General features: G+C 33.1%; 2 protein-coding genes and 1 pseudogene across 2 annotated transcripts; 2 read left to right on the top strand and 1 right to left on the bottom strand.

Moving 5' to 3' along the window:
- The first annotated feature begins 6115 nt into the window (after positions 1-6115).
- Positions 6116-9879, top strand: LOC120145401 (UBP1-associated protein 2B-like). Its single transcript, XM_039159243.1, has 2 exons — positions 6116-7778; positions 8929-9879. Exon 1 carries the CDS (start codon positions 6249-6251, stop codon positions 7764-7766), a length of 1518 nt encoding a protein of 505 aa, XP_039015174.1. The 5' UTR covers positions 6116-6248; the 3' UTR covers positions 7767-7778; positions 8929-9879.
- A 7438-nt stretch (positions 9880-17317) lies between these two features.
- LOC120145679 lies at positions 17318-43171 on the bottom strand (annotated as a pseudogene).
- A 12829-nt stretch (positions 43172-56000) lies between these two features.
- Positions 56001-66033, top strand: LOC120145239 (L-ascorbate oxidase-like). The gene is made up of 5 exons (XM_039159130.1): positions 56001-56291; positions 56370-56462; positions 56648-56860; positions 57637-57831; positions 65082-66033. The coding sequence occupies exons 1-5, from the start codon at positions 56028-56030 to the stop codon at positions 66024-66026; spliced, it is 1710 nt and encodes a 569-aa protein (XP_039015061.1). The 5' UTR covers positions 56001-56027; the 3' UTR covers positions 66027-66033.
- The last annotated feature ends 6056 nt before the right edge of the window (positions 66034-72089 follow it).

The following is a 72089-nucleotide window of genomic DNA, read 5'->3' as shown; positions in this document are numbered from 1 at the left end:
CTACAATCTCAGGAGCATCTCTGTCATCATCAGTCTTGATGTGATAAACTCTTGCAGTAGTTCTGCTTTCACGATTAGATACAACCTCAGATGTACCAGGCCTACCACCTTTTCCACTTCTGACCTTCTGAGGTCCTGCTACGGACTGATCTGGGTATAGCTCTGGATACTCCCTTTTAAAATGACCAAGTTGTTTGCAATGAAAACAATTTCGCTCAGTAAACCAACATTGACCCGAATGCCTCTTTCCACAATGCTCGCATTCTGGAACAATTCGTACTCCTGAACCTCTAGTACCCATTGAAGATGCTTATGTCTCTCTTCCTTCCCATGGATACTGAGGAAGCATAACTTTTCTGCTGCTAGCCCTTGTTGCGTTTGGAAAATGGTGCAGAGTAAGAGCTTCTAAACCTTTTGTTTGTCTGAGCCTTATTTGCCTCTATATCTTCAAGATCAACTTTTTCCATAGCTTTAACTTTGTTTACCGCTTCTTGAAAATCAGTAAAATGATGAGAAACCATAATTCTCTTATACTGAGAATCCAATCCAGAAATAAATCTATTAATTCTAGAATTCTCAGTCGGAATAAACTCCGAAGTAAATCGACTCAGCTTGTGAAACTCGCATTCGTACTCGAAAACTGTTCTGCCGGATTGCTTCAAGTTTAGGAACTGTTGCATCATCTCATTGACAAACACGTCCCCAATATACTTTTCCTTGAATTCACTCAAAAAGAATTCCCATGTAATCTGCTCAGTGGAAACTCGTGCAACGGCCATATTCCACCACACACTGGCTTGCTCCATCAGTAAAGACACAACCCCTTCCAATTTTCCTTGATCATCAGAAGGAATCCTGTTGAGCATATTCTTGACATCATTCAACCAGAATTCAACAACCATCAGATTAGCATCCGAATCACCTCGAAATTCAGGTGCTCTCATCTTCTTTAGTTCTTTCGGAACTGACACTGGGGTTCGACGGTTAATAATGGTGTCTAGAGCTTGTAAAAACAATCCTCGATCCTGAACAGGCATATCCTGTTGATTCAGATTAGATAGCTCTACATTCGGCTGAGCATTGGGTGGATTCTAATTCACCACATTACTCCCACTCTGTACAGGAGTAACATGCTCGCCTGCCCTACTTGATTCTTGATGATCTGACATATGAACACAGTCAAAATCATCGTCCATTAGTAAAGAGTAACTTTACTCCTAATAAGCATCATCACAGTATATATACAACTATCAGTACTTTTGACATCCTAGTGGCATGTATAAACTTTTTAACTCAAAACAAACTCAGTTTAGTCCTATAATCGGCTAAACCTGTAGCTCTGATGCCAATAAATGTAACACCCATAACCCATATAATTATACCTATACAGATTATACATGTCACCCGAATTTCTAAAACCATTTTACAATTTAAAAGTGATTTAAAATTTATATTCTTAAAATAATAATTGATATTATAAAAATATCATAACATATAATTTATATTTCGCTGTAACAAATTTAATTCAAAAGATTTTTTATGAATAGTGCCATGAACAGTGAACAGTGTACCGATGCACTACTACAGTAACGCGAACAGTGCATCGATGCACCCTATTTCAAATTATAATTGTGCATCGATGCACCGCTACAGTAACCGCTACAATAACTTCAGCATTATACAAAACCCATAAAATTATCATTTTGTTTCCAAATTTGTTCAACAAAGTAATTAAAACATTAATAGTTACATGTCACTAATAAAGTCAACATTACATCTTAGGATGTCTTACTGATAAAGAAATATACTTCTTGATGCTTGATGTTGCCTTGAACTCTCTATTCCTCTATGGGCTTTTGACCTACACGTGAAAATCATCACACGTTATGTATATACTTAGTGAGGCAATTAAAACAATAACAGTGCAATACAATTCATGCATGAATTTCATTATGAAAACCAAAATACCTTAAAATCATATTATCAGCATATCAAATATTTTACCATGATCAAAATAATATAACTGAGTATAAAATTTCTTACCAATATACTTGCCATTTATTCCATAAGCTCGTAAGCTTATTTGTATGTTTATCATTTATTTGCAAATAAACCATAACCATAGACAATAGCCCAATATACAACCCTGAGGACCCTGGGTATTCGAGTAATATTTGCACCGTAATTCTACACATAAGGTCGTGCCCACCATATACACCGAAGTGTATTACACATAAGGTCGTGTCCACCATATACACCAAAGTGTATTACACATAAGGTCGTGCCCACCATATACACCGAAGTGTATTATAAACCTGCAGCTTCTATACTCTATGGCATGCCAACTATACCCTGTCCCTCAATGACTTACTTGTGCATATAGTCTATTTTATTCGATTCATCCATGACAAAGTATATTATCATAATTTAACATTGTGCAGTTCGTACTCGAAATAACATTCATGGTAAAATATCACATTTTCCAAAATCAAAGCATTATAATTTCATACTATGACATATCAATGTCATATCAATTTATAAAAATATGGTATAATATCATGCTGATAAAACAAGGTCGACTTATCGCAAGTCTTCTTGATGATGTATAAAACATCCATGTATAATTTCATGCATGTATTGCACTCACCTTGACACTTTATAATTTTCCAAAATATAAGCCTCACTATTGTCCACAATAACCCTTTTCTTTTATACTCAAATTATTTTGAACACCGAGTAAATCACAATCCGTACAAAATATAGATTCATATCTATATATGTTAGTATTGTACTAACATAAATATATTTCCAAAATAAATTCCATCATCATACTTCAAACTATTCACCAAACTTTTCAAACTTCCAAAAATAGCCATTTTCACATATAACACTCATTTAAATTCCCAATCAACAATTTCCAGCATAATACATCAATTATATAACACTTACACAACAACCCCTAAATTTTCTAAAATTTACGAATTGATCTCCAACTTCTCAAAAATTACGAAATGGTCCTCAAATTTTTCTAAGACTTGTAAAACACTTCCTTCATCATTTCTAACCCATATATAATTTTTTTCTATAATTTTTCTCACTCAAACAATCCATGACCAAAACTCATAGAACAAGTTCTAAAAAGATTTAATCATGTTCTAATCATCACACATGCTTGAATATGAATCTACTACCTCACAAACATCAAAATCCATCATCAATTTCATGATCCTTTATATGAACACAAACCCTTAAATTTGGGATCTTTGAACACCAACAAGATTACCATGCAATATTGGTACCAAAAGATAGAGTTTTTCGCATATAACAATTTCCTATTTACAACTTACTCAAAATCCTAAGTAAATTGCTTGAAAATTTGAGTTGAAATTTTTCTCTTACCTTATTAGAAACCTATGTTGGGTGCATTTCATAATATTTTACATTATATTCCACTTAAATGAATATAATATTCAATTAATTGAGATAAGACCAAATCACCCTTAATGAATCTTTCTTATTTACCATAAAACCATGACAACTCATCCTTATCATATTTCAAAGTCAAAGATGAATTATTTTGACTTTAATTTTTGAAATTTCTCATGAAATTTCAAAACTTGTATTTTAGTCACTAAATTTCACTATTTCGATTAAATTTGAAAAATTGCACATTTCCAGACCAAATTTCTCTGATCCAAAATATTAAAATAATACATCCAACCATTTTATAACATCCTTCAAATTTTTGTAATATTCTAATTCAATATGAAGTTACCGATTCCTTATTGGTTTTAACCATTTCAAATTTTTCTTTACTAAAATTCCAAATCTAAAATATAATTTCCATAAAATCCCACACTCAAGAGTAAACTATCTATTTATAGAATAAAATTGTTTTTAGGAACTTTATCACTTAATTCCCTAAAATTTCTTCCAAGTTTTATACTTTGACCATCAAACTTTCAAAAGTTACATTTTGGTCACAAACCAAAATTTGGGGTATTACATGTTTTCACATGATTTTCAAAAAATGAGAAAGCAATTTTTAAAGAATCTCTTTTAATGTTTTCAGAAAATAAACTATTCACTCCTAAGCTATCTATGTCACTAGATATCTCGAGTTATCGACGGTTAATTGGACTCCTTCAACATCGCATACTTATTCGGATATTGCTTTTGTTGTTAATCTTCTTTTGCAGTACATGCATGGTCCCTTACTTGCACATTAGACGGCATATAAACGCATTTTGCGTTATTTGAAAAGTATGATATGTCATGGCATTCTTTTTTCACTCGACATCTTCACTTTATCTCACTATCTTTGCGGATGAGTATTAGGGTGGATCCTCCAAAGACGGTGATCAAATATTGGATATGTTATTTATCTTGGTTCTATTCTCATCTCATGGAAGTCAGCTCGTCATAAAACAATTTCTCATTCTTCCAAAGAAGTTGAATATCGTGTTGTAGCAAATGCAACTACTAAAGTACTTTGGGTTCAACATCTACTCCAAGAAATTACCATGACATTAAGCAAACCACCATCTCTTTTTTGCGACAATCTTGAAGAGAGATTTCTCTCTTCTATTATATAATAGAATAAGGGTAAATTACATAAACCATCATTAAATGTTTTCTCTCTTCTATTTTATTCATTGAAGTTTATTTTTTTAATTTACTCGTTAAACTTTCGAATTGCTCTTATTCTGGTCACTTTATTGTTCTCTATTTAACAATGTTATGACATGACACAATCATCAAAATGATGTCGTTTTAAAAGAAAACCAAATATGCACCAAAATGAGGATGTTTCAAATTCTCTATAAAAGCTTTTTTTCATTCATTTCTTCATCTTTCCTTTTCCAATCCTCTTGATTTCTCTATAATTTGTACATAATCTGATCGGTTGGTACTGTTAAACACCACATCATTTTTTCATACCGACCATCATCTATTGTCGTTAAGGGTGACTGTTGAATCTCAAATTTTTCATAGACACTTTTCCACCTCTTGAAACATGAATTTGATCTCATTTCATAAAAAGTACCCTAAAATTTATGGATCTAGGTCAAAACTCTTTTACTTTCTTTGTTTTTAAACATCTTCCTTCATCGTTAAATCAATGTCAAATCATGATATGATAGTTTTCTCACTATTGTCCATCTCTCTTTCTTTTATTATTCATTTTTCCTATATCTTTACTCTTTTTACTATTGTTGTTGGTTACAATATTGTATTTGGTTCAAGATTTGGGTTGGGTCTTATTTCAGACAATATATATTAACGCATTGGGGTATTGAAATTTTTCTCAATTTGGTTTGATATGTTAAAGTTGTAGTTGGTTCTCGACTTTATTTGATTCTTTGCATTGTTGTTAATAGTGATAAAACAAAGTTGGGGTTTATATTTAGATTTTCAGTGAGAGATTGTTCAGAAATTGAAATAATTTTTGGATGTGCAATGGGTTTAATGATAGTGAATTGGAGGTGGTCGATAGGATGAGAATAGTGAAATTGTGGGTGGTGATGGTGAGGTTCAGTTGAGTTATTCTTGATTGAGTGATGTTTATTATGGGTTGAGAGAATTGTTTTGACATTGCTTTTGGTTCAAATGAAAATGATTGATTTGGATTTAAAAGTAGCAAGGTGGATGGAGACGACGAGCGGTAAAAGATTACCAATAGAATAACAAATTTAATGAAAATAATTAAATTATATTAATAAAAACCCATGTGGTAACTCAAATATTAATAAAAAATGATATATCATCCCAATGTTAAAGAGATAACATGCACTTTATTTTTTTTTCTTATGTAAAACGTGATTGTTCATTTGGGTATTTTTCCCCTTATAAGAACCCAACTTGAGTTCATTGAAAGAGCCAACTTGAGTTCATTGAAAGAGTTTTTAATGAGGCCCAAATTCTTTTTTTTTTTTTTTAAAGAAAGTGACAAAAAGATTCAATCTTCAAAATTTGATGAGTAAATTAAAATAAATTAAATTTTAGTGATCAAAATAAAAGAGGAGAAAGTTTAGTGAAAATTTATATAATTTAACTATAGAATAAATATAAGAGTTAAAGATATACCTGCAATCTAAAAGCTAAGATTGGGAACTGATTAACCAAAAAGAGGAAAAAAAAAGATTGGGAACTGAAAATTTATTTGCTATATATTGATAGACTACGTCGACTTCTAAACCCTAGCAATTCCTTCAAAACTCCAATTAAAAACCCTAATATTTTCATCCATGGCGAAAAAGCGAAAGCAACGATCCTCTGAACCCCGACCCACCAAGCCCACGTCAAATCCTCAACCAAATCAAAAACAGCAGCAAGAACATCCCCAATATATATCCGACGAAGATTTGAACCCGGAACTAGACGAGGAGCAACATCTACAGGAAGCGGAAGAAGAGGAAGAAGAGGAAGTAGAAGTTGAAGAAGAAGTAGAAGTTGAAGAGGAAGTTGAAGAGGAAGTTGAAGATGAAGATGAAGATGAAGAAGACGAGGAAGAAGATGATGATGATGAAGAAAGCGAACAAGCTACAAACCAAACTCTAGTCGGTTCCTCCAACGTCTCCGTTCAAAATGGAGCCCTGAAGGGAACGGATCAGGAAGAGCAATTGGACGAGGAGCCGTTCGAGAAACTTCTAGAGCCATTCGGGAAAGATCAATTGATTACCCTTATTAAGAAAGCTGTTGATAAACACCCGGAATTTATCTCGTCCGTTCGGGAGTTCGCTGATGCAGACCCGGCCCATAGGAAGATCTTCGTTCATGGGTTAAGTTGGGATACCACTGCTGAAACCCTCACTGCCGAGTTTTCAAAATATGGGGAAATTGAAGAATGCAAAGCTGTTACCGATAGGTTTTCTGGGAAATCCAAAGGTTACGCTTTTATTCTATTCAAGCATCGGAGCGGGGCACGCCGGGCTTTGAAGCAACCTCAGAAGAAGATTGGGAATAGAGTTACTTCTTGCCAGTTGGCTTCGCTAGGGCCGGTTCCAGCACCTCCTCCGAATGCTCCACCTTCTTCTGAGTATGCTCAAAAGAAGATTTTTGTAAGCAATGTGTCAGCTGAATTGGACCCAGAGAAGCTGCTGGAGTTTTTTAGACAGTATGGGGAAATTGAAGAAGGTCCATTGGGACTTGATAAGCAGACAGGGAAACCAAAGGGGTTTGCCCTTTTTGTATACAGGTCGGTTGAAAGTGCCAGGAAGGCACTGGAGGAGCCTCATAAGAATTTTGAAGGTCATGTTTTGCATTGCCAAAAAGCCATTGATGGGCCGAAATTGACTAAAGGTGGTTATGGAGGAGGTCCTTCTGTAGGGCATCATCAGCAGTACCACCATCATCAGCAAGGAGCACATCAAATTCAGTCTCATTACCACCATGCTAAGAAGGGAAAGTATTCGACATCTGGATCAGAAACTGGTCATTTGATGGCTCCATCTGGTCCTACTGCAGTGGGGTTCAACCCTGGAGTTGCTGCTACTGATTTTAATCCTGCTGCTGCACCTGCTTTAAACCAAGCGCTTGGACAGGCTTTGACTGCATTGCTTTCTGGACAGGGAGGCTTGGGGCTTGGTAATCTGCTTGGAGGGTTTGGTGGTGCCCCTGTCAATCAAGGGGCACCCGCTGCAGGGTATGGGAATCAGGTTGCTGGAGGTTATGGAGTGCAGGGCGGGTATCAAAACCAGCAGATGGGTCAGGGCGGTGCTGGTAGGAATCAATCCGGTGGCAGTGCTCCTTACATGGGACATTAGGTGAAGCCCAAGGTATCTGGATATTGTATTTTTTTCATCATTTATAGTATTGTTGCATTTGCATGATCTTTATGCATAATAGAACTAATGTGAATTTGATTCTAATGGGGAAATATGGCATAAATCATGATCTCGCAATGGGTGGCTAGTGGTCAGGATCAGGTTTGTTGCAAAACTGAAAAAGAATTGCATAAAAATGTGCCATAAGAATTGATGTGTTTAAAACCTCAACTGGACTTTAATTGTTGATGAATGACTATAGATCTTACTTCGTAGTTTGCTCTAACTTTTAGTGTAACACTAGAGGTAAAAAAACTAGGCTCAAATGATTGTTTTGCTCACCATCTTTATCAAATCGTTACAAGATAGCCATTAAATTTATTGAATTGTTAGAAAATGGTCATTAAATTTTATCAAATTGTTACAAAATAGTCACTAAATGTGATCAAAATGTTACAAAAATGGTCATTAGTTTATAGAAATTTTACAATTATTATAATGTCACATTGACCCTTTTGTAACAATGTAACTTTTAAAAGTTCAATGATCAAAATGATAATTTAACCGTAGTTCAGTTACCTCTAGTGTACTTTACCCGACTTTTAATTTAATACTTCAATAATATGTTTTAAGTTAATTGTTCGGTGTTAGTATAACAACATGACTTAATTGTTGATGAAGGACAATATTTCTTACTTCTTAGTATGCTTTAACTTTTATATTAATACTTCAATATTATGTTTCAAGTTAATCGTTTGGTGTTAGTTTAACAAGGTTAATTTTTTAACACTTGGAAAAAGGGTGGACTTCTTAAGAGTTGGGATGAAATTGAGTCTGAGCTTTTCTTTTCTTATATGAAGACCTCATAACAAATTTTATAATTATCCATATTTCTTCAAAGTTGATCCATATATCTTTAAAATTTATTCGATGCTTTTGTTTACTTTCTAAAATTATAACGCTTGCTTTCATCTCACTTAACGTTGTTTATTGAGTTTCATTTTGTATTCTTTTATTGTTGTCATTCAAATTTTAGTTGGTTAAAGCTTATTAACACAAAATTTTTTTTGTTTCTGCCAAAGGTATGAAACTTAAGTTCATATTTGTCCGCAAGTCTCTTTGTTTTTGAAACTTGTTTATGCTTTTATTATTCATTGTGCAGATGCTTTCATAGATGCATCAATCATTTTATTTTCAACTCTGGTGATTCTGACGTTCGAGGCACTCGTGCAAACATGGTCTTTAAATTTGTACCCAAAAGTTATTGCTTGTCTACTATAAAGATCAGAAATCTTAAGTCTGTATTTTCATTTTTGTTTTCATACTCTCACCTTCTCATGTTTTTAAAAAGGTGTTCTATTTCAGTTTGAATATTTGTTTCTTGAAAAGTGTTGAGTAACAAGTAGAATTTTCATTTAGATCCTACTCTGCCTTTTTTATATTTTCAAGTGTGACTCAAACAATTCCTTTTCCATATCTTTTTTTTTTAATTTTCTTTTCGAGAATGTTCTTAATTTGGGTTTATGTGAACATTTTTGGGATTATTTACATTTTTTAATTGTGGTTCTGTAAATTTGATGTGGATGGTGGAATTTTTGTAATTTGCATGGAATGTTATTGGCTCATTGGGTTTCCACTGATTTAACTTCATGTAGACTGGTGTCTCGGGATAGGTTGTTCTGTATAAACCGGTATAGCTTATGAAATCATTAACTACCATGTTGGACGAGATGAGATTCTAAATTGCAGGTACGAAGGCTATATGGTCCAGACTGCTGCTTTTGTGCTTTTAAGATACCGTTGACAGAAGCATATTCCCGGCTCCTTGTGACCAATTGATTCTTAGTTTCTTACTCCCGTACCCTCTGCATGTGTTCCATTAGTTGTTTCAGTGGAAGGTAAAGGGAGTTGTGAAATTGGTGTTCATCAACAAATTGTTTTGTACATTTAGAACGTGGGGTGAAGTGTTGTTTTGTGATGTAATCAGTTGACATGGGAAGTCCCTGGATATTGTTTTGCATGATAACCTTTTGTTGTTTATTGTAAAAATAGATAGATGAAGAAGATAGGAAATTTTGGTGATAATGGATAAGCAAAGCATCTATTTGTCCAAGGTATGTATGGTGCATTGCATTCTGGTTTTCGCTGATCGCTGGCAATATTATATACAGGACGAGAAACTCAATTCGAATTTCAAAAAAGTTCCACAATTTAAGAAACTTGAATATGATATTGATATTGGAAATTTGTAATTAAACATATTTTTTATAAAAGCTATATTTTTTATGAAGTGAGATTTTTACTTTTGATTTGACAACATAAATGCTCATTTGATAATTCAGCTGTATGATCTTGTTTGGTGATATAAAAGGGCTAAGCCTTGTGAAGTATGAACAGGAGTAAAATTTGAAACATCAATTGGGAGATGAGTAAAATTGTGTAGTCCAGGGTTGCTGGAATCGCCCGAGTTGGCTCCCAACTCACCAGATACATAAATTTATATTTACACATTTAATTATTTTTTTTCAGTATCAATGTATCTATTCGGAGTCTTATTCAATTTTTTTCAATAATATACAATGTACTTTGCAAATACAGCTGCTTGCACAGAGGTTTATAATGATCACTTAATGGTTTTAAAATTAATCAGAAATTTAGACAATTAAGATTTAAGTAATATTCATAAATTATAAAGTAATATCTAAATCCGATAAATTTGACCTATATTCGATTACTTGAACTGATTTATCTAATATGAGATCCTATATAAACTCAAACAGTGAACAAAATGATCCAAAATTGATTTGAAATCGAAAATAACTTGAATTGAATTGAAACAGATTTGAATTTTAGTTGGATCGACCCGAATCGAAATTAATCTGAACTAAAAGCAATCCAAACTGAAATTGATTTGAATCGAGAGCAATCCGAATTGAAAGCAACCCAAGTTTAATTTATTGTATCTGATTTGAATTAAATTTTGACTCGATTTTAATTCGATATTGAGTCTAAATGAACAATTTATCTTTTATTATTATTATTATTATTATTATTATTATTATTATTATTATCAATTTTTAGCATTAATAAATAGTAAAATGATATATGCTTTATTCTATTATATAAGCTTAATATAAAAATAAATGTCTAAACTATACCTTAAAATTTATTTTTTGTGCCTAAAGAATTTTTTTGTTAAAAGGTGTAATTTTTCTCAGTTACACTCCGTTAAAAACCCCGTTGAGTGACATATGTACGGTTATATTGTTTGAATTTTTTAAAATAAAATATTATTTAAAAATATTTTCTAAAAAACTTGAACGTGACATGTGTCATTTAACGGGATTTTTAACGGTAAGCATCTAAAAATGTAACGAATAAAACATTAGACGCTTATTTTTAACGAAAAAGTTTTTAGGCACCAAAAGTCAACCTTTGAGTATAATTTAGAAACTCATTTTTATAATAAGCCTAGATTATACTACTAGTTGGCCACCACTTCTAGTAATAGTTTAATGGTTCAATTTAATATTTCCTAAGTTAAAAGAACATCTCTATATCTAGTGAAATAAATTCTAGCTCTGAATTTTGATTGTGATAATATATATTCACATAAAATTCTTGATTTTAAAGATTTATTAATTCGATTGATTAAAACTAAAACTTCTAACTCTGAATTTGGGGATGTGACAATATATATTATCATAAAATTCTTGAATTATAAATAATAAATAGCAGTACCAAAAGTTATGATGACAAAGAGCAACAACGATTGACTCAAAAATCTAAAAGCTGACTCGAATTAAAACCAATCCGAAAATCTAATAGTTGACCCAAATCAAAACCAACTGATCAGATATTGATCCGACCCGAAGCCAATCAATCCAAAATTAACCCTAAACGAAAACAACATATCTAACTTTGACCCGACCTGATATCCAATCCAAAATGAATTTTCATATAATCAAACTAAGCCCGAACCAGATCATATCCTACTTGAATTGAATCCAAACTGAAGTAGTCTAGACCTAAAAATGACCCGAATCGAGCTTGATCCGAATAACCCGATTACCACCTCTAGTAACATCTCTGGCCTCAATTTTATATTAAAAGACCGTGGATATATATATATATATATATATATATATATATATTCATTCATACTCTTACATATGTGGTGTTCGAATTTGAGATTTCAAGAGATGATAATAATTTTTTACTACTGAAATTATTTGGTTCGTGCAAAACTATATTAAATCTTACTAATTCGATTTCAATGTTGATCAAATTCTAACTAAATTGATCTTGAATAATTCATGATATATCTCATCTAATTTGCAATGTACGTAAAAGCATTACAAATTCATTTAATATTTTGTCATAAATTGTGAGTTACAACGATTTAACTTTTTTTTAATAATTTACTCTATTTGTCCTATTTAAATTGTCTCTTATTAATTTTCTTTGTCAAAAATTTTCAACTTTGACTCATTATTATTTAAAAATTTATTATTGATAAAATGGGAAAATATATATTTTAGAAACCTTTAATCAAGTAGTTTTGAATATATATATTTAATAAAATTTTAATTTTTAAAATATTTAAAATAATAATGGTCAAAAATTAAAAAATTTGGCTTTTAAAAAGTCAATAAGAAATATTAGGACCGAGGTATTATATAATTAGAGATAATCGCATAGTATGTTCTCAACGTATAACCTCTATTCTAAATTGTCTCTAAATTTTATGAAATTATGTATCAATCACTCAAACTATGATCTCATTCTAAATGTAACCCCCTCAGACAGATGCGGATAAGCCGATCCGATCTGGAGTGTCACATTAGGGCCACCAGAGCGACCCATTGTAAAAATAGAGGAAAATTTAAAACTTTTATTTAAAACATGTAACTTATAAAATGATTTATCAGTATGCAGAAATAAAAACATATTTTCAGACTTGTATATAACACAAAATACAATTATATGCCACCTAATCACATGTATCAATCTCTGGAAGCAACGCCGGAAGAACTCCCATACTGATGACGATAGTTGCACTGGTACAATTCTTTTAACCTGAAATGTTGAGTAATAGAGTGAGCTTCGGAAAGCTCAGTAATACAAAACTACCAGATGATGCTGAAGAACGTGCAGATATAGATAAACATATATTTCCTTATCAGATCAGACATCTACAAATATTTATGTTGAGTAGAGATCCTACTGATATTTCAGGTAGTAACAGATAATGAGCTTTCAGTTTAGAGAAATATTTCAGATGATCGAGTTCAGGAGATCAGAATATGTTATCTAGTGTGTTCCCATAAAATCAGTGAAGAGATACAAATCTTTTCTTTTTAAACAGTAGTAGTTTAAAAACATATTTTTATTCAAAAACCATATTAATCCCTCCAACCAAACTCTCCATAATGTGTAGGTTCCCTAGAACCATACACCCACCTACACACCAAGTAAGGACTTACCCTGAGCACAAAGCAGAGGAGCATGCAGTAACGATAACTTCCTCCAACAACACCATCCCATAAAACGTTTATCAAAAATCATATTATTCCCTCCATCCAACACTCCATAATGTGTAGGTTCCACAGAACCTTACACCCACCTGCACACCTACTAAATTCCATGATTCCATAAATCAGGAACAATTCATATTTTCCAGTGAAAACAGGAAACCAAATAACACATTTCAGGTAACCATAATTCATAAACCAGTAAATTCCATTATTTCATAAATCATGTACAATTCATACTTTTCGTTGAAAACCGTAATCGGAGATCACATACCATATTGCCATGGTTCATAAACCAGTAAATCAATACTTTCATTAAACTCATTTGAAATATATAAAACTGTCATGTAGTATATGTGGAACACACTAGAGAATCAAAATATTATCAGATATTCTTCAGAGATACTGGATAATCTTATTGGAGAGAGAAACAAGGATCTTCAGTTTACCGATATAATGTCGATATTTAGAATCACTATAGGAATAGTTCAATAACTAACGAAATCATCAGTTATTCAGAATATAACTTGAGCTGATAAGGAAGAAATGAAGATTCAGGACATTTACATTCTATGTCGATTGATCGGATTATCGGATAACTCTTAGATGAATAGTTCCCAGAACTAATGCTTGTCGATTGGTCAATTCATTGTTCTTCCAGGGTATTTACTCTTTAATACCACAAATTCTTGTCCAAATATCATTTTTTTTGAAATCATCGCTGAATAGATCTTCCAATGTCTTTATTTCATTTCCACGCTTCCACAATATCATGTAATGCTGTCGTATTTGATTATTTTGTTCACAACCCATTGTAATTGTACACTATGTAAACTCATCAAAGTTTCCAGACTTATCTAAATCACTTACTAAATCCTCAGTCATTGAGGTTACCTAGTTCATTTAGCAATCATGTCCATTCCAGTTACTTCGGGATTTTCCAGAGTAATTCAAACGTTCCTGAATTTTAAATTTATCATCGAGCCAAACTTGAGAAGACGAACACGCATTCAAGTAATATCTATGCCATCTAGGTATTGACATAGCTTTAGGGTTGATATACGCACTTAAATTATGTTCCATTACTTTTAAAGATAGCCCAACACCTATGCTTATTTGGATTCCTTAATTAATCCAAGACATTTACTTAGTTTAGGCCATAAGGTTATTTTGGTAATTTTGGTGTTTAGTTTTATTCCATTCATTTCAGAGCTCGAGGATATCCAATCATTCCTGAGCTTGGTGATATTCTTGGGCATTTCCAATACAGGGGTATTCTGGTCATTCTACAGATCCAATGTATTTCAATCATTTTCTTTCATCTTGTCTTATTATTTAATTCCAACTTATCATCTATTTTAGTCCCTTCGAACAATTCTGATAAAAGAGCACCCCGATAAATTGTTCGGATATTTTCAGGTCAAGTGCCTTCTCAGATTTTTACCAACGGAATATCAAGAATTTTCTGCACTAAGTCAGGATCTTAACAATCCAATTCGTACTTAATCGAGTTAAGTACAAATCCTCAAAGTGCTTTCTCATTTAGGGACAATTCTTGTCATCCTACAACATAAGGGTATTTTCGTAATTTTACCCTACCGGAGTATTCTCATAATTTTCCATCCAAGTACCTTTAACATTTAACCTTTGATGATATAAAATATAAGTTACAAATCCAAGGCTGATTTCTTTATCACCAATCACAAACTTGTAATTTAATTCTAATAATTCAGCAATCTCTTATATTAGTCATTCGATCCGTATTCAGTTACAAAATTTCTACCACATTCATATCGAGTGTATAAATTATTCAAGTCCACAAAAGTGATCAACGTTATCTTATTCATGCATTTACCAATATCAACATGTTCCATAAAGCATAAAGAGGTAGTAAAGTATTACCTCGATTTCCGTGATTTCCGTGTAATATTGATCGACCATAAAATTCCATTCGAACGCCCTCGGTTTTGAAATCATCTTCCAATATTTCCTCGGATCCATACTAACATAAATTATATAAAAAACGGAGCTTAATTATGAAAAACGGATCGAATCGGATGATAAATCAGTGAAAAACAGCTTACCGGGTTCGAATTTGGTGAAACGGACTTCGGATTCAGGACGTCGAAAGCATAAAATATAACTTTTCGAAAATTTGGAATTTTCGGTCAAAATCAAAGTCAACGGTTTTGACTGCCAATTTCGAGGCCTTCGGGTCCAAATTTCGAAAAACGGACTGCGAAATCGTATTTGGAACGTCGAAAAATATCAGGATAGGTATACTCGGTCAAAGGTCGTTTAATGCCCGGTCAAAGCCCGTCAAAGTTTTGGTCAACTTTGGTCAACACCGGTCAACGGGTCAATGGGTCGGGTCAACGGTTTGGGTAAACGGGTCGGGTCGGGTTGGAACCGGTCAAACCGGTCAAAACAGCTCCAAAACCGATCAAACCGGTCATTTTTCCCTTCCCCACGCGCAGTGGCGGCGTATGGGACGTCTTCCGGCAGCCTATAAATCACGGAAAAATTTCTAAAAATTAATTTGAGTGATTTGGAGGTACTTACAAAGCTCGGTTCAAATTTTTGAACGGTGGAGTGCTCGATTTCAACAAACCAGAAACTTTGACCGCTTCACCTCCTCACGCGTCGCCGTCTATGGAAACCAAGGATGACACCAACGAACTCGGAACGGAACAAGGAACACGATGGTGCGGGAGGTGTCGTAAACGGATGATCAGATCGTCGTGAATCGACGAAAAACCAATTGAAATTGAGTTATTACCGACGATACTTCCGACTGAAATTAACGACGAACGGCGACGATTCACGACGAAAGGTTTGAGGGGTTTTGCTTCTCGGTCGACAACGAACACGATGGTGATTTCAGTTCATCGATCGGAGGTCGGACGGCGAGTGGATCAGAAAGGAAAGGAGGGTTGAGGGGAAGGGAAAATAGGGGGATACAGAAACAATCGGGGGTAGAGGGTTATAATTCTCTCATAAAGGAAAATGGCTAAATTATGAGTTTAGTCACTGAATTCCTACACTTCTTAAAATGGTCTGTCAACTTTGAAATTTTACAATTTAATCTCCAATTTCTTCCAAAAATACCAATTAAATTCACCACTTTATAATTTCTTAAATTTAACCCCTAATTTGGGATGTTACACTAAATTAGTCCCCTAAACTTAAAACATTTTTATCAATATTCAAACTATTAATACCATTTTATTTTGATCCTTTTATTCATGTGTCATTAGTTCTGTTGGTTAAAAAACTTTAACCTTTTTTTCAACGTCATGAAAAATAAACTTGTGGCCTAAAAATTAACAGGAATTTAAAAAGTATATAGTCTTTTAGGTTATGAGAATCTTCAGGACCTTCAAAAATATTACTTTTCCGAAGGTACACAACTTCAATTCTTAATACCTTAAAAATAGTAAAATTAACATATTAATAAAATAATTAAAATAAAATGATGTTGATAGTTTTAAGACTAATATAAAATGTTTTAAAATTTAATGATCAATACTGAATGAGAGTCGTAAGTTAAGGATTGATACAGGATGTTTTGAAGTTTAAGATCCAATCTAGAATTGAGGTTATTATTTAAGGACCTTAAAAACCTAGCTTGAAAGTCCATCTACTCATCAATTTGAATCTATTTAATTGGTTTTCTGCAGGAGATTAAGTCACCATTGAAGACCCAAATATGGTCCCTTTCAGCCACAATCCAACCCTATAAGTATAACTGCTTCTTGTCGAATATGATCATCCACATTCCACACCATGAGTTACACAGGTTAGAGCCACTGACTCAAGCATACATTCACAACCCTAGATCAGTAGGTTCATACACAAAACGAATGATGATTCAACCAACAGTGCATCATCATCTTCATCATCATCATAAACATTCTGGGATGGATAATCCTACTTTTTTAACTTACGAACATACTTTAAAACCGTTTCAGTTTTTTGGTTAAATAACCAAATGGCTATACGAAACATAGGCCCCTCTCAGCAGAAGAACATAGAGTTGCAAACGTTCTCCTTTCAACCAAGGCAGCTGCGGGACAGAAACAGCTCCTGGTGCCGTAACCCCACCATGGCTTGATGATGTCTCCGATGCATCTTCAAACTTCATGAACGTTCCTACCTGCGAGGCTGCCAAATGCGCGTAACAGATTGGAGCAACTGCAACAACAAAATCAACATAATCATACTGCCAATCCCACAAAATATTCTGAAAAAATGGAATCGTAATATCAAACACTTGGGACCAAAAGCTATAAGAGAATTCTTACCTACATAAATGGCAGTGGTGCTCCTCTGGTAACTGCAATACACAGATTATAAGAAATACAATACTATTATGGATTAAAACATTGGGGAAGCGATTACAGTACATGATTACGCTCACACATATGACAGAGAATGAACAAGTTCCTGAAGATCATCAGCCGAAAACCCAATCTGATCTAACAAAACATGATAATGGGTAGGCCTCGTGGTTCCCTGGAAAGCAACACAAATCATATGAAGAAATGAACATTACAATGATTTACAACACATCAAAAATGCCATTAACAATGTAACCACGACAAAAGGATATTTAACATAAACTTCAGAATGAAGTTCAGAAATCAGAGCCTTGATTCACATTTAAAAGTAGAAAAAGAACAATGAAGTTCAAAGCATATTAATAAAGGGGAAAAATGACAAGATACAACTATAGAATCATTAATCAACAAAACACAAAGTTCTGGAAACACTTACAATCATTCCCGCATGAGCACAAAGATAGAATTCATTGTTCTTTGGATGATAGATTTTGTTGTCTATAACTGTGCCTGCATAACATGGAGAAAGGGGGGATCAATTGGAACACCATAACAAAGATACCGTAGTGGCATGCTGCATCATGACTGAGCCTTACCAGGTGGGACATTGTCAGGAGATCCCTGCTGGAAAAACTTTGTATGATGATTTTTCTGTGCAACGATGACCACAAACTTCGGGTCCCAACTCTCATCAAGAAATTTGCAAGCCTATAAAGTAGAAACATTAATAGTTGATGCTTTATCCCAATCACTATCTTAAGAGAATGTTTTATCAATAGCAATGTTATCTTATTGCATACCTCAATGACTTGATCCAGTTCAATGTTCAAAACTAGATTAAACTGAGACTCGCTAACCCCATCCCTAAATTGAACCGAGAATCATAATGAGCATCTCGATAAATGTAACATAAACATCATCATTGTAACCACAAACTCACTAAGAAATATGCACATGTGACATGATTGATCATAAGATAAATTTAACTATCCAAAAGAACCATAAGATAAAACAAAACTTGCAGTGGAAAACCGTGAAAAACAGAATATGTTTGCCGTATATATTAACCAAACATCTTTCTGCAATTGCAGAATTATAAAAATTAGATGGGCTTTACATGGAAGATATTATAGTGCAGAACAAAACTACATGACAGATGTACAAATGTTAAGAGGGGTTATCACAGCAGACAAAGTCATAGCCAGAACAATAAATTAGGGATATAGAAGAGGCTAAAAGAAAGATAAAAGATCTGACGCATTTTAAAATTCAGGAAGAAGTTTAGAGGATATTCAACTTGTACAATTTGTAAGCGACATGAAGACACTATGCAGGTAAAGATGCTTATTCCCTAAATAGTTGTTACACATTTCACACGCAAAAAACAATTTGATAGAATAAATATATAATGGCTTAGAAGTCAATATAGAGTTTGCCACGAAGAGGAACATCAATGAGAAATAAGAAATAGCAAAACCAAAATCTGAATTTGTAAGTTACCTAAAATGGTGATTTATGCTTATGTATCTATTATCATAAAAACTGAACATGAGAAACAGAAAAACAAACCTGAATATTATGATTTGATCAGGTTTTCTCTTTCCTAAACTATTATAGAAGTCCAAGAGAACCTCCCTGATATTGAAAAATAAAATCATTAGGAGCACAACAGTAAACATAACTAGACCCCAAAGTTAAAATGCTAGACATGAATGATTAACAACAGATAACAAATTACAAACAATTTCATACCAAAGAGTTTATGACTGACACGCACCTAATGATACCTTCATCCTCCTTATCATATATTCGTTTGAACAGTGAATCTATCATTTCAAGCTTAGGTGACTATATCCTCACAGATGCCCAATAGTGGGAAATCAAATGCCACTGTCTGGAGCTGACCACCTAAAAATTCAATAAAAGGAGTTCTTAAAATATTTACAGTTTAAGAAGCTTCATTATAGGCAATATTTATTAAATATTTAACATGTACAGACTGCAGAATCACATCTAAAATAATTGCCATTACAAACAGATAGCATTGAAGGAAACTTGAGAAACCCAATGCTTATGAAGAATCATTCTTACCGTAGCAATTGATGGAATATCAAACTGCCCAGGAGAGCCATGAGACACATCCATGCCAAGGATGATGGTTGGAACCTTAGAAACAACTGGAATTGAAGGTGTTTGCTCAATTGCTAACATCAAATTCAGTCCTCCAGCAAATTATGCAGAGGTAATAACAGGTTAGGGATTATGCAGATTATGCCATGGGGTGCGCCGACAGTTCCAACATTTACAACATTAAACTCAAACTTTAACATGAAACATAACCAATAAAGAATGATTTATACATACTTTGGTATTCGCTTTAGATGTTCTAGCTCTTTTTTTAATGCCACATCTTTCGACTTCGGATCATCAGTAAAATCTAACCGTGTGGTTGAATATTTCAAACGTTTTCTCTGTTGTGAAACATTCATCTTTGACAAAGTCGTAGGACCGTTAGACATTTTAGGCCTAATTTTTCTAACCATTAGGGTTTCCTTCAACGTAACTAATTGACTAGGAAATCGATTGGGACTGAATTGAAAGTTAAAAACATCGACCGAAATTTTTGGAAAACCATCACTATCAGTCTTACAGTTGTTTTTGGAGTTAACACTAAGTTTTCTTTTTCCACTATGTTCTAATGAAGGAGAAGGATAATCACAATCACAATTAATAAAAGGAGACAAACTTGGTTTTTTAATATTACTCTTGGTTTGAACATTCAATGGTGCAACACTTATTCTTTCTTCCACGTCTGATTTAGTTTTAAAAATCTCAGCTGTCAATGGAACGCTATGTAAATTCGTCACTTTTGATATTGTTGAAGAATCGGGTAAAGAAAAATGAAAGAACACAAGAATTTTAACGAGGTTCAACAATGTGCTTACTTCCTCGGTGCCTAGGCAACGCTAGAAGTTTTATTCAATACAATGTCTCATAGGTTTATGTTACATCTCCTTTTATAATAAATAAACCTTGATACATATTTACAAAAATAACCTTGTACCATAACACGGGGCCGCAGCCCCCGCTGCCCCAACCCACATAATCGTAACCCCCACTACGAGACTTTCTCGGTATATTTATGAGTCATACCTAACAAATCTCCACCTTGGCGAATATCATGCCCCTTAGGAAACATTCACTGTGGGTTGGGTTACCTTACTTCTTTAACAACTCGAAACATTCAACAAGTCCAAGCAATGCATGAACTTGTCTGTCGTAACTGGCTTGGTGAATATATCAGCGGCATTCTCATTAGTATTTATTCAGTTCTGATACCAATTGTTGAAGAATCGGGTAAAGAAAAATGAAAGAACATAAGAATTTTAACGAGGTTCAGTAATGTGCTTACGTCCTCGGTGCCTAGGCGACGCTAGAAGTTTTATTCAATACAATGTCTCATAGGTTTAGGTTACATCTCCTTTTATAATAAATAAACACTGGTACATATTTACAAAAATAACCCTGTACCATATCGCGGGGCCGTAGCCTTCGCAGCCCTAACCCACATAATCGTAACCCCCACTACGAGACTTTCTCGGTATATTTATGAGCCATACCTAACAGATATATTATTTAAAGCATCATCCTTTAATGGATCGATTATGCATACTTTCTCCTTTTACTAAATCACCATTATGTATTGAACTTTTAACATTATTCGGTGTTAATATGCTCACTAATTTCCCAAACTGACCATTTAATATTTCAAAATGTCCTTTTAAAATTTTGAATTGGCCATGCATTATAGCAAATTCCTTTTCAATTTTTTGCATTGATTGAATGAGTGTCTCGAATGATAACTCAGAAAAAAGTTCTAATCTTATCCTCATGAACAACTTCAGTTTTTTCCTATATGCATATAAAACAAATAAAACAATAAAACAATAATCTTAAAAATTAAAAAATATACCGACAAAACAAATGCTTCACATGTATTAAAAATTCAGTTACTTATAATGAATGTACCTCATTCTTGGTCTTCTCCGAACTCATGTCGGTATGACGTTTACACTCCATAATATTAAATTGTTTTGAGGATGTTAAGTTTAAATCCATCATCTACGTAAAACAATAAAGTATAAGGCCGAACTAAACGAATCAAGCATACTATACCGATACTTTACATGAGTGTATCGGTACACATAGAGGTATTTAGAAAAATAGTAAAGAATTGTGGTACTGATACACTACAGGTACAAATACATGGATGTTCGAGTATTAGTACACTGGTAGTTTGTACCAGTACACCATTCACGATTAAAAAAAAAATGAGAATCAGGAATTTGATTGAACAAAAATAATTTCAACATAAAAATTAAGGTGAAAGTGTTCTAATTGGGGTTATAGGAAGGGAATTTTGGAAATAAAAGGAATTCGTGTTATACATTTGGAGGAATTTTAAAATTAGAGTTAGGGTTTAGGAAATTTGGGATTGGGAAAAACAATGAGAGGGGGAACTCCACACCGGTAACCACGACCACTGTAGGTGAAGGCAGCGACAACTGGTCAGCCACCACCCTTCGGTTACGGCTTAGACGAAAAACCAAGTTTGAATCAAAATAAAATTATTCTAGCATACCTCAATGAGTTGGTTGCGCAAACGGCAGTGAACGACGTCCACGTTGGGAGAATGAATGAAAACGATTCAATTGAAGGAGGAAGACAAAATCGGCGATGGAGACAGCGATGAGAATGATCGATTTTTTCGACTCGAACAGTGACATGTGGCATTAGGGGTGAGAGAAATTCGAATCGACTTGAAGAACCAATTTTTTCGACTCAACTCTTGAAAACTTGACTCAAATTAACTTCGATTTGTAATTTCATAAACCCAACTCGACTCGAAAATATTTCAAGTTCAAACCAAATTGTAAAATACAACTCGAATAACTAAAAATTTTTAGTAATTAGTGGATTGATTTTCAAGTTTGAGTTGAGTCTCTCGACTTTGTATCATAAATGTATATCACGTGAAAAAATATGAAGTAATACACACATATTGTATATGGTTATAAAAGATCATTTAAATTGGAATCAAATAATATCATAATATTATAAATATTTATAATTAAATTTAAATAGAAACTCAAAATTTTGACTCGACTCAACTCGAAAAAAATTCTAAGTCAACTCTGAGTTAGATTAAATTTATTTTAATTTATTAAAAGTATGACTAAATTGAGAGAATATGTAAATAACATGAACCAAATGTGTGATTATATGAAAATATTTAACTGATGTTAACAATAGTAAACTCGGGGTGACCACATCTTAACTAAATAAAAACGAAAGTGATTATATCTTATGTTTTTTAAATCAGTTACCAAAAGTGAACAAAACATAAACGTAAGTGATTTTCCATGTAGTTAACCTACTGAGTCAATCGATCGAATGAAATAGCCAAGAGGGGGTGAATTGGAAAATAAAATTTTGGTGGAAGCTTGACATAAAATAAAAATATTTGCACAACGATTTAGAGTGATTTGACTTTCTCAACCAAAGTTTACGTCCACTACATTAGCTATCCACACTAAGGATTTTCCACAAATTCACTAATTTGTCTTTCTTTTAAGGAAAAAGAGTAACCTTACAACTCCCTCAAGAATTATACCCCAAATTCTTGAGACACTATCCCTCAAAGAGAAAATTACAAATTTTGCAAACTTAGAAGAAAAACCTCACAATGTAAGATTGTTTGCACAATTCTAGAACAAAGAAAGAAAACTCAAGAATAGATACAATTGAGCACAAATGGTGTTCTTGAAAGCAAAATGAATATTGAATGGATATTGGCTTGATTTGCTCAAACAATAAGTTTAAGGCTTTCTCTCTTTGAATTCTTTCTCAATACTTGTTTCGTATTTTTCTTGTTATTCATCAATGGCTTCAAGACTTATTTAAATACCCCTTGAATGAATTCAGAACGTTGGGGGTGATCATGGAGTCAATAGAGCTGTTGTTGTATGTTTTCCACTTCAAAATGTTGTTGGGAGCGTATGGGTATCGGTAATCCACTAAGGGGTATCGATACTACCTGTATAAAATTCAAATATTTCGATTGTTGCATCTTCAACGGTATCGATACCTCTCATGATATCGATACCGATTTTGCATTCAATGTTTGTCTTGGAGTCAAAATCAAATAAGTAGTATCGGTACCCGTAATCATGGTATCGATACTACTATATATAAGGGTATCGATACCTTGTATGGTATCGGTACCTTGTATGGTATCGGTACCTTGTATGGTATCGATATTACCCTATTTAAAACTCAATTTTGACTCGATTATGGTTCGAAATACTTTATAAAAATCGTTCCAAGTATAAATCTCAAATTTTCATTTAGTAAGGAGCAAAATTGATATTTGAAAACTTGAAGTAATATTTGTAATATTCGAATAATTAAATCGGATTTTATATTTGAAATTGAAAATAAAATCTTAAAATTCATTAACAATTTATTTGTTATATCGAAACATCAAAATGTTTTCAACAATCTCTCCCTTTTGATATAACAAAACATTTTAGAAATTTTAAGATTTTCTTTTGAAAAATAACTTTGAAAAATTACTCCCTCTTACTTTAAGATTTCTCCCTCTTTTTGTTAAATAAAAAAGACTTTATAAATTATAAACAAGATAGTCAAATGATTATATGCATATAGTTGATAAGATCAAGCCAAGAGAAATATTAGCCATTAGTTCACATAATCAATATTCATAATCAATATGCAATTGGGATTGGTCATAATATTTCTAATATGTAAAAGGTGCATGAACTAATGAAATAAATATTCAATTAAGTACAAAATACTAATCATTCAAAATACAAAATATCCAAACAACCAAATATCCAAAACACATAAATTCATCAAAATGTTAAGCCAATGTTTAGGTTCAAAAAAGAGATCAACTAAAAGAAAACTAGCAAGAGTGGTCAATCATCTATAGTAGGATCGGGAGGAGATAGATGTGCTCGTATCGCAGCCAGATCTCGTTCAAGATCATCGATCCTAGCGTTGAGAGCTTGATTTTCTTGTTGTTATTCTAGATGTTGAGCAGTGAGTTGAGACTCTAGGGATGTAAACCTCAAGTCAAATGTTTCCATGAATGATCGGAAATATGAAGGAATCAGACTCTCTTACCTAGCTAGCTCGTCATCGGGCTGGTTTACGGGATCGTCGACATCCCGTAAAAGGTCTTCAAGCTCTTGAGCCGGAGCCAGAGTCGGAGTCGGAGTAGCTCGTGATGAGCTAGCACCGGGTGTTTTCTTCGTTGAGCAAACCCAATTGTCTTTGTCACCCGTCCATCCCAATTTTTAAAGAGATGTGAAGTTGATTTCAGAGGTTAGTGGGATGGCTACATCTAGGTCTACCTTAAGACCGATTTTCATAAACATATTACTAAGTAGGCAACCATAAACTTAAGTTTCTACTCGTTTTGAAGGAATATTGTTTACGGTGTCTACTAGCTCCCCAAAGATAATTTGAGGGAGATTTATTTTCTTTTTATATTGGATACAATGGATCCACCATAAGTCAAGAGCTCTAAAAGTGGACTATTTTCCTCCGGATGGTCTAAACCACCAAGAGATTATAAGATAAAGGAAAAGTTCTTGGTACTCTAAAACACTCGCACTTGACTCGACTTCATAAGGAGAAGGCACTAAATCTCGCTCATTATTTAACCCTTGATTAACTAATCCAAAGGCTGCAACTATGTAATCCGAGTCTATATTAATGTATTGGCCCAAGAGATAGGACTGAATACTTTCAGTGGCGATTTGAAACTTGTTTTGTATGGAAATGGCATTGGAGTAGAAAATCCGTACAAGTAGTTGATAGACAACAAGTTTAACTTTGAATAAGTTATCAAACTTCCACGCTTTAAGGGTAGGGAGGTATTTGAATTTCATCTCTACTATAGCCTTGAGAGATGTGATACACTCTTCCTTAATGTTGTATGACTCAAAATGGTTAACGTACCTTTCGTAGAGACCCTTACGATTAGGTTCATTAAAGCATGCATTGAGAATAGTCATTTCAGGTTCATTTGGGATTGGATTTGGAGGTGGAATAGGAGGTGAGTTTTGTGGTTGGTTTGATTGACTAGATGAAGACCTAGCTCGTTTATACATGGTTTAAATCGGAATAGGAATGGGATACCTGCAATTAAATAATATATGTATGCAACACAATTAATCCCAAAACTCAATATGAGTCCTCAATATTCAAGGTTCTCTAACACTAGTTTCTAATGGGTAAATTTGAAATCTAAGTTTGAAAAATTATAGTTTTCATTAAAACAATATAATTAAATTAAAAACAACAATCAAATCAAAAACAATTTTTTTATTTCGAAATTTATGAAAATTTTTAAGAAAGATATATTTTTGATAAAATTAGTTGTAGATTCTAGTGTAAAACTATAATCCACGAAATGGTCGATCACTAATTTGAACTAGAACTAACTAAAACTAGTCTTATGTTCAAAAATCAATAAAACAGTAGTTTAGAAAAATTTACCTTGAAAAATCAGATTGACAGGGAATGTGGTGTTGTTTGCATGATTTTGATGATACTAGTAGGATTATAAGTTGAAGAACGATTGAATTACGACTAGAAATCTTTGATTTTGAGCAATGTGGAGATTGGGTAGAAGAGAGAAAGTGAACGGCGTAGAGTGTAATTTTGGGGATTTTTGGCCAAATGAAGGAAATTTAGGGATTTATAGCCTAAACCCGACAGGTAGTATCTGTACCCCTCGAGGGGTATCGATACTTCATGGCATTTTTCGAGTAGTATCGATACACTTCAAGGAGTATCGGTACTGTATGAACAATATCGATACATGATGAACACAATATTGATACTAGGATAGTAGTTTCGATACCTAGCAAGAGACGTATCGATACTATGTGGGTAATATTGATACCAAGTGCACAAAAATTTTCAAAAATCTGCAATTAAACACTTTGCATGCAAAATTAATCATTTCTAGTGGTATAGGCAACTCATATCATGAAAATTAATTATGTTCAATCAATCATACTTAAGCATAATTTGAACATATTAGTAATTTTCACTAAAGATCATAAACTCCCCTTAACTATTAGCATAAAAGGCATTCAAAAAAGTTATTTTTACATGCATTTTTTCTTAATCTTTAAAAGAGCTAAAATTATTTTAAACACTAAGTCAAGGTTGGTTGGTAAAAACTAATTCTCTCATAAGTGTTCAAAATCTTTCTTTATCCAAGGGTTTTGTAAAAATATCGGCTAATTGATGTAAAGTATCTATATATTCTAGAACTATATCCTCTTTTAAGACATGATCTCTAATGAAATGATGTCTAATTTCAATGTGCTTAGTTCTAGAGTGTTTGATGGGATTTTTAGAGAGATAAATAGCACTAGTATTGTCAGACTTGATAGGTATGGTACCAACTTCAATTCCATAGTCTAAAAGTTGTTGTTTCATCCACAAAACTTGTGCGCAACAACTACCGGCTAAAATGTATTATGCTTCAGTGGTAGATAATGCAACCCTATTTTGCTTCTTTAAAAACCAAGAAATTAGCATATTTCTTAGGAATTGACAAGTATCGGAGGTGCTCTTCCTATATATTTTGCATCCTCCATAATTCACATCTGAGAAGGCATGCAAGCTAAAGCTAGAGTCTCTAGGATACCAAAGTCCTATACTAGGAGTGTCCCTAAGGTATCTAAAGATTCTCTTAATGACTTGTAGATGTGATTCCTTAGGACATGATTGAAATCTAGCACATAATCAAACACTAAACATAATGTTTGGTCTACTTGCGGTTAGATAAAGCAAAGAGCCAATCATAGACCTATAAAGTTTAACATCTACACATTTACCTTCTTCATCTTTGTCAAGCTTTATAGATGATCTCATAGGAGTGGCTTGGGGTTTGACATTTTCCAATCCAAACTTTTTAAGCATATCATTGACATACTTTGCTTGCTTGATGAAGATGTCATCTTTACTTTGCTTGATTTGGAACCCAAGAAAAATGAAAGTTCCCCCATCATGCTCATCTCAAATTCACCTTGCATTAGCTTAGAAAATTCTTGGCAAAGAGCATCATTAGTAGAACCAAATATTATATCATCAACATAAATTTGAACTACTAATAAATCTTTACATTTTCGTTTTAAAAACAATGTAGTGTCAACCTTCCCTTTTGAAAATTCTTTTTCAATTTAAAAATTTGACAATATTTCATACCAAGCTCTAGGAGCTTGTTTTAAACCATGTAGTGCTTTTATCAATTTAAAAACATGATTTGGAAATTTTGAATCTTCAAAACCAGGAGGTTGTTCCACAAACACTTCTTCTTTTATAAAACCATTTAAAAATGCACTTTTAACATCTATTTGATATAATTTAAATTCATTGAAACATGCAAATGCCAACAACATTCTAATTGCTTCCATCCTTGCTACGAGAGCATATGTTTCATCAAAATCTATTCCTTCTTCTTGAGTGTACCCTTGAGCAACAAGTCCAACCTTGTTCCTCACTATGTTACCACTTTCATCTAGCTTAATCCTAAACACCCATTTAGTACCTACAGTAGATTTATTACTTGACCTTTCAACTAATGTCTATACTTTACTTTTCTTAAATTTATTTAACTCTTCTTGCATAGTCATAATCCAATTTTCATCATTTAATGCTTCTTGGATATTCTTAGGCTCTATGCATGAGATAAATGCAACATAATTACATATATTTCTAAGAGAAGATCTAATAGTTACCCTTTTTTATGGATCACATAAAATCTCACCATCATTGACATAGCTGTACTCTATTGGGTAAGTGACTTCCTTTTCTTCAATGGTTAGATTCTTAAAGGCATCTTGAGTTTCCTCATCTTTCATTTCTTCCTTTGATGATGATTTTCCCACGTCATTTGCATTTATTATACCTACGTCGTCATCAACACAAGAATCCTTCCTCGGAAGGGGATTATCATCGAAAACAATATTGATAGACTCTTATACTAATAAAGTTCTTTTATTAAATACATGATAAGCTTTAGAATTTAATAAATAACCCAGAAAATTCCTTCGTCACTTTTAGCATCAAATTTACCAAGATTGTCTTTACCGTTGTTTAAAACAAAACATTTGCATCCAAAAGGATGAAAATAACTAATGATAGGCTTTTTATTTTTGAAAATTTTATATGGAGTTTTCTTTAAAATAGGCCCAATCATTACTCGGTTAATGACATAACAAGAACAAGCAGTATTTATAGCCTCTACCCAAAAATATTTTGGTAAATTCTTTTCACAAAGCATGGTTCTAGCCATTTCCTCTAAAGTTCTGTTTTCCTCTCAACAACTCCATTTTTTTGAAGGTGCTAAAAAATTATGGCTAATCCCATTTGAATTACAAAAATAAGTAAATCCAAGATTTTCAAATTCAGTACCATGATCACCCCTAACACTTAAAATGGAGTAATCTTTTTCATTTTGGATTACTTTTGAAAAAGTGATAAAATTCTCTAATGCTTCATCTTTAGTACTTAAGAATATAACCCAAGTAAGCGTAAAATAGTCATCAACCAATACAAAACCATATTGTTTTCCTCCCAAGCTAGTAGATCTAATTGGCCCAAAAAGATCTATATGGATAAATTATAATACTCTACTAGTTGATACATTATTAATAGGTTTAAAGGAAGCTTTCTTATGTTTTCTTTTTTCACATGCATCAAAGATTTTATCTTTATCAAATTTTAGCTTTGGCAAACCTCTTACTAAATTGCCTTTATTAAGTCTTTGTAAAACACTCATGCTTGTATGTCTTAGTCTCATATGCCATAACCAACTATCATGCTCATCCTTGGCAACTAGGCATAAATTAGTCATGTTGATAGAATCTAAATGCACCATGCATATGTTTTTTATTCTATAACCAATAAGCATAATCCCATTATATGCAATGTCAACAACTTTATAACCATTTGATTCAAAAAAGACATTGTATCCTTTATCACACAATTGACTAATACTTAATAGATTATGCTTTAACCCATTTACATATAAAACATTTTCTATTTGTATGGAATAGGTATTACCTAGTGTACTTATACCTTCTATGTAACCTTTTGGGTTGTCACCAAAGGTTACCACTCCTCCATTTTTATCGTTAAGCTCAGTAAACTGGCTCTTGTCTCTGGTCATATGTCTTGAGCATCCACTATCAAGGTACCATGAATTTGAGCTTGTATTTTGTGCCTTGAAGCAATGCTCATTTTCCTACAAACATAGATTAATTTTTTATTTTTGGTACCCAAATTCTTTTGGGTCCATATTCATTAGTTCCTAAAAGCCTTGTCCCATTAGGTATCCATTTGTTTAGGATATCCATATCTTTATTAGCATTGAGTCTTATAGGAACCCATATACCCCTAATGATTTTACCATTTAAGGTTCTTTGGGGACCTCTATGATTATAAGATTTAAAGTTCTTTCTAATATAGTTAGATTTTGATTTTTCTCCTTTTTCAAAACGTTTTGATCCAACTTTATCGAAAGAAGCTTTATGATCATCACTTTTATTTTGATGATCTTCATTAACTCTTGAAAGTAAGTTTTGCAAATCAGAATTTAGTTTTTCAAAATCTTTTATTTTGATTTGCAATTCTTTAACCTTACTTTCGAGTTCGCCATTGGTCTTGGATATGAGATCTTTTTTATTTTTCAATTTTGAAAAACCTTTCTTATATTTTGTAAATAACTTCTCATAATCCGAAGCCAATTCATTGTATTCCTCTAATAACTCGTCAAATGAATAATCTTCTAAATTAGATGAGTTGGAGGTTACCTGAGAATCCTCCTCAGTGGCCATTAAGCACAAGTTTACTACTTGTTCCTCTTCATCGGATGATTCATCATCGCTCCAAGTAGCAATGTGTTCTTTTTGTTTCTTCTTTAAAAGACCCTTCTTCTTCAATTGTGGGCAATCATATTTCATACGCCCAGGCTTTTTGCATTCATAGCATATGATTGGGTCCTTCTCTTTTGACTCATTTTTGTAGCTTTCATTTCGTTTGAATTTTCTTCCTCTATTGGGCTTCATTAATTTTCTAAATCATTTGGCAAATAATGCCATTTTTTCATCCCCCTTCATCATCAGAGTTACTCTCATCTTGTGTGGATTTGAGAGCAATACCAATGTTCTTCTTCTTGTCCATCTTATTATTTGTGTCATCATTCTTCTTGCGATCTACCTTATCTTGAATCATCATTTCATGAGTGAGAAGAGAACCAATGAGCTCATCAAGAGTTAAAGACTTTAGGTTTTTAGCTTTGATAATTGCATTCTTATTTGATTATCAAGCTTTTGGAAGAGAATAAATTATCTTCCTCACAAGTTTCTCATTAAGAATTATTTCTTCGAATCCTTTGAGACCATTGACAATCACAGAGAACCTATCCGTCATAGCTTTGATATCTTCATATGGTTTCATTATGAAATTTTCATAGCTATGAGTAAGAAGACTAATTTTGGTTTCTTTTACCTCGTCGGTTCTTTCATGTGTTACTTAAAGCTTGTCCCATATCTCCTTGGTTGTTAAACAAGATGATATTCTCCCGTATTCATCTGGTCCAAGTGCACAAAATAGAATATGGATTGCTTTTGAATTGAGCTGGAATTTTCTCGTCTCTTCTTCATTCCACGTATCTAGGTAAGTGGATAGTTCAGAGTATCCTCTCATCATGATATTCCATGATCCCATGTCACTAGCTTGAATGAATAACTTCATCCTATTCTTCTAATAGGCGTAGTTAGCTCCATTGAATAAAGGAGGCTTGTTGACGGGCTGAGAATCAAGAACGAACTCAAAGCTTGATGTAGAGGCCACGGGCAACTTAAATAACGATTGAACTCTTCTCGGATCTTCTCAAGAGGTGGTAAAACCTTCAAATGAGTCTAGTTCTGATAGCAATTGTTGAGTCAATCGATCGAATGAAATAGCCAAGAGGGGGTGAATTGGCAAATAAAATTTTGGTGGAAGCTTGAAAGAAAATAAAAATATTTGTAGAGATATTTAGAGTGGTTCGACTTTCTCAACCAAAGTCTACGTCCATTACCTTAGCTATCCACACTAAGGATTTTCCACAAATTCACTAATTTGTCTTTCTTTTGAGAACAAAGAGTAACCTTACAACTCTCTCAAGAATTATACCCCAAATTCTTGAGAAACTCTCTCTCAAAGAGAAAATTACAAATTTCGTAAACTTAGAAGAAAAACTTCACAAGGTAAGATTGTTTGCACAATTCTAGAACAAAGAAAGAACACTCAAGACTAAATACAATTGATCACAAATGGTGTTCTTGAAAGAAAAATGAATATTGAATGGATGTTGGCTTGATTTGCTCAAACAATAAGTTTAAGGCTTTCTCTCTTTGAATTCTTTCTCAATACTCTTTCTTATTTTTCTTGTTATTCATCAATGGCTTCAAGACCCCTTAAATAAGTTCAGAACGTTGGGGATGATCACGGAGTCAATAGAGCCGTTGTGTATGTTTTCCATTTCAAAAAGTTGATGGAAGCATATGGGTATTGGTACTCCACTAAGGGGTATCGATACTCCACTAAGGGGTATCGATACTACCTGTATAAAATTCAAATATTTCGACCATTGTATCTTCAACGGTATTGATACCTCTCATGGTATTGATACCCATTTTGCATTCGATGTTTGTCTTGGAGTCAAAATCAAAGAAGTAGTATCGGTACCCATAATCATGGTATCAGTACTACTATATATAAGGGTATCGGTACCTTATAGGGTATCGATACCTCTTTTGTATTTGATATTTGGGGGGTATCGATACTGTTTAAGGAGATATCGATACTACCCTATTTAAAACTCAATTTTGACTCGATTATGGTTCAAAATACTTTATAAAAATTGTTCCAAAAATGTTTTAAGTATAAATATCAAATTTTCATTTATTAAGGAGCAAAATTGATATTTGAAAACTTGAAGTAATATTTGTAATATTCGAATAATTAAATTAGATTTTATATTTGAAATTGAATATAAAATCTTAAAATTCATTAACATTTTATTTGTTATATCGAAACATCAAAATGTTTTTAACATAACCCTTTAAAATTTACATAATAATATATAATATATTTAAAATACATAATATATAAAATATAAATACATACATAAAGAAAATCAAAATGATAATAATTAGTATTATACATTAAATATGAATATATATATATATACCACAATATAATAATAAATACAAAATATATAGTAAAAAATAATATTATAATATCTATTAATTAAAGACTAAAGTAATATAATATCATAAATATTAAATTTATGATATACATATATAATAATTATAAAATCTATATACCAGTAATATAATGAATGTAATAATAAGGGTTAAAAGGTGTACCAAAGATCCAAAAGATTGAACTTAATTAAAGTTTTGTCTTAAACTTGCAACAATATGATTAGGGGTGTTCATTCGGTTAAAACGGTGGCCGACCGAATCGAATTAACCATAACCGAATTAACCAAACTTTTTTTTCTTTAACCGTTAATCGAACCGAATTTTTTTTCGAACATATTAACCGAATCGAATAAATTTCGGTTAATTCGGTTAATTTCGAATTAACCGATTATTTTTTTAAAATTTTCTAATTTATATAAAATTAAATATTTTTTAATTCAAAAAAAGTTTATAATTAATTTAAATAATAAATAATTATAAAATAAAAATTTTAGATAAATTTTTTAATTAATTAATATTGATTTAAGTTTAAAAGTTATTGGATCTTAAATTATTAATTAGGTTTTAAATGGTTTGGGCTTAGCCCATATGTTATATATAATATATTTAATATTTTTTAATTAAAAAACAGTTACAATTAATTTAAATAATATATAATTATAAAATAAAAAATTTATATAATTTTTTAATTAATTAATATTGATTTAAGTTTAAAAGTTATTGGATCGTAAATTATTAATTGGGTTTTTAATGATTTGGGTTGAGCCCATATGTTATATATAATATATTTAATATTTAAAATTTAATTTCGGTTAATTCGGTTAATTAACCGAATTCGAACCGAATTAACCGTTAACCGAATTCTAAAAATTTTCTTAACCGTTAACCGACCGAATTAATTTGGTAACCGAACCGAATTAACCGAACTAATTCGGTTCGGTCGGTTAATCGAATTAATTCAATTATTTGAACACCTCTAAATATGATTCGTGTCGGATCTGCTTACACAACATGCTTCCCTTGATTCCTTTGCTGATGAGTTCTATGAGTCTGGTGAAAGATTCTTCAGTCCACATCAAGATAGAAATTGAAGACAAAGTGAAGAGCGAGAGAGAAATATAGAATAAAAGTTTGCTTTTACTACTCAATAGTAAATAATAGGGTAAATTACATAGTTTCTATTTATTGACGGATCTAGAAATATTTTTGAGTGTATGCACACATACGTTAACAACATAAAATTTTCAAATGGGATTGGATACAAATAAAATTTCGGGTGGGCACCATTAATAAAATAAGTAACCAATTGAAAAAAAAACTAAAATCAGGGTGGACACCATTAGTAAAATAAATAAATAATCGAAGAAAATTCAGATTTTAGGGTAGGTATGTGCCCACCCTCACCAAGATGTGGCTCCGCCACTGCTCACTGAACTTAACTCTCTCTCATATTTTACTCATTGTAATTTTATTTTTTTTTAATTTACTCACTGAACTTTTGAATTACTTTTGTTTTGATCACTTTGAATTATTTATTATTATTTTTGTATGACATGATATTTTTTATTATTAAATATAAAAATAATTAATAAAATAATATTTTTATTATTAAATTAAAAAAAACTTAAAATAATCATCACCATCATCAACTAATGTCGACCACAATCAACTTTTGAAATTATTTTTATATTAAATAATAATAATAAAAATACAAGATCATACAAAAAATAATAATAAAATAATTCAGAGTGACCAAAATAAGAGCAATTTCAAAAATTTAGTGAGTAAATTAGAAAAACTAAAAATAGAGTGAGTAAAATAAGAGAGCTAAGTTCAGCAAGGAGTATTGTATTTTACCCTAAATAATAAATGAAATTATTACAAATAAGGTAAAAAAAAATTATTTATAGCTGAAGCCCCTTATATTCATTGTATAAATCATTTACATCAACTACTAGAATTAAGACATTCATACGATCTCCTATCTAAGGAAATTAGATCTCATATCAATATATTTATAAATAAAGATAATCAAGACATATTCATACATCTTTTATCTGAGGACATTAGATCTATCACATCAATATATTTCATAAATAAAGATTACATCGGATATAAAAAAATAAAAAATAAACATTTTAACTAACATTAATTATGTATTTTGTTGGGAAAATCTGGTGTGAGGTGGTTAAAAAACAATTAAAAACAGCGTGATTGGTTAAACAAGTGACCGATTAAAATCTATACCGTAAATATTAAATGATTTAATCGGAAATATTATTTGAGTTGGTAATAAAAACATTGATAATCGGTTATGTTATCGTCCAATGTAAAATGAGCCAAAAATATATAGACGATAACATAATCGGTTAATTATTGGAAAAATTATCAAGAACAATAACATATTAGGTAGCACCTTGTTAAAGCTGATGAAGCTTTGGAAATCCGACGATAACATAACCAATTAATTACTGGAAACATTATCAAACATAATAACATATTAGGTAACGCTTATATAACGTAATAGGTAGCACCTTTTTAAGCTGATGGAGCTTTGGAAATTCGACGATAACAAAATAGGTTAATTAATGGATTTGTCATATTGAAACTGGTTTTATCAATTTTTAACTAGTTTTATCAATTTTTAACCATTTTTATTGTCTTGTATCGATACATGTTTCATAGGTATCGATACTTCCTAGGTTCATCTAGTTTGGGAATCATACTGGACAAAAAGTATCGATACATATACAAAATGTATCGATACTTTATGTAAACGTATTTTACCATTAAACTAGTATATTTTTACATCTTACATTGTATATTTACCTATTACTTTAAAGTAATCGGTTTCGAAGTTTTAAGAATCGATACTTTTCATACGTGTATCGATACTTTATAGGCGCAGTTATGGAAACTAGTTTTGTCAATTTTTTACCTGTTAAGTTATTTATATTAAATCGGTTTTGTCAATTTTCAACCTTTTATATTGTTATGTATCGATACATGTTTCTTAGGTACCGATACTTTATAGGTGAAATTATAGAAACCGGTTGTGTCCATTTTCAATATGTTATATTTAATTGATTGTTTAATTTTTTTACCGTTTTATCAAATTTTAACTGGTTTTGACAACATATATAAAATACATTAATAAATAGTATTGATATTTCAACACTCCTCAAATATAAAATATAGACACATGTAGTATGTGTATCGATACAAAGACGTAAATATGGATATAAAATAATCAACCAACAACGCTAATATGCTTCTATATGTGAAGAATGCCTTCCGGATAGTATCCATTTCATCCATCTCATGAAGATAGGAGAAACTTAAACCGAAACCGTGTAAGAGAAACATAACTGATGTAGAAGCAGCTGCATATTTAAAATCTCGAAGATGTTCCATTTGGTTCTCAAACATTTAAAGAATCATAAGCATATCGGACTTATGATTTGGGTGCTACAGGGGAAATGCAACAAAATGAAACAAAAAATTCTCGAGAATTAAATGTTAGATCTTTTAATAATAATGTTAAATAATGAAAGATACACACGTAAATCATAAGTACCAATACTTGATTTGTTATTTGTATTATCAACATATTAGGTGGAATTAAAGTATATATCGATACATTTTGCGTGCAGATGGTTTGAGCCTTCATGTGGAATTAAAGTATAGAGACCGATATAACAAAGTATTGATAGATATATAAAAGTTTACGATATTATCATTATATCAGTATAATTTTACCGTGTACCTTGTTAATTTAACTATTTCTTATACAAAGCTCTTTATATATGGGTTATCATAGTGCTGGATTTACACATAAAAACATCTACAATGCACTTGAAAGATGTAAAACAAAGGAAATCGTCAATGGAGTGTCAATGCACTAATTGCTTACTTTAACCGGTAATTGGAGTATCGATACTTGGACCTTTCCATATGTTCCCCTGTACTGTGTACTTGAACCTTGCCAAACAATCTGTAGAATAGAGTCTCCCGCAAATCATGGCCGAAATAAGTTCCGTAGTTGGGATTATCCATGTTAATCATGTTAACTGTATAGCCAATAAAACCCCCTTACAGGGTCTAAATGGTAATATAGGAATTGGTAAGATAAACTTTCTTTGAGGGTTTAGGGACTGAACCCCTCCCACGTAAGGAGTGCATGATTCAACATTACATATAATAGTTGTATTCAGTTCTTGAATAATTGTTCTTCATTGTATATAAGGATAGTTGTAATGATATCCGTTCACGTTTCGAAACCAATTAGTTAATGCATGTAATCCCCTATATCCTCGAGGCTGAGGACAAGAAATTCTACACTTAAAGATTTACCAAGAGCAGTAGCATCTGCTATGCATGAAGACTGAAACTAGAATCAAAATCACCATTATCCATTATGCCTATTACTTTAAATTGAATCTGCTGAATGAAGTGATTTGCACACAATCGTGAGCATTTTATGGGAAACCCTAAGTATGGGCTACCGAGATATCTTTATTGCAGAATTTTAGCTGAATAGTTGGGGTTTTCAATAAAATACTCGGAGTTGTATTCAAATCCTATCATTCAGTAGGTTTTCTTTAGCAGGAAGTATATGCATAATGGATAATGGCAAAGTTGATTCTAGGTTTGGTTTTCATGCAGAGCAGAAGCTACCGCTCTTGGTAAATCTTTAAGTATCAGATTCCTTGTCCTCTGCCTCGAGGATATTGGGGACTGCATGCATCTAACTAATCGGCTTCGAAATGTGAACGAATATCATTATAACTATTCTTATATACAATGAAAAACAATTCTTCAAGAACTGAATACAACTATTATATGTAATGTTGAATCATGCACTCCTTACTTGGGAGGGGTTCAGTCCCTAAACCCTCAAAAGAAGCTTATCTTACCAATTCCTAGCTTACCATTTGGACCTTGTAAGGGGGTTTTATTGGCTATGCAGTCAACATGATTATGAGCTTCTTTTATCCTTTGGCATTCAGTTAGATTGTAGAGACTTGAAATTTGTAATCAATTAAAAGTTCTTAAATTCTTTAATCCAATTACCATTTCAGGAATAATTACATGAATGCATTGATACTTATTGGTCGCTTTCGGTTTTCTTCAATATTGATACGTTGGGGCTCCATTTGAAGGTCATCATCTTCGCAAACAAAGATTGAACTTTCAACCTATAATATGTCCATTTCAAGGTATTCATCTTCATGAAGAAACACTTATTTAATTCAAAAACACCAAACTCAAAAACCTAGCCCCTATCTCTGAAGACTGCAATACTAAAAAATTATGGTTTTGACAGCATACCTTTCGATTCGATTGCATTAACAAACAAACAACTACGCTTCAAAAAATGTGCTACCACTATTTACATTAACTAACTTCCCTCTAATACTACGATCGTCTTTTATACAAGTTGCTTGGATTAGGGTTTCTGTTGTAACCCGCTATTTATATTGAATACTCTTACTAAAGTATCGATACTGTTGTGTATGGTATTGATACTTTGTTAACGTTTTTTTTCAAAACTGATATCTATTGACCAGTTACATTGTATATTGAAACCGGTTTTTATCAATTTTTAACATTTTATATCATTATGTATCGATACATTTTTCAGAGGTATCGATACTTCTTACTTGCATGTAGTTTTGAGAAGCATACTGGATAAAAAGTATCGATACATATACAAAAAGTAGCGATACTTTATATAACTTATGTTACCATTAAACCGGTATATTTTTACAGCTTACATTGTATATTTACCTATTACTTTAAAGTAATCGGTTTCAAAATTTTAAGAATCGATACTTTTCATAGTGTATCGATACTTTATAGGTGCAATTATGGAAAACACTTTTTTCAAAAAGATGAACCTATTATGTTATTTTAAAACTGATACCATTACTCTTACAGAAGTATCAACACTTTTATGTACAATATCGATACTTTTGAGACATTTCATTTTTTCAAAACCGGTAGCAATTTACTGTTGTTATATTGAAACCGGTTTTATCAATTTTTAACATGTTATATTTCCATGTATCGATACATGTGTCATTGGTAGTGATACTTCCTACGTGCATCTTGTTTGGGAAGCATACTGGACAAAAAGTATTGATACATATACAAAAAGTAGCGATACTTTATATAAACGTATTTTACCATTAAACCGATATATTTTTACAGCTTACATTGTATATTTACCTATTAATTTAATGTAATAAGTTTTGAAGTTATAAGACTCGATACTTTTCATAAGTGTATCGATATTTTATAAGCTTAGTTATGGAAACCGGTTTTGTCAAATTTTTACCTGTTAAGTTATTTATATTGAAACGGGTTTATCAATTTTCAACCTGTTATATTGTCATGTATCGATACATGTTTCTTAGGTACTGATACTTTACAGGTGAAATTATAAGAACCGGTTGTGTCCATTTTTCAATCTGTTATATTTAATCGATTGTTTAAAATTTTTACCGTTTTCTCAAATTTTAACCGATTTAGAAATTCTAAGAATGTAAACTTTGTTGTGGAGATTAGAAAACTATACTTTAATAATGTGTATCGATACATTTGCATGCATATATAAAATACATTAATAACTAGTATTGATATTTCAACAATCCTCAAATGTATCTGTATACAGAGACGCAAATATGGATATAAAAGCCCGACCAATCAACCAACAACGATTCAGAGATCAAATGTCGTTATATATTCAGAGCAGTCAACCTAAATGAAAAGCGAGGGAAATCCCGACCATCATAATATTGAGTAAAAAGCAGGAAGATTGGATATGCGAAGAATGCCTTCCAGATATTATCCAATTCATCCAGCTCATGAAGATAGGAGAACCGTAAACTGAAACCATCTGAGAGAAACATAACTGATGTAGAAGCAGTTGCATATTTAAAATCCTCATGGCCAATGAGGTCCCTTTGCTCATTCTCTTGTTCTAATCCAACGACATCCTTGACAAGTTTCCAACCGACATTTTATTAAAATCGTATCCCGCACTAGTCATTAATAACATGTCAATCTTATGGGTTAATTGAACAGGGGAGTCAAGCAAAAAATCAACTTTATGCTTCTTCAACAGATGGGTGATGACACATCCATATGGTAGTGAAGTTGAAAATAATGCTCCCTTTGTGACTGTATAAACAATTGTCTTAAATATCAATTTAGCAATGTTTGGAGCCGTTTTGGATCTATAATTTGCTAACCACCAATAATCGCAGTCTCGAATCACTTAAAATTTTCCCCTAGAAGGCCAAATAAACCAAATGAGCATTTTATGAAACACTCTCGACTCTAGATCCAGGTGAATTGGGCTATTTCTATTAACACATTCTAAATCATTTTCATCCAAATCCCCTTTATTCTCGACACCTATACCCGCAGCAATAGAATCTGGAGATATATATATATATATATATATATATATATATTCTTCCCCATGACATGCATATTAATTCCTTTTATAGTATTCTTATTAGACTTCTGCTTAAAGGAAGCATTATTGTAGAAGACTCTAACTAGGTTGGGAAAATATTTTGGTTTTACACCAAGGAATTCAAGCCAACCCCAAGATGTAAATATGGATTTAAAACTAAAATCATATTTCTCATCGACCATGAAATCCATGTCAATAACACGTTTGGGACAAATCTTCCTTACTTTGAAACTCCGATGCCAATTTTCTTTCTCCTCATCGTTTCTAAAGTTGTGAGTATCGAACGACCTGATTTGGTTAGAAGAAGAGCTTGGTTGAGAAGAAGGTTATCGTTGAGAAGAAGAGCTTGGTTGAGACGAAGGATGTCGTTGAAAAGATTCGCGCCTCTGACATTTTGGAGCCATTTGGGTGTGGATGTTATTACATTGGAACACAAATACATTAAGGGAAATGCAGTCCAATCTGTAAATCAATCAAACCCTAATTTATAGTAAAAGATAAATAAATTTACCTCAATATCTGATCGTAATTGTTATGAATGTTGGTATTCGTCGGAGTTGAAGAGTTATCTTCTACCTTTTAGGTTAAGGGTTTTCGATTTGGATGGGAGTATCGATTCTTTTATCTTTTAAATAATGAAGACAAAAAAACACGCGTAATTTAAAAAAACATATCGATACATCGATACATTATGTTTACCTATTTTCTCATTAGATCGGTATATTTTTACCAGTTACATTGTAAATTTACCTATTACTTTATAATAATCGGTTTCAATGTTTTGAGGATCGATACTTATAATAAATGTATTGAGACTTTATGTGTACATCTAGTTTGACATTCATTCTAGACAAAAAGTATCGATACAATTTAAAAAAGTATTGATACGTTATGTTTACCTATTCTCTCATTAAATCGATATATTTTTACTGGTTACATTGTAAATTTACCTATTACTTTATAATAATCAGTTTCGATGTTTTGAGGATCGATAGTTATAATAAATGTATCAACACTTTATGTGTGCATCTCGTTTGGCATTCATTCTGGACAAAAAGTATCGATACAATTTTAAAAAGTATCGATACATTATGTTTACCTATTCTTTCATTAAACCGATATATTTTTACCAGTTACATTGTAAATTTACCTATTACTTTATAATAATTGGTTTCGATGTTTTGAGGATTGATACTATTAATAAATGTATCGATACCTATAGTTCGGGAAGCATACTGGACAAAAATGATCGTAACTTTTTGTGTACTAATTTTGTCATTAAAAAGTCTATTTTTACCACTTACATTGTAAATTTACCTATTACCACTTACAAAATGATCGATACTATTAATGAATGATTCAGTCAATCGAAGCAGTGTAGTAAACAACGTTCACAACCCTAAACGAAAAACAACGCAAGCGAAAAGAAGTAGCAAAGAACAAGGTCGAGAAGAAAATTAGGCGATGTGGGTTCTACAATGGTGAGGGACATAACATGCTAACATGTCCTCAAGTCAAGCTCAGTTTGGAAACAAGCACACATCCTACATCAACTGATTTTTTTGAAGAAGAAATGGAATGGCCCATCAGTCCCGCACATGATGACAATTATGTTAGTGACATTTGGAATAATGCAGACAACGATCTCCATATATCGTAAGTATCAACATAACTCTTACTATGTATAAGAAACATGTACAACAACATATTACTAACTTTTCTCATCTCATACAAAATTACATTCAGATACAAAATTATAAATCGTATACAAAATTTTCATACATTTACATCATCGCGTCTTTTTGTTATTCATGTGTCTGATAGAAGTTTTTGTCATCTCCTCTATCCATTTATTTTGATCGTGGCTTACGAGATTGTTTAATATTCTCATACGACCCAATTCTCCAACAACCTATATTCAAATTGTCAGTACGTTAAGTATTATGAACCACATCATTCAATCTATGACTTTTAACAATTTAACCGCAAACTGATTTTTCATTCCACTTACAAAATCATCTGTTGACCCTCTAGAACTAATCACTTCCATCCACATAATCACATAAATGTCGCAATCATATATGTTATAAAATTTGAATACCACACATATCAATTATGAAACCTGCATAAATTACTCTTTCTATTTATGATAATATCTCATACCCATTCAATTGCTCATTCATCTTATGCTCCACAAATTTGAAATGTTTCAATGGGACCTTTAGATGCCCACATGCTTTTACAAAAATGAGTTCCTTATTATATCTATCTAATATTGTCATCTGCATTAAAAAATATCAAGTTATGATCCAAACAAATTATGCATTATAATTTACATAATTTTCTTTCATATATACCAATTTCTTAGCATCCTTCACTCTGCTTTTGGCCACTGGAGATGAAAATAGACTATCATATACCTTTGCAACACAAGAAACCATATCCAACAACAACAGATACCGATGAGTACTACCGTCGTTTATTGTGATCAGGGTCTGCAATAAATTTCACACCCAATTTGACAAAATTCAACATTATATATACGAAAACATCATTTGCAATTCGTATGGTTTCTTACATTTTCATAGTCGATGAATTTCGAATAGTCATTCAATATCATCTCCCAAATGCTCGCAATACCATCAAAAGTTGCTTTGCCGTCCAACGTCTGTTTCTGCATTTACACGACAATCATTATTATTTGACCATCTAAGTTGTATAGAAGATAGCCAATCTTCTCATACAGCGGTAACTTTTTTGATTCGTAACATAATGTCCAGTTGACCAAATCAATAAGCTAACAAAATTAATTACACAATCAGAACATTTTCACTAGGTTTTAACATTTTTTACTTTCTACTTACCGCACCATCAACTCATTCCATAGGCTTCAACGTTTCAATGTCGGATACTGAAGCGAATTGATTTCCCATTATGATTACAATATATCTGTATGAAGAATTATGATTAATATTTTGTCATGAAATAATTAATATCACTCACAAAGCAATATATTTCACTTACATCGATTGTAACCCACTATTCCATAAATAATCACACATTGCAGCTTCTTAATCACCAATTCCGCTTGGAATTTTCGCTTTTTCAACCTACAATTTTGCATACAAATTTTTGTCACAACAAAATAATAAAAATCAAATTAAGTTTTCTTTTATTCAACTTACCTTCTGCTTCTTCTTCGGTGCAGGACATTCTGAATCCAAATCTGCATCTATAACACTCTTCGGTGTATAAATCACATCCACATCATTCCTCCTCACTTCTTGTAATTACAAGTATGGATGCATGCCACTCCGATTCTTTCATATGTCGGTACACAATTACAGTCTGACAAAAAATTGAACAATACATCCTGTATTTAAAATTAAATTTATCATTTTTATAATAACTATACTATCATTTTATATAAAAAACAAAAAAGTCCTTCAACTCATTTACCTCTAAGATTGCTATGCACCCTTTGATGTATCTCTAGTGGCCCTTTTGAAAGCTGATTATTGATTCAATCAATCTCGAATGGACATATTCAACTCAATTGAATTCACCTTTCAAGCTTTCATCGTAAATCAGCTTCATATTGTCCTTGTTCGGGGATGTATCACCCGTTGGACAAAGAAAGATCCCGACAAGATATAATAGAACTCGGGCCTTTAGGTCATCCCCCTCGTAAGATCCGCTTTTGATTTTCTCTTCAAGTTCAGCATATGTCACCTTGTGCTTCAAATCATATTTGGAGGCAAGTGCTTTCTAGTTCTTAGTCTTACTGACTTCTACAAGTCGGCTACAGCACATGGGACCCCCAAAGGAAATAAATAATCACCATATTTAACCATACATTGTTGAACATCGAATTGCTCCACCAAGGATCGACAGAATTCCCTTTGAATTGGTCGATCCCTTACTTAGATCAAAGATCCAAACCCCATTTCTTCCAACACATTTAATTACTCCTTCTCCTTAAGGTGTTCAATTAATGAGTTCACTCTTTTTATGCTGCATCTTGTCGACACTTCCTACATTTTAAAAAAATATATAATGTTATTGTTCTTATATATCTTTTATCAAAGTATTTACAAGTTTAATGAATACCTTCTTTTCGTGTGCTTTCCTCCAAGCTTTGTATTATTGTCTATCCATCTTTGACTGTGATAAGTAAGGTTCCTTCTCAGCATCAGTCATCGACTTCCATTTCTAAAAACACATCATTTTCACCTAAAATTAATCAATACATTAACGCTAAATAATACTCAATGTCAATTTCATTTTATATACCGAACCGATGTGATTGCCAGCTTCCTTCATCCTTTGGCATTCGATCATAATGTCAACATTTAAAATTTGTAATCAATTTAAAGTTCTAAAATACTTTAATCAAATTACCATTTCAACAATAATAACAAAAATACATTGATACTTACTAGAAGTACATATATCCACCCTTTGGTTGCTTTCGACTCTCAGATTCAATTTCAACGTCATCTTCGCTAACAACAATTACAAGATCGGTTGACTTTATTTTTCCTTCATATATCAGTTTACACAAATCTTAATCAAATAAGAATTTGAATGGCCATTACAAGTATCGGTACATTTATACAACCTACAATATCATTTTCTACCTATAATATCATATACAAGTATCGAATATTTATTTTCTACTTATAATATTATATAATCGATCCCAAATTCTTCTTGGCTTCGAAATCCCCAAACCAAACCCCAAACCCCTAAACCATATTTCCTTCAAACGAATAGGAATACTCAATACTACAAGTATTGGTACATTTATACAACCTACAATAACATTTTGTACCTATAATATTATATAAAAGTATCGATATTTATCATCTACCTAAAATATCATATTCTACCTGTAATCGATCCCAAATGCTTCTTTACTTCGAAAACCCCAAACATATAAAACCCCTATTTTCGATTATTGTAACAATAAAAAACTAGGGTTTCGATAACGTACTTTTCAATTCGACTGCAGCAACAAACAAACAAACTTCGCTTTAAAAACGCCTTCTGAAATGCAGCAACAATTACGCTTCGATTTCGAAAACTACGGCTATGTTCTATCTATTTTCAGAGGAAATTTAGTTATGCCTTTGATATTTTAACCGGATATGTTATTTGTAACACCCCAATTTATGGGTTAAATTTAAGAAAATATAAATTGGTGAATTTAATTGGTATTTTTGGAAGAAATCGGGGATTAAATTATAAGATTTCAAAGTTGGCAGACCGTTTTAAAATGTGTAGGAAATTCAGTGGCTAAACCCATGATTTAGCCATTTTTATTTTGGAGAGAATTATAAATCTCTCCCCCGTATGTTTTCTGGAAATTTTTCCAGATTTTTCTCTTCATCAACCCCTCTTTGAACTCTGATCTACTCGCCCTCCGACCTCCGATCGACGAGCCAAAACCACCATCGTGTTCGTTGTCGAGCGAGGAACAAAACCCCTCAAACCTTTTGTCGTGAATCGTCGCCGTTCGTCGTTAATTTCAGTCGGAAGTATAGTCGATAATAACTCGGTTTTAGTTGGTTTTTCATCGATTCACGACAATCGGGTCATCCGTTTACGACACCTCCCGCACCATCGTATTCGTTGCATCGTTCCGAGTTTGCCGGTGTCATTCTCGGTCTCCGTCGACGGCGGCGCGTGGGGAGGTGAAGCGGTCAAAGTTTCCGATTCGTTGAAATCGAGCTCTCCACCGTTCAAAAATTTGAACCGAGCTTTGTAAGTATCTTGAAATCGCTCAAAATAATTTTTAAGAATTTTTTCATGATTTTTAGGCATCTAGAAGGGGCCCCACATGCCCCCACGCGCCGCCACTACGCGTGGTGATGGTCCAAATGACCGGTTTGACAGGATTTGGTGAATAGTTGACCGGTTTGACCGGTCATAACTCGACCCGACCCGACCCGTTGACCCGACCCGATCTGTTGACCCGACCCGTTGACCGTTGATCGTTGACCGGGCATTAAACGACCTTTGACTTCGACCGAGTATACCTATCCTGACATTTTTCGACGTTCCAAATCCAATTCCGTTGTCCGTTTTTCGAAATTCGAACCCGAAGGCCTCAAAATTGCCGGTCAAACCCATTGACTTTGATTTTAACCAAAAATTCCAAAATTTCCGAAAAGTCATATTTTATGCTTTCGACGTCCTGAATCCGAATCCGAAGTCTGTTTCACCAAATTCGAACCCGATAAGCTATTTTTCACTGATTTATCACATGATTCGATCTGTTTATCGCAATTAAGCTCCATTTCTGATATAATTTATGTTGATATGTATCTGAGGAATTATTGGAAGTTGAATTGAAGATCAAAGGCGTTCGAATGGAATTTTTATGGTCGATCAGTATTGCACAGAAATCGAGGTAATACTTTACTACCTCTTTATGCTTTTTGGAACATGTGAATATTGGTAAATGCATGATTAAGACAATGTTGGTCTCATTTGTGTAGTTAATTAGTTTCTACACTCGATATGAATGTGGTAGAAATTCAGTATCTGAATACAGATCAAATGATTAATATAAGAGATTGAAAGATTGTTAGAATTAAATTAAAAGTTTGTGATTAGTGATAAAGAAATCAGACATGGATTTGTAAATTATATTTTATATCATCAAAGGTTAAATGTTAACGTACTTGGATGGAAAATTATGAGAATACTTCGGTAGGGTAAAAATACGAAATTACCCTTATATTGGAAAATGATAAAAATTGTCCCTGGAAGTGGATTAATAAATCTGAAAAGTCATATTGATCTGATAAATATATTGATGTGCATAAGAAATGTTAGTTGTACTTGGAAGTTATGGATAACTGGTTTTTAACCCCAAGAGGGCTTATGTAAGATACTGGAAGTCTGTTCAGGGAATTATTTCAAGATCAGAGAGTGTTCAAGAAAGAAATTAATCATAGGATCTCTAAATTATATTATTTTTGTTAAGAGATAATATCGAAATTATCTGGTTAAGAAATTACAAAAATGCCCTTGAGAGATAAAATAGTCTGAGTTGACCCTGAATGAGAAAGTACTTTGAGGATTTGAACTTAACTCGATTAAGTACGAATTTAATTGTTAAGATCCTATCTTTGTACAGAAAAACTCATGATATTTCGTTTGTAAAATCTGAGAAGGCACTTGACCCGAAAATATTCGAGTAATGAGTAAATATCTAAAGAATAATTTATCGGGGGTATTCTACTGTCAGAATTATTCGAAAGAACTGAATGAAATGATAAGATTGGATTAAATAATAAGACCGGATGAAGGAAAAAGATTGAAATACCGTGGATCTATAAAATGACCAAAATACCCCTGTAATGGAAATGACCCAAGAATATCACCAAGCTCAGGAATGATGGGATATCCTTGAGCTCTGTTATGATTGGAATAAAACTAAAAACCAAAATCACCAAAATACCCTAATGGTTTATATTAAGTAAATGTCTTGGATTAATTAAGGAATCCAAGTAAGCATATGTATTGGACTACCTTTAAAGGTAATGAAAAATAATTTAAGTGAGTAGATCAACCCTAAAGCTATGTCAATACCTGAATGGCATAGATATTACTGGAACATGTGTTCGTATTCTCAAGTTTGGCTCGATGATAAATTTTGGAAGTATTCAGCTCAGCTCAGCTCTAGATCGTATTCAGTACTAAGAATTGGACGTTTCTTCGACAAATCAACCACGAATACCAAATTGAATGGAATGGAAGTACAACATGTATATGAAATTCAGGAACGTTTGAATTACTCTGGAAAATCCTAAAGTAACTGGAATGGACATGACTGCTAAATGAACTAGGTAACCTCAATGACTGAGGATTTAATAAGTAATTTGGATAAGTCTGGAAACTCTGATGAGTTTACGTAGTGTACAATTACAATGGGTTATGAACAAATTAATCAAGTACGTCAACATTTCATGATATTGTGGAAGTGTGGAAATGAAATAAAGACATTGGAAGATTTATTCAACGATGATTCCGAAAATGGTCTATGGACAAGAATTGTGGTATTAAAGAGTAAATACCCTGGAAGAACAATGAATTGACCAATCGACAGGCATTAGTTCTGGGAACTATTCATCTAAGAGTTGTCTGATAATCCAATCGATCGACATAGAATATAAATGTCTTGAACCTTCATTTCTTCCTTATCAGCTCAAGTCACATTCTGAATAACTGATGATTCTGTCAGTCATTGAACTCTTTCAATAGTGATTCTGAATTATGATATTCTATCGGTATACTGAAGATCCGTATTCCTCTACTTGTTAAGATTATCCAATATCTTTGAATACTATCAGTAAATTCTGGTGTGTTCCCTACTCACATGAATATTTTATTTGATTTTCGATTTGAATTCTGATCTGATACTTGACTTGGATTCTGATATGATACTTGACCTGGAGTTTGATATGATACTTGACCTGATTTATGTTTTGATTTTTGATATATCCGTTTACGGACGGACATATTTACTTGGGGGGTAATGTTGGAGGAAGTATACCTGGAGGCTCCTCGGCTGTGTGCTCAGGGCCTTATTTACCGGTTCCTCGGCTGTGTGCTCAGGGCCTACTGGACTTGATGGTGGGTGTATGGTTCTGGGGAACCTACACAATTTGGACTTGTTGGATGGGGGTATATATATATATTTATATGTTTTAAAAGATCAGTATCTTTTTACTGGTTTTATGGGAACACACTAGATAACCTATTCTGATCTCCTGAACTCAGTCATCCGAAATATTTCTCTGAACTGAAAGCTCATTGTCCGTTACCACCTAAAATATCAGTAGGATCTCTGCTCAGCATAAAAATCTATAAATGTTCCGAAACAATAAGGAAATATATATATTTATCTCTATCTACACGTTCATCAGCATCATCCGGTAGTTCTGTATTACTGAGCTTTCCAAAGCTCACTCTATTACTCACATTTTCAGGTTAAAAGAATTGTACCAGTGCATCTATCGACTTCAGTAAGGGAGTTTGTCCGGCGTTGTTGCAGAGTATGGTATATGTGATTAGGGGGCATATAATTGTATTTTGATTTATATACGAGTTTGGAAATCTGTTTTATTTTTAAATAGTGAAAACTGATTTTATAAGTTTACATGTTCTGATAAAATGTTTTAAATTTTCCGCTATAATTACAGTGGGTCGCTCCGGTGGCCCAAATGTGACACCCCGGATCAGATCTGGTTACCCTTAGCGGTCTGTGGGGGTTACATTTAGTGGTATCAGAGCTATGGTTTGAGTAAAAAATTTTCAATATAGACCGGTTGGTCGAATGTCAAAATATGTCTGATCAGTACATGCCCCTAGACTGCAATCGTACTTCTCTGAGCCGGAACTCCAGGGATGAGTCCCTATCTGTAGCGAGTAAACCAAAATTTCTATCTGTTAAGGCTATACTTGTACAAAAAGGAATACCAATAATATTTGTCTAAACGTTGTGAAGTAGCTCACGAGCCATGTGAGAGTTATTCATCTGAGAAATTCTGACTCGACTCCGGAAATGAAATTGGGATATGCATGAGCCTATTCTCGTAACTAAGGCTGAATTGATTCACAAGGATAAAGTTGTTTTGATTATTTACTTGTAATGAGAGATATTTCTGATAAGAAGGTATACTCAACTGGTTAAGGATTAGTGGAGGATTCGTATTTCTATAAGAGCTACATGAAAGAGATATATATATAAAAAAAAGAACTGATGGAAGTTTCATTTCTGCAATTATGTGACATGAATGAATTTCGAGGACGAAATTCTTTTAAGAAGGGGAGAATTGTAACACCCCAATTTAGGGGCTAAATTTAAGAAAATATAAATTGGTGAATTTAAATGGTATTTTTGGAAGAAATCGGGGATTAAATTGTAAGATTTCAAAGTTGGCAGACCGTTTTAAAAAGTGTAAGAAATTCAGTGGCTAAACCCATGATTTAGCCATTTTTATTTTGGAGAGAATTATAAATCTCTCCCCCGGTATGTTTTCTGGAAATTTTTCCAGATTTTCCTCTTCATCAACCCCTCTTTGAACTCCGATCTACTCGTCATCCAAACTCCGATCGACGAGCCGAAATCACCATTGTGTTCGTTGTCGAGCGAGGAACAAAACCCCTCAAACCTTTTGACGTGAATCGCCGCCGTTCGTCGTTAATTTCAGTCGGAAGTATAGTCGGTAATAACTCGGTTTTAGTTGGTTTTTCATCGATTCACGACGATCGGGTCATCCGTTTACGACACCTCCCGCACCATCGTGTTCGTTGCATCGTTCCGAGTTTTCCGGTGTCATTCTTGGTCTCCGTCGACGGCAGCGCGTGAGGAGGAGAAGCGATCAAAGTTTCCTATTCGTTGAAATCAAGCTCTACGCCGTTCAAAAATTTGAACCGAGCTTTGTAAGTATCTTGAAATCGTTCAAAATAATATTTAAGAATTTTTCCGTGATTTTTAGGCAGCCGGAAGGGGCCCCACGCGCCCCCACGCACTGCCACTACACGTGGGGATGGTCCAAATGACCGGTTTGACCGGTTTTGGTGCATAGTTGACCGGTTTAACCGGTCATAACCCGACCCGACCCGACCCGTTTACCCGACTCGTTGATCCGACCTAACCTGTTGACCCGACCCGTTGACCCGTTGACGGTTGACCGGCGTTGACCACTGTTGACCAAAACTTTGACCGGCTTTGACCGAGCATTAAACGACCTTTGACTTCAACCGAGTATACCTATCCTGACATTTTTCGACGTTCTAAATCCGATTCCGTTGTCCGTTTTTCGAAATTCGAACCCGAAGGCCTCGAAATTGCCGGTCAAACCCGTTGACTTTGATTTTGACCAAAAATTCCAAATTTCCGAAAAGTCATATTTTATGCTTTCGACGTCCTGAATCCGAATCCGAAGTCCGTTTCGCCAAATTCGAACCCGGTAATATGTTTTTCACTGATTTATCACCCGATTCGATCCGTTTATCGCAATTAAGCTCCGTTTCTGATATAATTTATGTTGATATGTATCTGAGGAATTATTGGAAGTTGAATTGAAGATCAAAGGTGTTCGAATGGAATTTTTATGGTCGATCAGTATTGCACAAAAATCGAGGTAATACTTTACTACCTCTTTATGCTTTTTTGGAACATGTGAATATTGGTAAATGCATGATTAAGACAATGTTGGTCTCATTTGTGTATTTAATTAGTTTCTACACTCGATATGAATGTGGTAGAAATTCAGTATCTGAATACAGATCGAATGATTAATATAAGAGATTGAAAGATTGTTAGAATTAAATTACAAGTTTGTGATTAGTGATAAATAAATCAGACATGAATTTGTAAATTATATTTTATATCATCAAAGGTTAAATGTTAAAGGTACTTGGATGGAAAATTATGAGAATACTTCGGTAGGGTAAAATTACGAAATTACCCTTATATTGGAAAATGATAAGAATTGTCCCTGGAAGTGAATTAATAAATCTGAAAAGACATATTGATCTGATAAATATATTGATGTGCATAAGAAATGTTAGTTGTACTTGGAAGTTATGGATAACCGGTTTTTAACCCCTAGAGGGCTTATGCAAGATACTAGAAGTCTGTTCAGGGAATTATTTCAAGATCAGAGAGTGTTCAAGAAAGAAATTAATCATAGGATCTCTAAATTATATTATTTTTGTTAAGAGATAATATCGAAAGTATCTGGTTAAGAAATTACAAAAAATGCCCTTGAGAGATAAAATAGTCTGAGTTGACCCTGAATAAGAAAGTACTTTGAGGATTTGTACTTAACTCGATTAAGTACGAATTTAATTGTTAAGATCCTATCTTTGTACAGAAAAATTCATGATATTCCGTTTGTAAAATCTGAGAAGGCACTTTACCCGAAAATATTCGAGTAATGAGTAAATATCTAAAGAATAATTTATCGGGGGTATTCTACTGTCAGAATTGTTCGAAAGGACTGAAGGAAATGATAAGATTGGATTAAATAATAAGACCGGATGGAGGAAAAAGATTGAAATACCATGGATCTATAAAATGACCAAAATACCCCTGTAATGGAAATGACCCAAGAATATCACCAAGCTCAGGAATGATGGGATATCCTTGAGCTCTATTATGATTGGAATAAAACTAAAAACCAAAATGACCAAAATACCCTTATGGTCTATATTAAGTAAATGTCTTGGATTAATTAAGGAATCCAAGTAAGCATAGGTATTGGACTACCTTTAAAGGTAATGGAAAATAATTTAAGTGAGTAGCTCAACCCTAAAGCTATGTCAATACCTGAATGACATATATATTACTGGAACATGTGTTCGCATTCTCAAGTTTGGCTCGATGATAAATTTTGGAAGTATTCAGCTCAGCTCAGCTCTAGATCGTATTCAGTACTAAGAATTGGACGTTTGTTCGACAAATCAACCACGAATACCAAATTGAATGGAATGAAAGTACAACATGTATCTGAAATTCAGGAACGTTTGAATTACTCTGGAAAATCCTAAAGTAACTGGAATGGACATGACTGCTAAATGAACTAGGTAACCTCAATGACTGAGGATTTAATAAGTAATTTGGATAAGTCTGAAAACTCTGATGAGTTTACGTAGTGTACAATTACAATGGGTTATGAACAAATTAATCAAGTACGTCAGCATTTCATGATATTGTGGAAGTGTGGAAATGAAATAAAGACATTGGAAGATTTATTCAACGATGATTCCGAAAATGGTCTATGGACAAGAATTGTGGTATTAAAGAGTAAATACCCTGGAAGAACAATGAATTGACCAATCGACATGCATTAGTTCTGGGAACTATTCATCTAAGAGTTGTCTGATAATCCGATCAATCGACATAGAATATAAATGTCCTGAAACTTCATTTCTTCCTTATCAGCTCAAGTCACATTCTGAATAACTGATGATTCTGTCAGTCATTGAACTCTTTCAATAGTGATTCTGAATTATGATATTCTATCGGTATACTGAAGATCCGTATTCCTCTACTTGTTAAGATTATCCAATATCTTTGAATACTATCTATAAATTCTGGTGTGTTCCCTACTCACATGAATATTTTATCTGATTTTCGATTTGAATTCTGATCTGATACTTGACATGGATTCTGATCTGATATCTAACATAGATTTTGATCTGATACTTGACTTGGATTCTGATCTGATACTTGACCTGGAGTTTGATATGATACTTTACCTAATTTATGTTTTGATTTTTGATATATCCGTTTACGGACGGACATATTTACTTGGGGGTAATGTTGGAGGAAGTATACCTGGAGGCTCCTCGGCTGTGTGCTCAGGGCCTACTGGACTTGATGGTGGGTGTATGGTTCTGGGGAACCTACACAATTTGGACTTGTTGGATGGGGGTATATATATATATATATTTATATGTTTTAAAAGATCAGTATCTTTTTACTGGTTTTATGGGAACACACTAGATAACCTATTCTGATCTCCTGAACTCAGTCATCCGAAATATTTCTCTGAACTGAAAGCTCATTGTCCGTTACCACCTGAAATATCAGTAGGATCTATGCTCAGCATAAAAATCTGTAAATGTTCGGAAATAATAAGGAAATATATATTTATCTCTATCTGCACGTTCATCAGCATCATCTGGTAGTTCTGTATTACTGAGCTTTCCAAAGCTCACTCTATTACTCACCTTTTCAGGTTAAAAGAATTGTACCAGTGCATCTATCGACTTCAGTAAGGGAGTTCGTCCGGCGTTGTTGCAGAGTATGGTACATGTGATTAGGGGGTATGTAATTGTAATTTGATTTATATACGAGTTTGGAAATCTGTTTTATTTTTAAATAGTGAAAAATGATTTTATAAGTTTACATGTTCGGATAAAAAGTTTTAAATTTTCCGCTATAATTACAGTGGGTCGCTCCGGTGGCCCAAATGTGACACCCCGGATCGGATCTGGTTACCCTTATCGGTCTGTGGGGGTAACATTATTTATATTTAATCGATACAATTACCAAGTCACGATACTTTTATGTCAGGTGTCGATACTTTCGATAGGTTTTCATTTTTTCTTTTAAATGTATCGATAATTTTTTACGTATACTTATTAAAGTATCGATACCTTCAACATATCCGGTAGCGCTTTACCGGTTTTGTCATAATGAAACTAGTTTTGTCATATTTTTACTTGTTATATTGTTACATATCGATACATGTTTATAAAATATCGATACTTGATAGGCACTATTATTTCTTTTTTTTTTAAATTCCAAAAATATCGATAATTATTTGAATGGAATCAATACCTTCAACATATCCATTAGCGATTTATCGGTTTTGTCATATTTTTATATGTTATATTGTTATGTATCGATACATGTTTATAAAGTATCGATACTTTATAGGCGCTATTATTGCTTTTCTTTTAAATTCTAAAAGTATCGATACTTATTTGAATGAAATCGATACGTTCAACATATCCTATAGCGATTTACCGGTTTTGTCATAATGAAATTGGTTTTGTCATATTTTTACCTGTTATATTATTACGTAGCGATACATGTTTATAAAGTATTGATACTTTATAGGCTTTATTTTTGTTTTTCTTTAAAATTTCATAAGTATTGATACTTATTTGAATGGAATCGATACCTTCAACATATCCGGTAGCGCTTTACCGGTTTTGTCATAATGAAACCGATTTTTTCATATTTTTACATATTATATCGATACATATTTATAAAATATCGATACTTTATAGGCTCTATTATTGCATTTCTTTTAAATTCCATAAATATCGATACTTATTTGAATGAAATCGATACCTTCAACATATCCGGTAGCGCTTTACCGATTTTGTCATTTTAAACCCAGTTTTATCATATTTTTACCTGATATATTGTTATGTATCAATACATATTTGAATGGTATCGATACGTACCGACAAACTAAGTTTGCCGGTTGTCAAATTTTTTAATATTTCTTCATGATTTCCACCTACAACATTATTATTACTCAACATTTCCGGTAGCGCTAAACTGACTTTGTTAAGTATCTTATTATATTTCCGATAATGGCGTATATTAACCGTTTATTAGTCCGTCTTTCCTGAGACAACCCTGATTTTGTTACATAATAAACATATATGAGCTCTTCCACATTTTTCAAGAGAAAGTAAGCTCCGATAAATTTAAAATCCGGGTAAAATTCAGATATTACATTTACTTTCTAAGTTTGTGTAACATCATGTTCAATATTTAAATCAAAGATAACCTCTCATACCTAGCTATGATAAAATTTCAAAAAAAAATACTACTACAAAGCGTAAAGGACTAAAAAAGTATCGTCTTTATTTAAAAGCCCTTGCAAGCAGCTATTGATTGAAACCTTACATTAGGGTCTATAAATAGATTGCCAAATCCATCCCTTCCATCAGACAATCTTCCGGCTAAGCATCCTGGTTTTACAGGCATGATGGGTTGGGGCTCCGCTTTGTGTTGCATTATTGCCTTGTCTTTGGTCCATGTTTCATTGGGTGCAAAGGCCAGGCATTTCAATTGGGAAGTGGAGTACATGTACAGATCTCCAGACTGTCTGGAACATATTGTGATGGGCATCAATGGCCAGTTTCCAGGACCAACCATCAGAGCTAAAGCAGGAGATACTCTTGTTATTGAACTCAGTAACAAGCTTCACACCGAGGGTGTAGTCATTCACTGGCATGGAATCCGACAGGTATATGTTCAAAATTTTCTCAAGTAATTCACAACATACACATCCCAATATGACGTGTTAAATATTGTTTTTGATCAGCTGGGAACCCCATGGGCGGATGGAACTGCTTCCATTTCACAATGTGCTATAAACCCAGGAGAGACTTTCAAATACAGGTTCAAAGTTGATAGGGTATTTCTCTTCTTCTTTTTGCTCTGTTTTTCAGCTGAACTTCAACGAGATAAAAAAACTGTTTTAGGAATCAGATCTAAGTTAGAAACACCCACACACGTTTTTCCAAGTTGAATTCAACATATATAATATTATCTTATTGATGAAGAATATTTTTTTATGAAATAGCGTGTGTTGTGGTGCAGCGTGGAACATACTTTTATCATGGGCACTACGGGATGCAAAGATCTGCAGGGTTGTATGGGTCACTGATCGTTGACGTGGCAGACGGAGAGAAAGAACCCTTCCATTATGATGGTGAGTTGAACCTATTGTTGAGTGACTGGTGGCACAAAGGTGTTCATGAGCAAGAAGTTGGCCTTTCCTCCAATCCCTTTCGTTGGATCGGTGAACCACAGGTAATGCCACATTTTCTATAAAAAAGGGTCAATAACACATTTACTCAGACACCTATTACTTAGTTTATATTTTGATAATTTAATATTATTTTTTTCTTAATCATAATCATACTCAACGTTACGTTTTGCTTTTGTGTTGTCACACTTCATTACAAAATTTAAAATAATATTAACATGTCATCGTAACATAATATCATATCAACATTAAAAAATAATTCAAATATATTATGTCAACATTACTATTACTTTTTTAACACCAAAACATGATCAAAATACAACTTTAGACATGATTTTAAGGAAAAATAATAATACTTGGATGACTAAATTAGAAATTAAGTAACAGGTGAGCGACTAAATAGGTAATTTAGCATACTTTTAATTGTTTTAGTATTGAAATTTGTATTCTTGTTATTAAACTATCATTTAATTCGGTTTATAGCTTTTGGGAGAGAAGAGACGAAATGTTAGTTTACCAAAACAGATTTTAAAAATTAACAATGAAAGTGAAAAAAATGTTAATAAATTAAAATTTGCCAGGATAATAGTAGACATGGTGGTTGGTATTTCTTTATCATATTGCCATCTCATTCCAAATTGGGACTGATAAAGGAAAAGAAAAGAGCTATTGGTTTAGGTAAAATAATAATTAATAATACCATATTTACAAGAAATGTAAACAGGTTTTAAATTTTAAATTTAGTAAAAGAAAAATAAGTTTTTAAATATATAGAATTGTTTGTGAATTTCCATTTTCACGTGTTGTTTATGGGATTCAGAGTGTGCTGATTAATGGAAGAGGGCAATACAATTGTTCAATGGCTGCAAAATTCAGTAACCCACCAATTGGGCAGTGCAAGTTCAGAGGGAATGAACAATGTGCACCTCAGATCCTCAAGGTTCAACCGAACAAAACCTACAGGCTCAGGATTGCCAGCACCACCGCTCTTGCTTCACTCAACTTGGCCATTCAGGTATTCCCATTTTTATTCTCTATTATTAATCTAACCTATTTACATTTCTTCAAATTTTATAAATTCGTCTTTCTTAAACTTTTATAAACCCGTCTCCTAATATAAAATCGAATTACAACATCGATGCTGATATTCTTATTTTTAAAAGTCAAAAAAGAATATTGAAATTCAAAAGTTTTATGCTGGGAACCCAGATTTAGTTTCGAATCTCTAAAATGACACTTTGTGGTTGTGGGTTGCTGCCTTTACCCAGAACTGAATCCTACTTTAGCAATTTGCAAATGAGCATTTTTTGCTTTATAATTTTTAATATATTGAATAATTTGACATGAATAATATTAACAACCAACTAAAGTATGTAATCGATTATCTTCCAATATTAGCAAAGTCAATTGTTTTAATGGTGATGGGAAAAAAAAGGAGATGGAGAGAGGCAATCTGGTCCAAAGTAGGTGTGAAAAGAAAATACGAAAAGCAGTTTAGTCAAAATGGAAAAAAAAAAGATGCAGAGCTTAACTATTTTAGAGTACACCTATCTAATATTAAAAATATATTATCTTTTTAGAATTATTAAATTTAAACAGTTATCTCCGTATATTTATGATTATAACCGGTAATTTAATAAAATGAAATACTAAAATTTTTAAATAATGTTCGAGGTTCAAATTATAAAATTTGTAAATATCTTTATATTTGTAATTTTTGATCTGATTTAACTCATTAATAGATCAAATACTAATGATTATAAAAAATTGAAAAAATTTCCCAAACTATATTTTTTACTTTAAACCCCTAAATCATTTTTTGCTTAAATTAGTTACATATAATAATTTAAAGATTAATTTTACTAAAAAATAATTTAGAAGCTTAATGCAAAGAAAAGCATAATTTAGGAAATTTTTTAGTTTAAGCCTTTAGTTTAATAGGAGTTAGCAGTTGGTATAATAGTACGATAATTTTTAATCATTTTATGAATCGAAGATCTTAAAGAATGACAATAATTTATTTATTATTAAAGTCATTTGATTCATTTATGCTAATATAATAATAATTATATGTTTAATGATAATTTTTAATTATTTGTGTTAGGAAATAAACCGAGTACAAGTAATTTCCCTATAACTAGATTAGTGAGAATGCGAAATAAAAGCGAAAAAATAATACCCGAAAATTGATAACGGAGTTCAGCCAATTGTGTTTACGTCTCCGGGCTGTTGCAGATCTTTTACTAAGAGAGAAAATTTACAGGTGTTTACAAAACACTCACTACTCACAAGAAATCTCTTTAGTATAGGAAGAAAGAAATGTTTTGGGATAATTTTGAAGCTAAATGAGCTAGGGTATTTATAGTTGAAACTTAGGGACTAATCTTGTAATTACCCTAAAATACAATGACTCAATTTTTGATTTATCCATTACCATTTTTAAACAATTAGGCAGCCCACCTTTGAATTGTGTGTTTGGCGGTGCCAAACATTTGTTGAAAACCAATTTAGCCGCCCAATGTTGAAATCAATTTGGTTGCCCCCTATTTTGACTTTTCTCCAACAATCTCCCACTTGAAGACTGATTTTAATATGTCTTCACACCTCGATCAATGCAGCAGCATTTCTGATCTTGTTATTCTAGAATGCTAACTGAAGTTGAACACAACTTCAGTTTGTCTGTGGTCACCGTTTTTGTCAACATGTCTGCCAGATTTTGAGCTCCACTAATCTTTTCAAGTTTCAAAATCCCATCTTCCAGAAGAGACCAGATAATATGATATCGCAATTGTATGTGCTTCGTCCTGGAATGAAAAGACGGATTCTTCGCTAGATGGATAACACTTTGACTGTCACAATATAAGACATTGTTTTCTTGTTTCTTGCCTAACTCTTCCAAAAAACTTTGGAGCCAAACCATCTCCTTGCTGGCTTCCGTAACAGCGACATATTCTGCTTCAGTTGTGGAGAGATCAACTATATTCTGTAATTGAGAAACCTAACTCACTGCGGTTTCTCCTAGAGTATAGACATACCCTGTAGCGCTCCTTCAGATGTCAACATTTCCGGCTAAGTCAGCATCTACATAGCCTGTCAGTATCGTATCTCCACCTTTGAAACAAAGTGCTTTGTTTGTGGTACCTCGAAGATATCTGAGGATCCATTTGACTGCTTCCCAGTGCACTTTGCCCGGATTATTCATGTACCTGCTAACAGCTCCCACTACATGAGCAATATTTGGTCTGGTACAAACCATGGCATACATCAGACTTCCAATTGCTGAGGCATACGACACCTTCACCATGTATGCACGTTCTTCCTCCGTCTTTGGTGATTGGTCTTTGGAGAGTCTGAAATGAACACCTAAAGGTGTACTTATTGGTTTAGCATCTTGCATGTTGAACATGGAGAGTACTTTGTTGATGTACTCAGCCTGTGATAACATTAAAGTCCCTGACTTTGTGTCTCTCTTGATTCTCATCCCAATAATTTTCTTTGCAGCGCCCAGATCCTTCATAGCAAACTGCTTCGACAATTTTTGCTTCAAGTTTATGATCTCTTAAATGTTTGAGCCTGTAACGAATATGTCATCAACGTATAATAATAAAATAATGAAGCTATTGTCGAACCTCTTGATGTAGCAACAATGATCTGCTTGGCATCTGGTAAAACCACTACTACTCATGAAGTTATCGAACTTCTTGTATCACTGTCTAGGAGCTTGTTTTAAACCATACAAGCTCTTCTTCAACCTGCATACCAGGTTTTTCTTGTATGCCTCTATGAAGCCTTCTGGCTGCCTCATATAGATTTATTCCTCCAAATCACCATGAAGGAAAGCTGTCTTTACATCTAACTGCTCAAGATGTAAATTCTCTGCAGCTACAACTTTCAACACCAGTCTGATTGTAGACAGTTTTACGACTGGAGAGAAAATTTCATTATAGTCAATACCTTCTTTTTGCTGAAAACCTTTGACTACCAATCTTGCTTTGTAGCGTTTGCTTTCATCGTGCTCTTCTTTGATCCTGTAAATCCACTTGTTGTGGAGCGCTTTCTTGCCTGGTGGTAATTCAGATAATTCTCACGTCTGATTTGACATAAGCGAGTCCATCTCATCTTTCATGGAAGACTCCCACTTGACTGAATCCTCCATCTGCATTGCTTCATCATAGCACTCTCCATTATCAGTCAGCAACAAATAGTGCAAAGAAGGCGAATAACGTTGGGTTGGTTTAGGAATTCTGGAGGAGCGTCTCAGTTCTGGTGTGCGTGGTTCTTCTTGAACTGCTTCAGGATTGATATGAACATCATTTCCAGAAATCTTCTCGAACTCAGCAAATTCCTTTGTTTCAGCTTCGGTATTACTCGATTCTGCGGTTGACATGTCTTTGTACATCACATTTTCATTGAAAATGACGTCTCTGCTTCTGATGATCTTTCGATTTTCGTAGTCCCAAAACCGATAACCGAACTCATCACCACCGTAACCAAAAAAGACACATTTGTTGGACTTGGCATCAAGTTTACTTCTTTCAGCAGAGTTTATGTGTACATAAGAAATACAACCAAACACTCTTAAGTGTGAAATGTTTATTTCTTTCTTGCTCCAAGCTTCATCTGGTATTCCGCCATTCAAGGGAACTGAGGGCCCACGGTTGATCAGGTAAGCTACAGTGTTGATAGCTTCTGCCCATAGCAATTTGGACAATCCGACATGTATCCTCATGCTTCTGGCACGTTCATTCAGAGTTCTGTTCATACGCTCTGCTACACCATTCTGCTGTGGTGTTATGGGAACTGTTGTCTCCATCTTGATCCCATTGTTTGCGCATAAATATCTGTATCTACTGTCTCTGTATTCTCCTCCATTATCAGACCTCAATCGTTTGACTTTCAAACCAGTCTCATTTTCCACCATGACCTTCCATTTTCTGAAGGTATCAAAGACTTCTGATTTCTTCTTCAGAAAATAAACCCATGCCTTCCTTGTTGAATCATCGATGAAGGTGACATAATATAGTGAGCCTGCAAGAGATGAAACTAGGGATGGTCCTCATACATCAGTATGAACCAATTCTAACCTTTCTGCCTTGGAAGTCTTGCCAATCTTTGTAAATCTGATTTTCTTTTGTTTGCCAAAGATGCAATCCTCGCATAGTCCGATATCTACATTCTTTAGATCCGACAGCTTCCCTTTTGACAAAAGTGTCTTCATCCCTTTCTCGCTCATATGGCCAAGCCTTTGGTGCCATATGTTTGATTTTTCATCAGCATCTGCTACTGCAATGATATTCTCTAAATTTGAGGTTACATAGAGAGTACTAGTTTTCTTACCACGAGCAATGACGAGTGCTCCTTTGGTAATCTTCCATTCACAGTCTGAAAAATTTGTGCCATATCCTTCTCCATCAAGCTGTCCAACAGAAATCAAATTTCTTTTGAGACCAGGAATATGTCTCACACCTTTCAGCGTCCAGGTGGTCTGGTTTGGCAACTTTAATCGGATGTCTCCTTTTCCGACGATCTTCAAGGTTTCATCATCGGCTAGATGAACCTTCCCAAAATCACCACTGACATAGTTCTCCATAATTTCTCGGCATGGGGTGGAGTGGAAAGATGCTCTTGAATCCAAGATCCATGATTCAATCGGACTGTTGACGCTTAGAATCATGGCATCACCTGTCTCCTCTGTCATGTTTGTAGATTCCTGTGCGCCGATATCTTTCTTCAGTGCTCGGCAATCCCTTTTAAAGTGACCCTTCTTGCCACAATTATAACAGGTAAAATCTTTCTTTCCCGTTCTTGATTTTCCTCGTCTGGATTTCGATCTGCCACGATTTGAATTTCTTTATGAAGTTCTTCCTCTAGACTCCGTGTACAAGGCTGAGGAGGTTGATGCTTTACCCGATTCTCTTCGTCGAATTTCTTCACTCAATACCAGATCCCGAACATCGTAGAATTTTAATTTGCTGTTTCCCGATGAGCTGCTGACTACTGTAACAGTAGCATTCCAACTGTCTGGTAGAGATGATAAGAGAATTAAAGCTTGAACTTCATCATCGAATTCAATTTCCACAGAACTCAACTGGGTTGTGATTGTGTTGAGTTCATTTAGGTGTTGAGCCACTGATGCCCCTTCCGTCATCTGCAAATTTAATAATCGCCTCATCAAATGAACTTTGTTTGAGGCCGATGGCTTCTCATACATACTGGAGAGAGCTGCCATAAGACCCGCCGTGGTCTTTTCCTTTGCTATGTTGAAAGCAACATTTCGGGGCAACGTCAGTCGGATAACTCCGAGGGCTTGTCGGTCGAGAAGAGCCCAGTCTTCATTCTTCATGCCCTCTGGTTGCTTTCCTGAGAAGGGTTGATATAGATTTTTCTGGTACAGAAAATCTTCGATCTGCATCTTCCAAAAGCCAAAGTCCGCACCATCGAACTTTTCAATTTTCACATTCCCTTCATCTGCAGCCATCGCTCCCACTCGAATCTGGCTTCTTCGGATCGTTTTTGACAATTTGTGCGAATCACCGTTTTTGACTATTCACGAAATTTACTATTCACGTGAATAGTAATAAATATTAACCTCGCAAAAAATTGACAAAATTCACAACTCAAAAGCTCTGATTACCAGTTGTTAGGAAATAAACCGAGTACAAGTAATTTCCCTATAACCAGATTAGTGAGAATGCGAAATAAAAGCGGAAAAATAATACCCGAAAATTGATAACGGAGTTCAGCCAATTGTGCTTACGTCTCCGGGTTACTGCAGATCTTTTACTAAGAGAGAAAATTTACTAGTGTTTACAAAACACTCACTACTCACAAGAAAGCTCTCTAGTATATGAAGAAAGAAATGTTTTGGGATAATTTTGAAGCTAAATGGGCAGGTATTTATAGTTGAAACTTAGGAACTAATCTTGTAATTACCCTAAAATACAATAGCTCAATATATGATTTATCCATTATCATTTTCAAACAATTAGGCAGTCCACCTTTAAATTATACGTTTGACGATGCCAAACATTTGTTGAAAACCAATTTAACCGCCCAATGTTAAAATCAATTTAGCTGCCCCTATTTTGTTTTTTCTTCAATAATTTGACATTAAACGTTTATTTTTTCACATTGACGATTATCTAACTCAAGATATTAAATAATAATAATAAATTTTTACCATTGGGGATGTGTGGTTAATGTTAGTACAATAGTGCTTGAATAGTTTACCACACTACTTTATGGTATTTGGCGCGTTGGAAAATGTCAAAGAGCTCTGGAGTCCCAAAGCCTGCAGACTCTGATTTACTTTTCTGATATAGCACTGTAATTGCGTTGAATCTGTACTGAACCAATGCAATTGCACGTTACAAAGGGAAGTTTTGTACTCTTAATATATAATTAAAAAATTATTATCAGTTTTATTATTATTTAAATAATAAATTAAAAAATTATCTAAAATATTATTATTTATATTTAAAATATCAATATTTTTTAATATTTCTAGTAAAATATCTAACAATAACAAAATTAGTAGAAATAATAATATTTTTTGTATTTTTTACCTGTTTTGTTATTTAAATAATAATAAAATGATAATATTTTTTTAACTGTATATTAAGAATGTCGGACGTGATCATTTCCCCGTTACAAATTGTCTTAGAGTTCTGGAAAATTATTAGGTGCAGTAGCTTGATGTACGGTTAAGAAAAAGTCGCTATCGGAAATGTTATTATTTTTTTAATATTTTTGGTTAAGCTCTACTTAAAACATTATTTGTTCTATTAGAATGTTAATATTAGGCATATAAATATCATTTTTTCTACCGAAAATGTTAATATTAGATGCTACCTAAAACATTATTTTTCTACGGAAATTAGCTAGCGAAATTAACATTTTCAGTAGAACAAATATTGTTTTAGGTAGCGCTTTATCGAAAATGTTAAAAAATAATAATATTTTTTATAATTTATTTCCTTTAACCTTATATTAGGCTGTCGTAGGGTCTGGAATCCCAAATCCTGCATCTGTCTGCTTTTTTTGACATGCCAATGTAATTGCATAATTGAATCTCATACACAAGATTTTATATTAAAGAATAGAATTATAACATTTTGACAATGAAAATCGATTCTAAAATATATATAAATTTGAATTTTTTGACTTGTTGAATCTGTGACCAATACAATTGCATAAACAATTATTGGGTGCTGTGTATGATTATTTGGTATACAAGTTATCAACATCTACAAAATATGGTTGCAGGGTCACAAGATGGTGGTGGTGGAAGCCGATGGAAACCATGTCCAACCATTTGCTATGAATGATTTGGATATCTATTCAGGTGAAAGCTACTCTGTGTTGTTAACAACAGACCAAAACCCTTCAAGGAACTACTGGATTTCAATAGGTGTTAGAGCTAGAGAACCCAAAACCCCTCAAGCCCTCACCATTCTGAACTATTCCCCCACCTCTGCATCAAGGATCCCTATGTCTCAACCCCCTGTAACACCCCCATGGAACGATTACAATCACAGCAAGGCCTTCACTAAAAGCATATATGCCCTCATGGGGTCGCCTAAGCCACCCAAGACTTCGAACCGTCGGATCGTCCTTCTCAACACGCAAAACCGAGTCAATGGGTTCATCAAGTGGTCCATCAATAATGTCTCATTAGTGTTGCCTTCAACTCCCTACTTGGGATCCCTTAAATTCGGTCTCAACAATTCTTTTGACCAGAAAAGCCCACCAGACAACTATGATAGCAGCTATGACATAATGAAGCCTGCTGTGAACCAAAATTCGACTCAAGGGAGTGGGATTTACACCATCGGTTTGAACACGACTGTCGATGTGATCCTCCAAAACGCGAACACATTGGCGAAGGACGTTAGTGAGATACATCCATGGCACTTGCATGGGCATGATTTCTGGGTGTTGGGATATGGGGAAAGCAAGTTCAAAGAAGGTGATGAGAAAACGTTCAACTTGAAGAACCCACCGTTGAGGAACACCGCTGTGATTTTCCCATATGGATGGACTGCGTTGAGGTTTGTTGCTGATAATCCAGGGGTCTGGGCATTCCATTGTCACATTGAGCCACATTTGCATATGGGGATGGGGGTTGTTTTTGCTCAAGGAGTCCATCGTGTTGGTCAAATACCAAGAGAAGCTCTTGCTTGTGGATTGACAGGAAACAAGCACAACTGAGGCATTATTTAAACTACCTGCATTTTGGAAATGAATCAAAACAACTACATGTAATCGGAAATAGCGAACCTAAGTTATGTATTAGGCTACTTGCAATCAAACGCTCTTTTTTAATTTCTATATTGGTGCTTTGTGCCTGATCTGATTTGAGCTGAATGATTAATTGTGGACTTGGTATGGTATATGCTGTTTTTTTTTTTTTTGGCAAGTTCTTGTTATTGGTTAAGGAACAAGGCTAGCCTTAATTGCGGCATGGTTTACATTAAAAGACATAAATATCAAATCAAAACTAATAAAATAATAAGTATATAAATTAGGAAATTAATAAAATAATTAAAAATGTAATATATATTTATGAGAAAAAATAAAAAATAATAATGACTAAAAAGATAAAAATATACATATTAAATTAAGTATGCAAGATATATAAATATATAATAAAAACATTTTTACATATTAATATATATATATATATATATATATATATATATATATATATATATATATATATAATAGATAAGTAAAAGTTATATGTATAAAACAACAACAACAACAATAACAAAACCCTGATTCCCATATGCAATGAGGTAAGGAGGAGGTAGGGTAGTAGGCTGACCCCAACGCTAGGTTGCGAGCAGCTTCCTTGGAAGACCTCCGACAGTCAGAAAATTAAAAATAAAGATAAGATGCAAATGCGTGTATAAATAAATAAATAAATACATAGATGAATAGTCTTCATATGCAGTCTTGATATGTGCGTCTGTAATGGGGAGTAATCCCTGTAAATAATTCCCTGCAAATAATTTCTACATAGAAATCTCTGCATATAGACTGAAAATGTAAGACCCAACTAAATTTTAAAAAAAGGAAACATGAATAGAAATGATACACAAAAGTCAATAATAACAAGCTACGAGAAGGAATAAATTCAAATGAGTTAATTCTTAAACTAAGGCAACACTACTCCGATACCCTAGTTCTAAGCCTTCATACATTTCAATGACAGAAACATATATAAAGTAGAAGTCATGGAAAGTACTACAAAGACATTAAAAAGAAGACAGAGATGTTATACCCTATGGCTGTGAACCGCACTACTCGACTACCCTGGTTTTAAGTCTCCATACTTTCCTATCAGAGGTCATGTCCTCAGTAAGGGCTAATTCTTTCAAATCAGATCTCAAGCAGTCTTCCCACTTCCGTCTTGGTCGTCCTCTCCTTCTGACACCGTCGACTGTAATTGACTCTACCCTCCTGACCGCATCCGACAGTTGTCGCCTAAGGACATGCCCAAATCACCGTAGTCTTCCCTCCCTTAATTTTTCGGATACATGCACCATCCCCAAGTACATCCTAATAGCAGAGTTAGGTGTCATGTCCCACATAGTCCTACCACATGTCCATCGAAGTATTCTCATTTCTACGGCCTCCATCCTCCTTACGTGATCCTTCTTGATTGCCCAACATTCTGATCCAAATAACTTACAAGATATGTATATATAATATAAAAAATTAAAAGCGATAAGAATTATAAGAAGAATAAATATTATACATGTGAAATTAAGACAAACAAAAAAAACTTACAAGATTTGATGTAACAATTAATCCAAATAACTGAATAAAGTGAAAATTTAAAATAAGAACGAAATATAAGAAAAGAAATTGAATGACAAAATAATTCTCACAAGAAATTATTATTGGCTACCTCCTCCTTTCTTTTACTTAAAACAAAAGTCCTCCAAATTTAAGAGATTTGAAATGTCATTTTGTTTTTATATTTTGAAAGAGGGCATTTTGTATTAAAAGGAATAAAATATATTACCTTAAAGACCTCAATAAAATTTTTTTTAATCCTAAATGAAAAAAAAAGAAAATGTCATTTTGTTTAATCCAAATATCTTCCGGATTCGATTTTGATTGAGATTGTTTCCTTTTTTTTTTGCATGAAAATATTTTCCCTGCCAAAAATTTGCTTTGAGAGCCTGAAATTTCGATGTGTGGAAGGAACACCGACGCGTGGACACACGTAGAGGAGACGAATCATTAGCGCGTGGATTACACGCACCCAGCTGGATGACAATGCTCCCCGGAGGCAACGACGGCTGGAGACTTTAGAGCTCCTTAATAAGTGTTTAATTAAAAGATTGTGAGATTCCCATAGGATGATAATCCCACATCCCATTTTGGTTGGTCGGGAATCTTATTTTCGGTAATATTTTATTATTAATAGTAGATTTTTTAGGGTATATTACCGGGAATGTCATTTCCTCATTTCCCTTAGGTATTGTAACATTACCGGCGTTTTGGACTAAAATACCCTTAATTTTTTTTTTTCAAAAATATCGTTCTTCTGTCATTGAATAATAAAAATTCTACGAAGGTTAAATTACAAATTTATACTTAAATTATTTTAGATTTACAAAAAAAAAATCTATAATTAAAATTTTATATGAAGTTCAAGGGTTAAAAAAAATTTTACCCTTTCATTAAACTTTTTTTATATTTTTAATTTTGTAACAAAATTATATAAATATTATGAATTTAATTTTTTAAAGAAAATATATAAATATTTTACAATTTGTAGTATTATACAAATATATAATAAGGACAATTTGGTCAAATATACATTCCAATAATCGTTTATTCCTTTAACCAAATACGGTAATCTTATATTCCTACTAAACCAACCAAACATAAAATACAACATTCCCAGTAATCATATTCCCTGGTAATCTTTTATTCCCACTGATAATCTTACATTCCGTGAACCAAACACACTCTTAGAGTTTTCTTGTTTCCTTAATGTGTTGAGCTTGTTGGGTCAATTTGTATTTGGATTGTTTGGTAATAATTGAATCTGTACCAATAAAACTTATTTATTTAATATATATGTATATCTAACAATAATAAACAATACTAATAATAAAAAAATAATAATAATAACAAATAATAATAAAGACTAATAATAAATAATATATAATACTATACTAATAACATATAGTAAATATTATATAATAAAGATATTACTTATAAAATAGTAAGACAAAATGAGAATAGGCTATAATAATAAGTACTAATAATAACAATAAGAATATAAAATAAATCAAAACTAAAAAATATTTAAATTAATTTCGAACAAAAATAGGTGTCTACAACTACCTTTATTTGTCTATTATAGAAAACGAAAATAAGAAAAAGACGAAAAAATTAAATCCAATGCGTGAAATTAGAATGAAATTCGAACACATTCTTGTTCCTTTGCTGCCAAGACATATTCTTTTTTCGTCCATAGTTGTATCTGAAAGCGATTAAATTGTAATCAATGATTCATTTGATTTTCCCTCTCAAGGACACCAAATTGGAAAACAATCTTACTCCTTCCTATGAAGGACGATAAGTCATGTTCAAATTGAGATGAACTCCTCCATTATGAGTTAAGTCTCATAAGGGTGACTAACTCCTCGTCGTTGAGTTAAGCTAGATTACAGACGATTCCTCCATTGTGATTTAAGTAAAGGTTGAATATTCTCTAAGTCTAATATCCTTAGTCGTGAAATTGAAATCTCGCTCAAAATTTGTCGAAAAATAGCTTCTCGCTATTGAGTTATGTTGTAGATGACTCCCCCATTGTGAGTTAAGTCAATCTTGGATGTTCTATAAGCCCAATATCAGTTGTCATGAAGTTGAATTTTGACTCAGAATCTATTGGAAAATAATTCATCATTGTTGAGTTAAGTTATATTGTAGATGACTCCTCCATTGCAAGTAAAGTTAATCTTGGATAACTTGAGTCTATATACTTCATTGTGAGTTTAAATCTGACTCGAAATCTAGGTTGGAAAATAGCTCACTGTTTCTGAGTTAAGCTAAATTGTAGACTCCTCCTCCATTGCAAGTTAAGTTAATTTTGGATGGCTCGAGCTTGACATCCTTCGTCGTGAAGTTGAAATCGATTTTCAAAAATTTTGATTAGAAAATAACTCATCGTTGTTGAGCTAAGCTAGATTGCAGATGATTTTGGTTCTTCTAGTCCAATAGCTTTCGTTGTGAAGTTAAAATTTGACTTAAAGACTTTGGTTGGAAGATAACTCATCGATGTTGACTTAAGCTAGATTGTTGATGATTTTGGGTCTTCTTTTAGTTCAAAAGCCTTCGTTGTGAAGTTGAAATTTGACTTAAAGACCTTGGTTGAAAAATAGCTCATCGCTATTGATTTAAGCTATGTTTTGGATGACTCATCTCTCGTGAGTATTAGGCTTGAGTTTTGAGATTTGTGGTGTTCATTATTTAGTTTTAATTGAATTAACCATACAAACCAAAATTTAGCTTGACTAATTGCTCGATTAATTAGTTGTTAGATTGAATAATGAATAATTTTTTTTCAAAGTTTGATTATCAATTAATTCAATCCGAAATTCATTACAAATTAAGATCCAACTATTTTCTAATCACACTAGACTCATTAAACTTCCAAGACCCAATTTAATTATAATATAAATAAAGAAATACCTATATTAAACTCAAACTAATATAACTAAAACAATATATAAAAGATTTCAATTTGTTTGGTCGATAACCGAATTAACCAAACATTTTTCGATTCGATTAATTTAGAAAATAATCAGCTAGTTAACTATTAAAGAAATAAATTTTTGATTATTCTGATTAGGTCGATGGCTGAATTAACCATTTAAACACCCTAAATTCATTCAACACGACCTTAAGGGGATGCCTAACTCAAATTCAAAATATTCTCACCTCAAGTCGCATCTCAACAACATATTCTTGGTGTCATGCCAACCAGTCTTGAATGCAAAGGAACTAATGACCACCAGGGACGACTAGGGGTGTGTAAATCCGGGTACCCGGATTTTCGGGTACCCGATTTCCGGGTACCCGGAACTTCCGGGTCGATGATTTCTCGGCCCGTGTCTCGACCCGAATGTTACGGGTACCCGGTAATCGGGTACTCGGATTTTGCGGGTACCCGGTAATCGGGTACCCGATACCCGGTTTTTAATTTTTTATTTTCAAATTATTAATTTTAAAAAATATATACACAAATTTAAATGTTCGAAACTTCGAATTACATACTCTAATATCCGAACATAAAATTTAAAAGTTCGAAATACAAAATATAATAATCATAATATAAATAATTCATTATATTTTATATAATTATATATAAAAAAATAAAAAAAATAAAAACTAACCGGGTACTCGGGTAACCGGGTACCCGGGAAAAACTAGAATTTGTGACCCGGGCCCGACCCGGGAAATGTCGGGCCGGGTAATTTTTTTTAGAGAATTACCCGGTTTTTTTAAATCCGGGTCGACGGGTCAGCGGGTCGGGTCAACCGGGTCGTGTAATTTTGCATACCCCTAGGGACGACCCGTTCGTCTCTGCCTTCTCCAAATTCTTCACTCTCCTCACAACACTCTTCATCATGACAAGAATTTTTTTTTAAGAAAAACAACAAAATTTTACTGAGATATCAGAGAAGATATTACGGTATACTAAAAATCAAATGCAAAAGAAAAGAAAAATAAGGGATTAGCCCTGACTTTCCTCTTCTTTAGCCGAAGAAAGAAATGATAGCCGATTGTCTTAATTTATACCTTTAGACTACATCAATAATAGAACGACAAAAATACAAACCTTAGGCTGTTGGAAAGCAATCATCGCTACGATTCCTAAAAAATAACTCATTAAAACGAAATAAACATCTTCACACGTAAGCCTTGAGTCAAGCAATTTTATGATATTTCCTCGATTAAAGGGACAAATGTTGTACATCCTCTAGATTTCCTCTGGAAGTTACGGCTTCGCTGCCAATTCTATACTGATCAAAGTTTTAAAAGACACATGTCCTTGGATCAGCCACAATCTTTTGACATGACTTCTGATATACCATATAATTTATTAAAGTCAATTTAAATGTTAGACGGTCAAATATTGAGAGAAGAACCTAGACTCTCTCTCCCCGAGCGTCATATAACTCATAATTTTCAACTCATCACCATCCAAAAAGTGATTGACTGCGACTCTCTATCCAAACTTAA

Source organism: Hibiscus syriacus, unplaced genomic scaffold (assembly GCF_006381635.1).
Source record: "Hibiscus syriacus cultivar Baekdansim isolate YM2019G1 unplaced genomic scaffold, ASM638163v2 tig00110893_pilon, whole genome shotgun sequence".
Taxonomy (NCBI): domain Eukaryota; kingdom Viridiplantae; phylum Streptophyta; class Magnoliopsida; order Malvales; family Malvaceae; genus Hibiscus; species Hibiscus syriacus.
The sequence above is the reverse complement of the archived record's forward strand: the minus strand, read 5'-3'. Positions and strand labels throughout refer to the sequence as shown.

What these genes read in the sequence shown, in the direction of transcription:
- LOC120145401 (XM_039159243.1), top strand. Translation starts at nt 6,249, where the DNA reads ATGGCGAAAAAGCGAAAGCAACGATCCTCTGAACCCCGACCCACCAAG.
- LOC120145239 (XM_039159130.1), top strand. Translation starts at nt 56,028, where the DNA reads ATGATGGGTTGGGGCTCCGCTTTGTGTTGCATTATTGCCTTGTCTTTG. An exon ending in ACTGGCATGGAATCCGACAG is followed by an intron (nt 56,292 to 56,369) that starts GTATATGTTCAA and finishes GTTTTTGATCAG; the next exon opens with CTGGGAACCCCATGGGCGGA. An exon ending in ACAGGTTCAAAGTTGATAGG is followed by an intron (nt 56,463 to 56,647) that starts GTATTTCTCTTC and finishes GTTGTGGTGCAG; the next exon opens with CGTGGAACATACTTTTATCA.